We start from the raw sequence: 72089 nt of genomic DNA on the forward strand, positions 1-72089 counted from the left end.
ACTTCATGGGGACACATTGGATATATATTCTGGACCCAATTTTGAAACGCAACATTTGTTGAATCATGTTGGCATGCTCATTCATCAACCAGTTCTTGATTTTTTTTGTAATTTTTCTTATGGTGTTTGCTGGTTTTTACATTTTGTTATCACTGTGTGTATTGTTTGTGAACCAACACTGTTTTTTTTATGTGGTGAATAAATTTTTTGTTTTTGTAATCCCAAAAATTTTATTGTACATTACAAGCAAGTGTAAGCAGGTTCACCCACGTTAAATTTGCTTAAGGGTTAATCCTGTAATATGGCAATTTGCACATTATTTAACTATGCTTCGTGGGTCCAAACCAACACCAAAAGGTATTATGTAGAATCAGTATGCTTTGGAATCTCGGCCTAAGCAGGTTTCCCACAAAATTGGAGGGGGAATTTGGGGTATTTTGGGGAGAGGAGGTTTGGCTGGGGGTTGGGGAGAGGGGATGTAAATTTTTTTAAGTAAAAAAAAACAAAAACTGTAAACTCGCAAAAACTATTGTTAGTGTTAGCTGTTTCATGTGCCTGCTTTAAAAAAAACAACATAACACAATCTTAGAGACATTAGTTGCAAATACTTGCTGCAAGAGTCTACTTATGTAAGTTTAAACAATCTAAGATTTTGAGACAAGGAATGAGACTGAACTCAAAATTTAACTTTTTATTTTGGAAAAATAATTTGAGGCTTAAAACCAAAAAATTAGGGATGCAGGATCCCTGCCATACGATCCAGGACCACCAGCAGGCCGATCACGTGCCCCCGCATAACTTGGACGCACCCGGCTAGGTCCGCCAAACGACTCTGGGCCTCTATGGGTTAGAAAATTGTGGTGCTTACTACAATGAATCCATAATTTATGAATCTCAAAAAAAACACAAGCAAAAGAGAGTTATCAAAAAGTGACAATAGTGTTGCAAAAAGCACATTTTAACAAAAACCCAGAAGCCCAAAAAAATGGACAAACAAAAAACCATAAAAAAATAGCAACCGTAAGCCAGACATACAAGTTTGACTGTTTTGCCATGTGGGATATGTGTATGGGGAAATCAGCTGTGAAATGTAAATACAAACAGATATATAACAAAACTTTTGGAAAAACAAAAAAAGGAAAAGGGACAGACTAAGGATTATATCAACACATTTTCAAAAACAAAAAAGGATAAAAGGGAAACATACCGTTATGAATGACGGCTGGCCCCGAAACAACTCCCTCGTCCTCCTCGGAGGTGGTAAAATTTCCCAAGGAGGTGGGAGGGGTGATCACCGATTCCGGAGATGGGGTGGTCAAGAGAGGGGTGGGTTGAGGGGAGGGGGAATTGGGATGGAGGGGAACTAGCAAAGAGGGATGGGCGACAGGGTCTGGGCAGGCTGGGGAGGAGGGGGAATTTGGGGTATTTTGGGGAGAGGAGGTTTGGCTGGGGGTTGGGGAGAGGGGACGAGAGCGCCGTCTTTGCCGGCGATGACGCCGTAGTCTTCGCTCGACCCCTAAATGATGGAAAACAAATTGAGGTTAGTTTAGAACATCACCTTGTTAAACGCTAATTGTTTAACCCAAAAAAATGAAAACATGCACATGCACATATGAGTACAAAGAATAAACAGGCCAAACCAGAAAACATGCACACGCAGATATGAGTGCAAAGAATAAACAGGCCATACAAGAAAACATGCACACGCAGATATGAGTGCAAAGAATAAACAGGCCAAACCAGAAAACATGCACACGCAGATATGAGTGCAAAGAATAAACAGGCCATACAAGAAAACATGCACACGCAGATATGAGTGCAAAGAATAAACAGGCCATACAAGAAAACATGCACACGCAGATATGAGTGCAAAGAATAAACAGGCCATACAAGAAAACATGCACACGCAGATAGGGCCACAAAGATAAACATGAAAACCAAAGAAAGAAAAACTTACTTTCCGCTATCCGCATGCGAAAGCATGTCAGCAAGCGGGGCGTCCGCCGTTGAAGGTCGGACCACCTGCGCTCCAGCTGGCTGATCTGGCGGCGTGAGCCGAAGGAATGCAGGCGTCCGCGAACCTCCGCATAGGCGGCACGCTTTTCACGATTGGTGATGGGGGGAGGCTGGCTGGTGATCCGCCTGTCCATCACCTCTGTTAAAACCAGAAGCTCTCGCTTGGTGAATGCAGAGGCTCTCATGATGGCAATGGTGTATTTTTAAAAAAACAGTTTTAATAAAGACCAGAAAATAATTTTGATTGGCTAATGTAGTTGGGAAATTAACAGGAACCATTCTATTGGTTAGTGTATGAGTCATGTGTTCGACAGGGCCAAAAATCTATTGAGAGTTATGATAGGCTTGATGCAGTGACATGCGTAAGCTAATTTAAATAAAGAAATGAACCCAGTAAAATATGCGTGGGTAAAAACACGGAAAACAAATGGATAATTGGCTCAAACATGTATTTTGGCAAAAGAAAGCTATTGTTTAAACCGTACGTATTCTGCGGGTAAACACAAACACGGACAAGAGTAAAGTTTATTGCAATTCAAAAAAAAAAAAAAAAACCACGTGAAGAGCAATTAAGCTAATTGATATATCGATTGGCATGATACGATTGAAGGAGGTAGGCAGAATAAACGAGCAGGCAATCGGAATCTGACAGGTCCACTTCCGGTTTGTACTTGTGCGTGCGTTCCCTGCAAGCCACATTGGGGATGTACGCTCGCTATTTGGCTCGCTCGTTAGCTAGAGGAGGGGTCAGTAGACTTTGGGGTGGAATTTTAGGTGCGTTCGAAATTACGTGCGAGCGCTTAAATTTACATATTTCGGCACGTACGCCGAACGTACGATCGGCCACTTGCGTCCGGGTCTGAATCAGGCCCTGAGTTCCATAAGGTTTGAGCCCCAAAACTGAAAGCTTGACCCCCAGACGAAGTCCGGGAGATTCTAGGTACTGTTTATAGCCCTTCGCCAGCGGATCGCAGTACTCATGTGGGATGGTACGGAATCAGAAGCTGCTTTAGGTACCCTGAGCCATGGTCATGTAGGGCTTTGTAAGTTATTAATCCAATCTTGAAAACAATTCGCCATCTGACAGGCAGCCAGTGAAGGGAGTAGAGACTGGGTGTTATGTGGCTGGAATGGGGCTGGTTGGCTAATAGCCTGGCAGCTGCGTTTTGTACCATCTGCAAGCGGTGCAATTCTTTTGCTGGGAGTGCAAGGTAGAGGGCGTTGCAGTAGTCTAGGCGCGATGATATAAATGCATGTATGACTTTAGCAGATCTTCTGAGGGAACTAAGCTGCCCATGGTACAGCAGCATTACTTATTTTTTACATTAATACGAGACCAATGTAAGATATGTAGCGCGTGTCTCACCCTACTGGGGAGTGGAGCATCTCTGGTGTCACCTGTGGTTCTCTTAGTAAGGGGGGAATAGGGCAATATGGGAATATCAATTTGGGTACATCTCTCCTTTAACAACTAAATGCTTTGCAATTTCCATACATAAGAGCAAAAACAAAATACTTTAGCTACAGTAGAGATGTACTAATCTCACAAGTGGTCACTTCTTAGCAAATGATGGGATCTTTAGTGTCATTGCGAATGTCATTTGAAAAGATAAATTAAGAAGAAATAAATCAAAACAAAAATAGAGTAAGCAGAAAGGACTCTCACGGAATGAGAACCATAATACAAAGTTCCTTGCATGCTGAACAAATTAATGGTAACATTCACAATGCACCTAAGTGGTTTCAAGTGCATTCCTGTCATCCCCTCATTTATCTTCTCATTCTGCGTGGACACACAAGTGTCCTCACTGCTGATGGAAGCAGAAACTCAGTTTTCCCGCAGCCGCAACCTCTATTCCTGGTGTCCTGCTTTGGCAGCAATTATCTTTATTTATTGAGTGAAACAAGATTCTGAATTGTCTGCAACGATTTCATATTTTGAAGCAACTTTGCACTGTGCTCTCACTGGCTACTGTTATGTTTGACTAATGTGAATATGGAGCTGTTTGTACTATTGTTATGTGCTTTTCACAAAGGATAGTCCACGATTTGCGATGTATAACCCATAAAAAGATCAATCTATGCAAATAGTATGTCAATTAATTACAACGTATTCAAATCTTCACTGTTAAATAGGAAAATGGTCCTTCTGCTGATAGAAAGGAGATCAGATAAACTTTGCATGCAGATAATCTAGAATTAATCTTCACCGTTTTTAAAAATGAATAGTAAATACAGAAATATTGAAAATCTTTCTGAAAATATTCACATGTAAAAGAGGAACAAAACGGTATGAAAAGTATCTTTTGTTTTCACTTTTATTTTCCATACTTTTTAAATAATGATAGGGAAATGTCAGGGCATGATTCAGAGATGGACGCAATAGCGATATGTACGCAGATCCAGTGTGCATGTGTTTAAGTCGCAATGCGCATGCACCACAATTGCTTTGTGATTATGTTCACACAGAGGATCCACTCGCAAAGTGAGTGACAGGTAGTCAGCGTTTGGGGGTGGTAACGGAGGGTGGTCAAAAAAATGCAGGCGTTTCTGACCATTTGCACGCCATTTCATGGGCGTGCATAAAATCAGCCATTACGATTAGCATTCGCAGCTTGGGAGCTCTCGGCGTGTCTATGGCTGGTCAGACCTTCCGCAAGGGCAAGATGGCTGCTCAATGTGCTTCGATGTTACCGATATTTACACAGGTAAGTGGCGTTGTACGCAGATGAGAAGGCAGCAGAGGGCGTCCCTATGCTCGGGTGATCTTTGCAATTTATTAGCATATTTTCGCAGCTATGTTGCATACAAAATCGCAGCTGCGATCGTATTAGCGTCCATCTCTGAATCAGGCCCTCAGTCTGCACAATGACTCTTATTTATTTAAATGTTGGCATTTACTAATATAAATAGGAGAGGTTATATGGCTTATCTGGCCAGAGTAAAGACTCCAACAGACAAGTAGCCACCAGAGCAATATAAGGAGAAGAATAACATATCTCTAAGGGGCCTATTCATCAACACTGCTGCTCTGACACTGTGTTCTCCTGGCAGAACACAGTAAAGTTAAATAAACAATAAAGTTAAAAAAATAAATAACTCTTCAGCAAGCCGGGCTGGAGGTTGGAGTCCGCTGGCTGCAGCATGTCGGGGTCCAGGTGGCCAGGTTGGTGGTGGGAGGGGAGCGGAGGGCGGTGGGGGTGGACGGACACAGAGTTACCGCAGCTGTAATTAGTGCTGCACATGCTCTGCTTTTGTGAACATAACGGTGCATGCACTGCACTGATTACAGCTGCGGTAAGGTATGTATAGGCGATAAGGTATGTATAGGAGATAAGGTATTTATAGGCAGGGAAATGTATCTATTTCCTGAAAAGCTGTCATCGCAAAAATGTCCATGCGAGTTCTAAACCTAATTACCTCCATCGATATTTTAGTGTTGATGAATAGGCCCCTAAGAGGCAGCCATTTTTTTTCCCAATGCATTTCCCAGGCATGAGTCAAGATGTATCAAAGCTTGGAGGTAGATAAAGGGGTCTATCTATCAAGCATTGAAAAGTGTGGAGAAGTGAACCAGTTAAGAAGTTGCCCATAGCAACCAATTAGCTGTCAAGTAGCATTTATCAAGTACAGTCTATAAAATAATAGTTAGGAGCTGATTGGTTGCTGTGGGCAACTTCTCCACTGGTTTACTTCTCCACACTTTTCACTGCTTGATAAATAGACTCCAAAGTGGAGAGAGATAAACTGTGGCGTAACTAGGGTCTTCGGAGACCAGGGCAAATTTAAGATTGGAGCCCCCCACCAAGTTTAGCGCGCCTTTGGCGCGCTGCAAAAATGGGCGTGGCCAAATGCCGAAAGGGGCATGGCTATTGAAAATGGGGCGGTCCAACATGACACGCCACCAATTTCTTGTCAGTCTGGGAACATTCCTTTCTATTCCATACGCACCTTACCTATATGGTAGTTTCTCACACTGTGGAACCTCTGAAGAAATACATCCTCCCTGGGACAACGGCGTCTTCAGTCGGTATTCAATATTCATGTAGGTCACATTGTCCGGAAGATGCCTGTTTGTGTAGGAATTAGGGGTGAGCGGGTTCGGATTTCTGAAATCCGAACCCCCCCGATCCGAGGCAGATCCGAGTCAGGCTCAACTTTTACCGCCTGACTCGGATCTGAAATCGAGGCAAAACGTCATCATCCCGCCTTCCGAGTCTCGCGGGTTTTGGAACCTATAAAAGGTACCCGCGTCGGTGCCATTTTCTCACTCGGCTGTGGACAGTGAAGAGGGAGGGTGGGAGTTAGGGCTGGCTGGGCTGTGTAGTGTTGTGTAGTGCAGAGTAGTGTTGTGCTGTGCTGCTGATGTCCACTACTTCAAAGTCCATAGGGGCTGGCTGTGTTGTGCTGTGCTGCTGTTGTTAATAGGGGCTGTGTCCACTACTTCAAAGTCCATAGGGGCTGGCTGGACTGTGTTGTGCAGTCAGTTCTCCATAGGGGCTGTGTCCACTCCAAAGTCCTGTGCAGTGTCCTAGTCCTAAAGGGGTGCTGTAGTGTTGTCCAGGGGGTGCTCTGTCCATCAGGGGTGCTCCCCCCAAGTGCTAAAAAAATAATATTTTTTATGTGTTTGTGAATTGTGTGCGCAGTAGCCGCACGTGCATCAACAAAGTAGTGCCAAGCGTGCGCCTGTGTCATAAGTAAAGGGCCGGCTGGCTTGACCATTAAAGGGTGCTGTAACCCCCAAAGTACACTCCAGTCCAAACCAAAAAAAAAATTATTTTCTGTGTTTGTGAATTGTGTGCGCAGTAGCCGCACGTGCATCAACAAAGTAGTGCCAAGCGTGTGCCTGTGTCATAAGTAAAGGGCCGGCTGGCTTGACCGTTAAAAGGTGCTGTAACCCCCAAAGTACACTCCAGTCCAAACCAAAAAAAAATTTATTTTCTGTGTTTGTGAATTGTGTGCGCAGTAGCCGCACGTGCATCAACAAAGTAGTGCCAAGCGTGCGCCTGTGTCATAAGTAAAGGGCCGGCTGGCTTGACCGTTAAAGGGTGCTGTAACCCCCAAAGTACACTCCAGTCCAAACCAAAAAAAAAATTATTTTCTGTGTTTGTGAATTGTGTGCGCAGTAGCCGCACGTGCATCAACAAAGTAGTGCCAAGCGTGCGCCTGTGTCCCATAAGTAAAGAGCCGGCTGGCTCATTTCTTAAAGGGTGGTGTAACCCACAAAGTGCACTACTCTCCAGCAAAAATAAAAAAATATTTTCTGTGTTTGTGTGCGCTTTAGCCGCACGTATATATCAATATAACATAAATGGAGGACCAAACTTTCTCCGATAAAAATAAAATAGGGAAAGATCAAGAACCACTTCCTCCTAGTGCTATTGCTGCTGCTGGGAGTTGTTCATCATCCCAGAGAGGAAGTAGGAACATCACTACTTTTACTAAACAATTGACCCTCCAACAGTCCCTAGCGATGAGGATGAAGTACGACAGCAGTCATCCTGAAGCAAAACGTATAACTGAGGCCTTGACTGCTATGTTGGTGTTAGACGTGCGTCCGGTATCCGCCATTAGTGCAGTGGGATTTAGACAATTGATGGAGGTAGTGTGTCCCCGGTTCCAAATCCCGTCTAGATTCCACCTGCATCCTCAAAGCAGCAGCGACAAGCGTGCGTCTGTCTGTTAAAGGGTGGTGACACCCTCAAAGTGTGCTACACAAACAATGAAAATATTGTGCTTTTTTTTTCTGTCTTTGTGAAATGTGTGGGCTGTAGCTGCACCTGCATCCTTAAAGCAGCAGCGACAAGCGTGCGTCTGTCTGTTAAAGGGTGGTGACACCCTCAAAGTGTGCTACACAAACAATAAAAATATTGTTCTTTTTTTTTCTGTCTTTGTGAAATGTGTGGGCTGTAGCCGCACCTGCATCCTTAAAGCAGCAGCGACAAGCGTGCGTCTGTCTGTTAAAGGGTGGTGACACACTCAAAGTGTGCTACACAAACAATAAAAATATTGTTCTTTTTTTTTCTGTCTTTGTGAAATGTGTGGGCTGTAGCCGCACCTGCATCCTTAAAGCAGCAGCGACAAGCGTGCGTCTGTCTGTTAAAGGGTGGTGACACCCTCAAAGTGTGCTACACAAACAATAAAAATATTGTTCTTTTTTTTTCGGTCTTTGTGAAATGTGTGGGCTGTAGCCGCACCTGCATCCTTAAAGCAGCAGCGACAAGCGTGCGTCTGTCTGTTAAAGGGTGGTGTAACCCTCAAAGTGCTCCAAAAAATAAAAAACTATTTTTTAATGTGTTTGTGACTTGTGTGCGATGTAGCCACACGTGCATCAACATAGTAGCAGCGCCAAGCGTGCGTCTGTGTCATAAGTCAAGGGCTGGTTTGGACATCTGGTCCGGACTGAAGGACGTGCCAACAATTTCTGACAAGTCTACTGTCACTGCATATGATAGTGTCCTCAAAGCAGCAGCGACAAGCGTGCATCTGTCTGTTAAAGGGTGGTGACACCCTCAAAGTGTGCTACACAAACAATAAAAATATTCTTCTTCTTTTTTCTGTCTTTGTGAATTGTGTGGGCTGTAGCCGCACCTGCATCCTTAAAGCAGCAGCGACAAGCGTGCGTCTGTCTGTTAAAGGGTGGTGACACCCTCAAAGTGTGCTACACAATAAAAATATTCTTCTTCTTTTTTCTGTCTTTGTGAATTGTGTGGGCTGTAGCCGCACTTGCATCCTCAAAGCAGCAGCGACAAGCGTGCGTCTGTCTGTTAAAGGATTACATCGGTGACAGCATCCAAGTATGCATGTCAGACAGTCCGTACCTGTACTGGCAGGAAAAAGAAGCAATTTGGAGGTCCCTGTACAAACTGGCTCTATTTTACCTGAGTTGCCCCCCCTCCAGTGTGTACTCCGAAAGAGTGTTTAGTGCAGCCGGGAACCTTGTCAGCGAAAGGCGTAGGAGGTTGCTTCCACAAAATGTGGAGATGATGTTCATAAAATGAATTATCAACTCTTCCAGGGAGACCAGCCTCCAGAACGTACAGAGGGACCTGTGGTTCCAGCGGGGACGAATTAATACTCTGTGAGGATGAGGATGTACACACTGAAGAGGGTGAGGAATCGGTGGATGAGGATGACATCTTGCCTCCGTAGAGCCAGTTTGTGCAGGGACAGATTAATTGCCAGCTTGTTTTGTGGGGGCCCAAACGAACCAATCATTTCAGCCACAGTTGTGTGGCAGACCCTGGCGCTGAAATGATTGGTTTGTTAAAGTGTGCATGTCCTGTTTATACAACATAAGGGTGGGTGGGAGGGCCCAAGGACAATTCCATCTTGCACCTCTTTTTTTTCTTTGCATTATGTACAGTTTGGGGCCTAGTTTTTCAAACTGCCATCCTGTCTGCCACTGCAGTTTCACACCTAGATGGGCCACGTGTTTGTGCCGCCCACTCGTGTCGCTTAGCATAGTCATCCAGCTACCTCGGTGCAACCTTTTGGACATAAAAACACTATTGTGAGGTGTGAGGTGTTCAGAATAGACTGGAAATTAAGGTTATTGAGGTTAATAATAGCATAGGAGCAGAAAAACCTACAAATTCTGTGATTTTAGCTGTTTTTATGATTTTTTTCAAAAAAATACAAATCCAAAACACAAAACCCAGAACCCAAAACACGGAAGGGTGGTTTTGGCAAAACCAATCCAGATCCAAAACACGAAGAAAGATCCAGATCCAAAACCAAAACACAAAAAGTGGCCGGTGCACACCCCTAGTAGGAATATTAACAAGGTCATCATCATACGATAGCAGTTCAACCAGACTCCTTCCCTCTGCGTCTCTCAGCCACACCATCATTTCACTGCATCATCTCAGCCAAACCATCATCTCCCTCTGTGTAATCTTTTCTTAGCCACACCATCGCCTCCCCCCCTGTGTCATCTCTCAACAGACCATCATCTCCCCCCTGCATCAACTCTCAGCACACCATCACATCCCCCCGCGTTGTCTCTCAACACACAAACACACTCACACACATACACACAGACATATACACACACACTGACACATATACACACACTGCCATAGATACACACTGACACAGACATACACACACTACCATAGATACACACTAACACATACACACCGAAAATATACACATACTGACACATTTACATATACACACACACTGACACATATATACACACACACATAGACATATACACACACTCTGATATAGATTTTATATAATATATACATACATATACATACCAGTGATCGTGCTGAGCGTAAACATTTGTGGGTCCCGGGGACCCCTCATTTTAGAAAATTGGGGTCCTACTTCACTGTTTCTGGGTCCCATCACATATTATGGGGGGTGAGGGCAGGCAGCAGTTGCGACATAGCTGGGGGCAGGTAGCAGTTGGGGTAGAGGGGGTTAAGGGCAAGTAGCAGTTGGGATAGAGCTGGGGGGGGTAAAGGCAGGGAGAAGATGGGGTAGCACTGAGGATAGAGGGAAGTAAGGGCAGGTAATGCTAGGGGTAGGGAGGGTGTAGGTGCAAACAGCAGTTGCGACAGTGCTTGGGGGGCAAGGAGGAGACAAGGGGCAGGCAGGGCTGGGGGTAGGGTTGGGGCAAGGGTAAATAGCAGCTGATGCAGTACTGGGGGACAAGGAGGGGTTACTGCATTTCACTGCCATTAGACAGAAGGGCCCCACCACACATTGAAAGCACCCTGGCACTGCACAAACATGTTTCAGCAAACACAAGCACTACACAGCAGGATCCCAGCAAACACTGGCAGCACCCTGGCAGCACACCAGACAGAAGGGCCCTATCACACACTGGCACCAAATCGATGGGTCCCAAAACACAAGGGCACCACTATGGCACTGCACAGAAGGGTCCTCTCCCACCACACACTGGTACTACACAGAAAGAGTCCCAAAGCACAATGGCACAACCCTGGCACTGCACAGAAGGGTCCCACCACACACTGGTACTACACTGGCAGCACTGTTTCCAAACAGTAGGGTCCCAACACATAGTGGCATCGCAAAGAAGGCTCACAGGGGGAGCACCCTGGCACCACACAGAAAGTTCCCACCACACACACTTGCAGCTCGGGGAAGACTTCAAGCTCATAAGCACCCGGCAGCCTGTTCTTGGGGCCCATGAACTCGGCAGACAATATTGGACACAGCTGGGGTCTGATGATCGGCCCAGGAGGAGAAGGGGGGATCCTGAGTCACCGAGCCAGTAGCCGCACAGTGTCACATGCCAGCCAGTGTCGCATGTCAGTGCTGCCCGCAGTTTGCGCGCAGGGTGTCAGGGAACAGGAGGCAGGATTCGGTGCTGCAGAGATCTTGAGTAGAGAAAGCCTGGCAGCGTCACATGACCGGGAGGCGGAGACTCTGATGCCAATTGGAGGAGAAGACGCTGCCGCCCATGGTGATTGGTGTGGTAGCTGCTGAGGATGTAATTGGCCCAGCTGCTGCGGCGGCAGGCACACAGCGCGTTCCTACAGGACCCGTTCATTTAAAAAAATGGAGTCCTTCATCGTCTGTAACGCGTATTTTGCGAACACTGCATACACACAAACACTGATACATATATACACACACTGACAAATATACACATACACCATGACACATATACACACACACACACAAAAAGCCTATTCAGAGACACTTACACACAACGTCTATACAGAGACACTTACACACACACACAAAGCCTATACAGAGACACACACACAGCCTATACAGAGACACTTACACACACAGCCTATACAGAGACATTTACACACACAGCCTATACAGAGACACTTACACAGCCTATACAGAGACACACACACACAGCCTATACAGAGACACACACACACAGCCTATACAGAGACACACACACACACAGCCTATACAGAGACACACACACACACAGCCTATACAGAGACACACACACACACAGCCTATACAGAGACACACACACACACAGCCTTTACAGACACACACACACAGCCTATACAGACACACACACACACACAGCCTTTACAGAGACACACACACACACAGCCTTTACAGAGACACATACACACACAGCCTATACAGAGACACATACACACAGCCTATACAGAGACACTTACACACACAGCCTATACAGAGACACTTACACAGCCTATACAGAGACACTTACACACACAGCCTATACAGACACTTACACACACACACAGCCTATACAGAGACACACACACACACACGAAGCCTATACAGAGACACACACACACACAGCCTATACAGAGACACACACACACACAGCCTATACAGAGACACTTACACACACAGCCTATACAGAGACACTTACACAGCCTATACAGAGACACTTACACACACAGCCTATACAGACACTTACACACACAGCCTATACAGACACTTACACACACAGCCTATACAGACACTTACACACACACACAGCCTATACAGAGACACACACACAGCCTATACAGAGACACTTTCACACACACACACAGCCTATACAGAGACACTTACACACACAGCCTATACAGAGACACTTACACACACACACACAGCCTATACAGAGACACTTACACACACAGCCTATACAGAGACACACACACACACACACAGCCTATACAGAGACACACACACACAGCCTATACAGAGACACACAGACAGCCTATACAGAGACACACACACACAGCCTATACAGAGACACACACACACAGCCTATACAGAGACACACACACACAGCCTATACAGAGACACTTACACACAGCCTATACAGAGACACTTACACACACAGCCTTTACAGAGACACTTACACACACATCCTATACAGAGACACACAAACACAGCCTATACAGAGACACTTACACACACAGCCTATACAGAGACACTTACACACACACACACACAGCCTATACAGAGACACTTACACACACACACACAGCCTATACAGAAACACTTACACACACACACACACAGCCTATACAAAGACACTTACACACTTACACACACACACACACAGCCTAAACAGAGACACACACACACAGCCTATACAGAGACACACACACACAGCCTATACAGAGACACTTACACACACAGCCTTTACAGAGACACTTACACACACAGCCTATACAGAGACACACAAACACAGCCTATACAGAGACACTTACACACACACACACAGCCTATACAGAGACACTTACACACACAGCCTATACAGAGACACTTACACACACACACACAGCCTATACAGAAACACTTACACACACAGCCTATACAGAGACACTTACAGACACACACACAGCCTATACAGAGACACTTACACACACACACACAGCCTATACAGAGACACTTACACACACACACACAGCCTATACAGAAACACTTACACACACACACACACACACACACACACACACACACAGCCTATACAAAGACACTTACACACTTACACACACACACACACAGCCTATACAGAGACACTTACACACACATCCTATACAGAGACACTTTCACACACACACACAGCCTATACAGAGACACTTACACACACATCCTATACAGAGACACTTTCACACACACACACAGCCTATACAGAGACACTTACACACACAGCCTATACAGAGACACTTACAGACACACACACAGCCTATACAGAGACACTTACAGACACACACACAGCCTATACAGAAACACTTACACACACACACAGCCTATACAGAAACACTTACACACACACACACACAGCCTATACAAAGACACTTACACACTTACACACACACACAGCCTATACAGAGACACTTACACACACACACACACAGCCTATACAGAGACACTTACATTCAGACACACACACACACACACACACACACACACACACACACACACAGCGACACTTACAGACACACACACAGCCTATACAGAAACACTTACACACACAGCCTATACAGAGACACTTACAGACACACACACAGCCTATACAGAGACACTTACAGACACACACACAGCCTATACAGAGACACTTACAGACACACACACAGCCTATACAGAGACACTTACAGACACACACACAGCCTATACAGAGACACTTACAGACACACACACAGCCTATACAGAAACACTTACACACACACACACACACACACACACACACACACACACACACACACACACACACAGCCTATACAAAGACACTTACACACTTACACAGCCTATACAGAGACACTTACACACACACACACACACACACACACACAGCCTATACAGAGACACTTACATTCAGACACACACACACACACACACACACACACACAGCCTATACAGAGACACTTACACACAAATGCAGCCAGCAGCCCCCCACATAAAAAATGAACACCCCCCCTGCAGTTTAGCCAACCAATACAGCCTCCCCCCAGCAGCAGTTGATCCATTAGCCACCCTCCCCCCTTCTCCCAAGACCTTACCTGTAGTGAGAGCGGGCAGCGGAGATGAAGAGCGCCGGGGAGGGAAGAATCACTCCTCACCCGGCGCAGACGGCAGCTCTGGCTCTAGTCCAGGACTCCAGCAGATCAGGAGGAGGGGAGGATAGAGCTGTAGGAAGGCTGCCTAGGAGGGGCTGCGAGCCTCCACTGCAGCTCCCCCTACAGGCAGCCAAGCCAACAGCAGGCACACTTGCCTGCTCGTTGAAAACCAAACTCAGGACACAATGGTGGTACGGGGGAGGGTGTGCGGGTACGATGTCCTGGCCGGCGGCGCCCCCCTCTGCAGGGCTTGCCATGGCGCCCAGGGCATGTACCCCGCTCGCCCTGCCCTAGTTACGCCACTGGAGATAAAATACCAACCAATCAGCTTCTAACTGTCATTTTTTAAACACAGCCTGTAAAATGAAATTTAGAAGTTGATTGGTTGGTACTTATCACTCTCCACTTTATCTCTCTCCAAGCTTTGATACATCTCCCCATCATGGAATTGATCTTGTTCTGATCATCAGGAAAAGTTTTACAGTAACTAAAGTAAAAATGAATGCTAGAGGTAAACATGTAAAGTACTGTGCCCATATCACAGCAATGAGAGCAATACACGTAAAATTGTGGGCGAATAGTGTAGCTCTCAGTATTGTGCTGTGTTTTCCCTCATGTAATGCAAAATAAAGTATTTCATCTTTTGGAAAATTGTCTGAACCTGCACAGACCATTCCCCAAACCCAGTCAGTTTAATGTGCAGGTAGGGTCCTTAACGTAGCACACTGAGTAAACAGACATATTCTGACAGAGGTGCAAATATGTAAGCAGCACATATTCCACTGAAAAATGTAATACACACACACGCACACATTTATTCAGCTTTAGTTAGATACAATGCTCAGATTTCAGTGTAATCTGCATGGGAAAGAACGTGAATAGAACACCACCCGATTTCCCTCAGGATCCTCCATTCCTCTTAGAAAATGGAGGGGGGTTTAACCCCCTATTGTTCCTCAGCACACTGAATTATACATGCAACAATATATGAAGACTATGGCCCTCATTCAGAGCCGTACGCTCTGAGCAGAGCGCACGCTCTGAATGAGGGCCGCCCTCCATAAAAATGGAGCGTCCTCCTGGACGCTCGTATAGCTGTGGGTCACCACCCACAGCCTATACGAGCGTGCAGTTTGATGGCCGCGATGGTCTTGACCATCGCGACCATCGAAACTGCGAGCCGGAGCCTGCGGTTGAGGTTTTCAACCGCAAGGCCCGGAGTGATTTTGGCTCTGTCAGAGCCAAAATCACTCCCACTGACATCACTAGTAATGTCAGTGGGCCGGCTTCTGACGGGAGGCGTTCCTGTGGGAACGTCCCTGTCAGGGAGGCACACCCCCGGCACGCCCACCAAAGGGGGCGTGCTGTCAATCAACATCGACAGCACGCCCCCTTTGATCAGACACAACGAGCGAAGGAAAGTCCTTCGCTCGTCGCGTCTGGCGCATGCGCACGACGGAGCTCCCGCTGTCGTGCGCATGCACAGTGCACAACATCGACCCACTTGCGAGCGGACAGCCGCTTGCGAGTGGGTCTGAATCAGGCCCTATATGGTAACAGAAGTTCAGAGATATTAGTTGCATGCATTTGCAAATACATGGGAGGCTGCTAGGCCACATCACGGCTTCTCTGTCACTAGCAGTCCCTAACACTAAGGGGTTCATGTCTGGGGCGGAGAGAACCAGTGGCGGGCTGGGCCTGGGGGCAGGGTGCCATGTGCCCCCCGGGCCGCAGCGTCATGCGGGCCGCGGTGCAGACTGTGACACTGTGACACAGACTGCACCGCGTGTGTAGCGCTGACCGGACGGAGTTCGGTCAGCGCTACACAGCACAAACACACAGCCGCCGGAGTCGGCAGCTGTGTGTTTGCTTTAGCAGCTGATGAGAGTCAGACAGACTCTCATCGGCTGCTGCTCCCACTGCCAGAGCCGGACATCTTCCAGCTCCCGCAGTGGGTAAAATGGGAGTGACGCATCACTCCCATAATGCAAAGCGGCGGACGGAGGAGCTGATCTCGGTGGCGGGACCAGGAGCAGGAGCGGGTGTCAGGTAAGTGTGTTTTTATTTTCATTTTTTTATTATGTCTCTACTGCGGGGGGGACGGACTACTGGGAGCACTACAAGGGGGGGACTCCTGGGAGCACTACAAGGGGGGGACTCCTGGGGGCACTACAAGGGGGGGACTCCTGGGAGCACTACAAGGGGGGGACTACTGGGAGCACTACAAGGGGGGGACTCCTGGGGGCACTACAAGGGGGGGACTCCTGGGGGCACTACAAGGGGGGGACTCCTGAGAGCACTACAAGGGGGGGGACTACTGGGAGCACTACAAGGGGGGGACTCCTGGGGGCACTACAAGGGGGAGACTACTGGGAGCACTACAAGGGGGGGACTCCTGGGGGCACTACAAGGGAGAGACTACTGGGAGCACTACAAGGGGGGGACTCCTGGGGGCACTACAAGGGGGGGACTACTGGGAGCACTACAAGGTGGGGACTCCTGGGAGAACTACAAGGGGGGGACTCCTCGGAGCACTACAAGGGGGGGACTCCTGGGGGCACTACAAGGGGGGAACTCCTGGGAGCACTACAAGGGGGGACTACTGGGAGCACTACAGGGGGGGAATACTACTGGGGGCACTACAAGGGGGGACTCCTGGGAGAACTACAGGGGGGGGAATACTACTGGGGGCACTACAAGGGGGGGACTACTGGAAGCACTACAAGGGGGGGACTACTGGGAGCACTACAGGGGGGGAATACTACTGGGGGCACTACAAGGGGGGGACTACTACTACTGGGGGCACTACAAGGGCAGGACTACTACTACTGGGGGCACTACAAGGGGGGTACTACTACTGGGGGGGACTACTACTAGGGGCACTACAAGGGGAGGGGACTACTATTAGGGGCATTGCATAGGGGGAGGGGACTACTACTAGTGGCACTACATAGGGGGGAGGGGACTACCACTGGGGGCACTGCATCGAGGGACCACTGCTGGGGGCTCTATATAAAGGGAAATAGTTGGGGTACTGCATAGGGGGAAGACTACAACTGTGGCCACTATTGAAGGGGCACTGCATAAGGGTTACCACTACTGGGGGCACTATATAAGGGGCTTACTACTGGGGGCACAAGGGGCACTGCATAGGGGGGATCACTACTGGGGGCACTACTCGAGGCCTGCATAAGGGTGTCCTCCTGTGGCACAGGGTGGCACTGCATATGGGCACTATGACAGGTGGCTGCCCCATATCTTTATTTTTACCTTACCACCTCCTCCCTAGAACACTTGAGGGGGGGGGCGCCGTAGCACGCACATTCTTTCGAGCACCCTGGCTACATGCTACTCCTCTGCCAGGGCCACCTGCATGCATTTGCCCCCCTGGCTAAAAGTTGCCAGCCAGCCCCTGGAGAGCACCCCAAAAAAACATCCAGCCCAGGAGTGACAGTGCAGTGTAAAGTATAGATGTGTGCGAGTAGTTAATACGTGTTGAAAAAGGGGTTAAAATATATGTGAAAAAATTACATGAATAAAAAACAAACATAAAAGGTTATGTGAAAAGTAACTAAGTGTATCCTCCATTCCTCTGAAATAACAGAATTGGGAGATACAGCGCTTCAGTTGCCTAGTATAAAATAAAATAGGCAGAATAAATTAGACGGAATGACTAATGCTGGGTACACACTAGATGATATATTGTGTCTAGAGACAGTGGCGTCACTTACCTGTGGGACACCCGGCGCAAACTCCTCCTGGGTAGCTAGTAATGCGCTGGTAAAAAAAGGGAGCAAGGCCGCACAGGAGGGATCATGGCATCATGGAGGGGGCATGGCCTCATGGCACAAACCCCCAGTTAAGTCACTCTGGGGGTCCAGGAGGTGCAGACTGCCCCCGGGGACCAGTAAGTTCATAGTGCCGGTTCCCTCACTGTTTCAGGAGCTGAGGGCCTGATTCAGAGCCGGACGCTATTTGCAGATGCTCGTTCTAAAAAAGGGGCCGGATATTTAAATTGAGCACTCGCTCTTTGCGGTGTGTTGACGCCTCTATGTCTGAGCGAGCGTCCGAAAAATTTGCTCGCTATTTTGTTAAGACGCCTCTTTGCCGTTCGCATCACACGTCATCTCCGGTATTTATTAGATTAATCGGGAACATCGAAAGGCATCTGAACTGCTCGCAGCGCTTGTGGTAGGATTTACTTCCCGCTATCACTGCGAGCAGTTCAAGCTAAAAGACAACCAAGTGACGTGGTCGATTACGCTCCTTTACTAATTATGCACTCCCATTAAATGCCCTTTTGACCGTTAGGCACGCCTGCGTTCGGATCTCCACTCCTCCGTTTTCAAGCACCTTCCCCTGTTACCACCCACAAATGGTACATTCTGTCAATCAAATTAGCAGCCCCTCGCTGTTTTGCGAGCGCACGATTTCCGACCGCAATAACTGGTTTGCGCATGCACATTACAACCCATACGCATCTGCAGTTGTGTGAACATCGCTCAGAGCGAACGAGCGTCCGCTTACGAGCGGCTCTGAATCAGGCCCTGAGTACGGCATGTAATGCTACAGTACAGCACCCGGCTCCTGTCACTGAGGGGGAGTCGGCACTTTGGTGTCACCCCTCGGCGGGTGACACCTGGATGCAGCCAGCACCCCATCGCACCCCCCTTGTGACGCCACTGTCTAGAGACAATGAATGATATTTTGTGCCAACCAAGTGTCCCAAGTGTGTACACCCTATTTATCTAGTACAGATATATATCGCGTTGGCCGTGCTGCATGGCAGATGCAATATATCTAGAAGATACGTCGTTGATAATGTGTAGTGTGTAGAGATGATCTAACAGTATATACAGAGACACGATTAGTAGCTCACTATTTTCTGAACAGACATATTGTTCAGATACGAATGATGATTGTTGTCATGTCTCTTGGGTTTTGTAGATCCGGATTCGGGACCCTTGGGATTAGCCTTGTGGTTAGGAGAATAGCAGAAGCCTGAGGCCTTGATATACCTCTTTCTCTTTTAGACCAGTTCTAATAATCGCTGTATGGATTTATGAATACATTCTAATGAATACTCTGAATGGAGAGCTGGAAACACAATGGATATAGGGTCTCATTTAGACCCGGTCGCAAACGCTGAGCGCTCGCAACCGGGTCGATGTTAAGGCCCTGCGCACACGCAGCTCACTCCAAAAGGGGCGGCTGACGATGGTGATCGACAGCTCACCCCATTTTGTAGGCGGGGCGGTGGGGTGGCTACACAAATGGAGGTGTTCCCAAGCGAGCGCCTGCCGTTTTGTGGGTGGCCCCACTGACATCAGCAGTGATGTCAGTGGAGAGCTTCCTGCTCGATCAGAGCAGGAAGCTCCCTGTGGCTTGCGGTTGCCGAGACCCAACCTTAGGGTCTCATCGCAGGCCCCGATGGTCGTGATGGTTTTGACCATCGCGACCATCACCCTGGTCGGTCGCTAAGCTGTGGGTGGGAGGCCGCACTTAAACAAGCGGCCGCCCTCATTCAGAGAGAGCAATCACTTCTTGCGACCGCTTCTGAATGAGGGCCATAGTCTCTAGCACTGTGGTATCGCAGTGACAGGCTTTAAGTGTGACAACAGTGCCCGTAGTACTGTAGGTGATGTAGATACTTGCGACTGCGCACTGCAGAGAGAAGAATGCAGAGGAATGCATGGGTGTTTGGTGAGACACCTGCTGGAATAGGTGTGAATGGCAGAACAGCCGTGGAGGTAGAAACTTGCATTGCAGACTGAAGGCCTCATTTATCAACAAGTTTTATCATTCACGAGTGATAAAACTCGCTGCTTATGATAAATGGTGCTCCAGGCAATCAGCTTCCAACTGTAATTTTTCAAACAGATGACAGTTGGGATCTGATTGGCTGGAGCACAAATACCATACGCAACAAGTTTTATCACTTGTTATGTTAATGATAAAACACGTTGATAAATGAGGCCCTGAATAAGCAGCAGGATGTACAAGTATACATTGGGAGTTGGTAATGACGGACAGATAATGATGCACTTTGGAAATGCAGATAGTAAACTCGAACAGAAGCTGGAAGCCACAGGAGCTAGGATACTGCTTTCAGGAAGAAGAGAGTTGTACTGGCAATGAGCATACCAGTAGAGGAGATTTACATAGGGTGCTTCCTGCGCCTATTGGTCAGACAGGTTATGTGAGTATGGCTGTAGGAATCCGATAAGTCGTTGTAGTCACATGAACAAATCCAAGATGGCATCACTCAAGCTCGGCCACCTGAGTACTACTAGAGGGGATTTGTCAGGTCCACATGGAAATGTGCCAGCCATGGTCTCACAATCACCAGGTGCAACCAGGAGGGTCATGGATGTCAATAGCATGACACCACCAGACCCAGTAATGGGTCTCAGACCCTGATGTGTGACCAGTGGAGTAACATGGGGGGGTTAGCAGGGCACGTGCCCTGTGTGATGTCAGACCGCTGGCGCGGGGGGCGCCGCTGGCCACGGTCCAGGACACTGATTTCAAGACTCCGTGCGGTCCGCACTACACGGTATCAAACACCACCGTCGGCGCCAGGTAATATACTCGTACTACACGGCAGCGGTGTGTTTGTTTTAGCAGCCAATGAGAGTCATACAGACTCTCATTGGCTGCTGTGCCCACTGCCAGAGCCGGGCTCGAGCTCACTCATGAGCTCTGCCTTCTGGCTCCCACAATGGGTGATGGGAGAGACATCCTAACATCTCTCCCATAGTGCCAAGCGGGAGGACGGAGGAGTGGACGGCGGCAAGCCCAGGAGCGGGGATTCAGGTAAGTGTTGGGGTTTTTTATGTGTGGCTTTCTTCTATACATTCTTTGTAGGTACTATGATTATAATTCTATCTCCACAATTTTAATATATATGTTTTTCATTGCGTATTTACATACAACCGGTTGTTATTGATATTAATATTGATATTTTAGAGATGTGTATTTATATACAGTATATGATATTACATTAAATATCTGAATTTCATCTATCAGACCTCTTGATTATTTATTAGCACAATTGGATATATATTTTCATTTTTCTTCTATATATGTAAGGGGCACTTCATAGGGGGGACAATTACTGGGGGCACAGCATAGGGGGGACCACTACTGGGTACACTGTATAAGGGGCACTACTTGGGGCACTGCATAGGGGGGACCACTACTGGGGGCACTGTATAAGGGGCACTACGTAGGGGAGACCACTACTGGGAGCTCTGTACAAGGGGCACTACTTGGGGCACTGCATAGGGGGGACCACTACTGGGGGCACTGTATAAGGGGCACCACTGGGGGTACTGTATAGGGTGGCCCAATACTGGGGCCCTGTATAAGGGGCAACACTGGGGGCACTGCATAGGGGGGACTACTAGTGGGGGCACTATTTAAGGGGCACTGCATGGGGGGACCACTACTGGGGGAACTGCATAGGGGGGACCACTACTGGACGCTCTGTATAAGGGGCACTACTGGGGGCACTGCATAGGGGAGACCATTACTGGGAGCTCTGTATAATGAGCACTGCTTAGGACACTGCATAGGGGGGACCACTACTGGGGGCACTATTTAAGGGGCACTGCATAGGGGGGACCACTACTGGGGGGACCACTACTGGGGGTATTGTATAAGGGGCACTACTGGGGGCACTGCCTATGGGGGACCACTACTGGGGGCACTGTATAAGGTGTACTACATATGGGGGACCACTACTGGGGTCACTATATAAGGGGCACTACTGGGGCTCTGCATAGGGGGGACCACTACTGGGGGCCCTGTATAAGAGACACTACTGGGGGCACTGCATAGGGGGGGGACCACTACTGGGGACACTGTATAAAGGTCACTGCATAGGGGGGACCACTCTCTTATGGCCATTTTTCAGTGGCCATGGCCCTTGCGGCATGCAGCCATGCCCACTTTTTTGGCGCCTTAGCACATACTTGGGGGGGCTCCATTTTTTTTACTTGCCCTGGGCTCCAAATACGCTAGTTATGCTACTGTTTGTGACAATTGTTTAGTGTGTATGTAAGATATTGTGTGTTCTCGATTGTGAGAAAAATTGTAAGTTCGGTTGGTCAGTCAGCAGTTACTATGGGCCTGATTCAGACCCATTCGCGAGCGGCTGTCCGCTCGCAAGTGGGTCGATGTTATGGACTGAGCATGCGCACGACGGAGGGAGCTCCGTCGTGCGCATGCGCCAGACGCGACGAGCGAAGGAAAGTCCTTCGCTCGTTGTGTCCGATCAAAGGGGGCGTGCTGTCAATGTTGATTGACAGCACGCCCCCTTTGGTGGGCGGGCCGGGGGCGTGCCTCCCTGACGGGGGCATTCCTAAGGGAACGCCTCCCGTCAGAAGCCGGCCCACTGACATCACTAGTGATGTCAGTGGGAGTGATTTTGGCTCTGATAGAGCCAAAATCACTCCGGAGCTTGCGGTTGAAAACCTCAACCGCAGGCTCCGGCTCGCAAATTCGATGGTCGCGATGGTCTCGACCATCGCGACCATCACAATGCACGCTCGTATAGCCTGTGGGTGGTGACCCACAGCTATACGAGCGTCCAGGAGGACGCTCCATGAAAATGGAGCCCGGCCCTCATTCAGAGCGTGCGCTCTGCTCAGAGCGTACGGCTCTGAATGACGGCCTATGTTCAAGTGTATAATACACCACATTAGCTTTAGGCCACACCTATTCATGGTATGCAGTGATTAAACACAAATGCTTTATGCTTTTGTGTAGAAATATATCATTATTGCAAACAGTTGACTCACAAATAATGTACAAAAAAAGTTAAATAAGATTAAAAAACTTTCAAAATAGTCACCAAGAAGTAAGTTCAGATGAAATGTAATAATTACAAGTTTTAAGATTGCTTACATACTGTAGATTGCCTCATATAAATGCAAAACCCAAACTGACAATAGCAAATACGTAGTAGTGAATATGGGGCCTGATTCATAGCCGGACGCTATTTGCGGTCGTTCGTTCAGAAAAAAGGGGTGGCTATTCAAATGAACCGTTCGCTCTTTGCGGTCTGTTCACGCCTCTAGGTCTGAACGAGCGAACAAAACTTGCGGTCGTTTTTTGGATAACTACGCCCCCTGGCCGCTCGCATCCTACGTCATGTCCGCTATTTATTAGATTAATCGAGTACATCGACCAGCGTATGAACTGCTCGCTATTCTTTTGGTTGGTTTTTCCTCCCGCAATCTTGCAAGCAGTACTGACTATAAAATAACCCAATGACGTGGACAATGACGCTGCTGTATTAATTATGCACACCCATAAAACGCCCGTTTTGACCTTTAAGCACGCCTGCGTTCGGATCTCCACTCCCCGTTTTCAAGCACCTTCCCCTGTTACCACCCACATACGCCTCCTCCTGTCACTCAAAATGGCAGGCATTCGCTATATTGCGAGCACATGAATTTCGGCCGCACTGACTGGTTCGCGCATGCGTATAATGATCCGTACGCATGCGCAGATGTGCGAACATCGCTCGGAACGAGCGTACTGCCGCTAGCGAGTGGCTCTGAATGAGGGCCTATATCTCTCTGAATATCCAACCATTATTGGAATATCTCCGAATGAAATCTCGCACCTGGGTTAAACTTCCTTTGACACTGACTGGTAGAATTAATTTGGTAAAAATGATCGTGCAGCCTAAATTCCTATATGTATTCCAACAATCTCCTATTTATATACCACTATCCATATTTAGGAAACTAAACAGTTTGATCTCCTCTCTGGTCTGGATGAACAAGTGTCCCAGGATTCAATTGAATACTCTAACTAGATCCCGGAATTTGGGTGGACTCGCTCTTCCTCATTTTAGATTATATTATCTTGCGTCTCAATTGGCGCATTTGAGAATATGGTTGCAGGGTGGCCCGGTGGGTGACTTGATATCTGTAATGGTCTCCCAGGCTTCGCCGGGACACTCCCCTTTACAGGCATTACTTGCAGAGGGATACTCTAAAAATGATCCTCCTGTGTTTTATCAAGCTATTTACATTTGGAGGCTAATTTCAAAAATGGTCAAGTATGAAGGTGTAGATCCAGACACTTCACTGTGGAACTCCAAAACATTAGATGAGTTGTCTTATTTACAAACAGATAGAGTATGGGTTTGTAAAGGGTTGTTCTCTTTGGGACAATTGTATGATAATGGTATTCTTAAATCCTTTACTCAGTTAAGGGATGAATTTTGGTTACCTAGCTCCTATTTTTACAAATATCTTCAATTGCGACATGCGCTATCTGCCCAATTCTCGGACTCTTCGCCAAATATATTAGACTCTCCTATTAAAAAAGTTACTGTTGTCTACGGGGTCCCGTAAAACTATATCTAGTATATACTCTTATCTTATGTCCGCTCATCATTGTTCGGACCTTCATGGTCTTCGGGAACGCTGGATGTCTGATGTGGGTCCTGTGAGTGATGAATCCTGGAGCCTTGCCATGGGGTCTCCGAGATGCTCTACTGCATCAATTAGATTTCAACAGATACAGCTATTCATTCTGCATAGGACTTATCTCACACCCATTAGGCTTATGAAGTTTGCTGGAAGGATAAACGATATCTGTCCTAAGTGTACTTTACTCAGTGGTACTTTCTGGCATTTGATTTGGGAGTGTTCCGTCATAAGTACATTCTGGAACAGAATTCTACAAACTATGGCCACTACTGGTGTCCCTATCTCTATACTAACACCTAGTGCATGTGTTCTAGGAATAATACCTTGTGATATTTTGGATAAACATACTACCCAATACGTTATGAATCTGTGTACATTGGCAAAAGTAGTCATAGCTAGATCATGGTTGGCTTCTACGGGACCTGAATATGCGTCATGGAAATCACTTGTTAATTCTACGGTGATGCATGAGAAATATATTTATATCTCACGAAAGTCTGAGTCTAAGTTTGAGAAGATATGGAATAGATGGCTTCAATCTAGTTTCTATGAGACACCCAGTGACTCATAATTGGCTCTAATGATCTATTGGGAAGTTTTCTATTATGCGGCAATGTCAGTATCAATAATAACAACATTAACACTGATTTTTAAGTGCGCTAAGTACATCACAGATGTAAACTGTTATTAGTTAGTATGTATGTTTAAGAAAAATATATCTGTTTATATGCATATATATATTCTGTTCTTTTTTTCTTTCTTTTTTAATCACTCAAGTCAGTGGGATGAGATATCTACTCTAACTATTTGTATATGCATGTATATGCCTGTTACTACTGATGTTATTTGATATGTATGCATGGTATGTACATGGTAATATGTATGTTTTAAAACTAAAATAAAAAATTCACTCAATTTAAAAAAAGAATGGGATTAAGGTGCTTAATTTCCATGTACTAGGGCAAATTATTGAACTATCCCGAAATATTTGATAACTATTCCGATATAAAAGAGTAAGGGTCAGTTTAGTTGCAGCATCTGTGTCATCTATGTCATAGCATATTTCTATTCCTTTTTTGTTACCCTTACCAGTTCCCGGAGAACCCGCTCTTTCCAATTACTTTCCTCTTAGGGGCTGTGGAAAACCCCTCTCTCCTTCGGCTGCAGGAATAAAGTACCCTTTGGCACCACCCATATTCCTAATTCCCACTTATTCATTTAATTTATCAACTCATAATCCTTCCATCACCTTGAACCCTAATATATCATTCCTCAGAGCACTGTAAGGTGAATGTACATGAATTGCTGTACAATGGACAGAAGCACTGATGCATTGCAGTATGTGAGTCTTCATAAAAAAACAGAATACATCAATATGGTTTAGGAATTTAAGCACAGTAAATGCTCTATGATGTCCAAAATATTTTAGTCAAATTGATTAGAACACAATTACTTTCTACCAAAGGTTATCTTTGTGGCAATTTTGACACTGACTACAATGATTAGAAGTGTTAAACATATTTTAAAAATAAAATTTAATTTTATGGGACTACTCATCAATTTCTTGCTAAAATAGGGCTGCAAATGCTTGTAACAAAGAATATCACCTGCTATAGGGCCCAATTCAGAGACAGATGCAATGCCGATAGTTTCACTAAATGAGTGATTGCTTGCTATGGCGCACGCGTGAACGCAGCACTGTGCACACGCATGCGATTTTCATTGCGTTTAACAGGAACCACTCGCAAAGTGAGTGACAGGTAGTCAGCCTTTGAGGGAGATAACAGGGGGTGGTTAGAAAAACACAGGCTTGTCTGACCATTTAAACGCTGTTTCATGGGCGTACATTAATTAGTCATTGCGATCACCTTCAGAGTATGGGCCAGATGTACTAAGCCCTGGGGAGTGATAAAGTGGAGAGTGATAAACCACCAGCCAATCAGCTCTCAACTGTCATTTTTCAAACACAACCTGTGACATGACAGTTGGGAGCTGAGTGGCTGGTCGATTATCAGTCTGCACTTTATCACTTTTCAGAGCTTAGTACATCTCCCCCATATGAGAGCTCTGTGCGTGTCATGAGAGCTGCATTGTTTGCTTGTTAGATTTGACTTACATGCTGCGTGACTGCCCGATGTGTGTCGATCGTACCAATGTTTACACTGTTGTACGTCATCGGACGGATATGAAAAGGCAGCAGTGAGCCTCCCTATGCTCAGCTATGCTTTGAAGGCATTAGCAACTGCGATCCGTGAGAGTATACAGTTGCAATTGCATTAGCATACATCTATGGATCAGGCCCTTAGATCACAATGAATGCTACAAGTATGCAATAAGACACGGTTTTAGAGTGCAGTGAATGTGCATCAAATGTCTGCAATCATGATTTAAATGCGCTGTAAATTGAAAGGCAAATTGAAGGTTTTGTCTATTGTGTTTAATTACTACTCTTTGAAAATGATCTTGTGTACAAACAGTTATAATAAATATATATAACCAAAATGGCACTGATTATTACCCCACTTCTCCCCGTGTGACTGAAAAATGCCATGCTTGCATGAGCTGGATGGCAGCACAAACATTGGAGGTGATCAAACACCCGTAGAGCTGTCTCAGCATGTAATGTCACTAATGGAAAATGAAAAATCTTCAGTAGTGGAATTGGAAATATCCACCAGGTGGTGCTATTGCACAATACTAGAATAATAAGGTTATATGTCCATTATAATTATCAGGTTAATGTACCAACACTGATTTACAAACGTTTCTTCAGTGACCAGGCAAAGCCCAGTACTGGAAGCTAATGACAATATTAATTTCGATTGATGATCATGTGTTTTTATTTGCATTATGTGAAGACCAAGCCTGTGCAAGTCAATGAGGGTTTATTAATTATTTAAACACAATCCTAGAACAAGATTTGAGATCAACTGCTGTAAAAACATTGCTGCCTCCATAACATGACAGAGGGCCTGATTCAGAGGTCCACACCATTGCTGCCCCAACTGCGCCTTTTTACACAACGTAACTGCATCTTTATTCAAATGCCGTGGCCAATGGACTTCCTACAAAGACGCTCACCAGCTGCGGCTCTAATCCGCTGCTATTTTTATTAAGACGCACCATCGAACGCACCATAGGAGATGACACCAGCCCTATGGAGGTGCAATTTCTCAGTCTGAACATGGCCATCTGTGTCAGTACTGCTGCGTCTTTTTATGCTGACTGCGACATGCATGCATCTAGCTAGTCACCCCGTTACCACCCAGAAACGGAAAACTGAAATTGCCTCTATCTGTGTCCAAATCCGCTCTGCATCACCCAGCGGCAACTACCGGAATGAGTGCGCAGAGTGACTCAGACGCATGTGCAGACATAAAACGTTGGCCACTTGCGTGCGACCTCGACACTGCGTGTACCTCTACATCAGGCCCAGAATCTCAGAGATCACCCAGCACTAGTTTCTGCAAAAGCTGCCAAACTCTTCTCTCTCTCTCTCTCTCTCTCTCTTTCTTTCTCTCTCTTTCTCTGAGGCCTATTCATCGTAAATTAAATTTCTCTGGAGGTAATTAGGTTTAGAACTCGCATGGAGTTCTACCTAATTACCGGAGGAATTCATCATTCATCATTCCTCCTCTCCATAAGTATCTATTCCGAAAAGCTCTCATTTCAGCTTTTCAGGAAATAGACACTTTCCATTCTATACTCTAACTTACCGCAGCTGTATTCAGTGCTGTGCATGCGCCGTTATGTTCACAGAATCGGCGCATGCGCAGCACTGCCTAAAGATGCGGTAATCCTGCATGCAGGGACAGAGGGCCTGATTCAGAGCCGGCCTTCTAGTTTTTTAGAGCGGCCTCCTGGCCGCTCGCATAGCTGTGGGTGACCACCCACAGCTATAGCGAGCGGCCAGGAAGATGGTCGCGATGGTCAAGACCATCGCGACCATCGGGCTTGCAACAAGACCCTTGTGGTAGGGTCTCTTTGCCGCAAGCCCCAGAGAGCTTCCGGCTCTAACAGAGCCGAAAGCACTCCCACTGACATCACTTGTGATGTCAGTGGGGTCGGCCCCAGACGGTAGGTGTTCCCATGGGAACGCCTCCGTCTGGGCAGCCACGCCCCTGGCCCACCCACCAAAGGGGGCGTGCTGTCACTCAACATCGACAGCACGCCCCCTTTGGTACGAGACCCGGAGCGACGGTTTGCCCGTCGCTATCCGGGTCTCGCGCATGCGCACTGGGCCACCATCGACCCGCTTGCGAGCGCACTCGCGAGCGGGTCTGAATCAGGCCCAGAGCTTGCGAGAAAGCTCTGTCCCTGCGAATCCTCTCCGAACACTTATCAGGGTATTTTTCACACAAAAAATCCTGAGAGTGGTTCTGCACATGTGTCGCCACCGCCTCCTTTTTCTTTGTCAAACTACAGTTGTCAGCATCCCGTGGAGTTAGGGCACTTGAGATTCTGCAAGTATATTTATATATATGTTGTGACAAAAACACTGGAAAGGTTTTTAAAGAGAGATCTATATGCCCCAGGTTTTTATCTTCCGTCTGTTAGACAGAATCTGCAGTCCTGAGTGCCGAACCACCTGTGAGATACTGATAAAGGGTGTGTCAGTCTCTATAGTCAGCCTTTCACTGCCTGTGGAACAGGTTAGAGCCCTGTTAAGAGACACTGTGGTTACTGAATATAAGTGCTGAGCTAAAGACTTCTGTTTGTGAGAGGGGCATTAGGCCCTTCCATTCTAAGAGAGGGAATCATTTTGTTTAGACGGGCCAGGATTTAATTTTATGTCTTGTTTTTTTTAGTGCTGCTAATATAAAAAAAGCTGCGATACTTGTACCTAGACCCTGGACTGATGTATTGCTACTTTGCTGCTGCATGACAAGTGCAACTGGTTACCCCAGGAGACAGCATCCCTTAATAATTTTTCTATACAATATTATATTATTATATTTAAATGGTTTTAAATTACTGTACAATATTTGGTACACTATTTGTCCTTTTTTTGAAAATACAATACATTATTGTTGCACACATATCTATGCTTTGTTCTTGTGCACTATTTAGTTATAATTGTCACACATAACCTGCTGAGAACTCAGATCATGAGTTATTAGGAGGTACTACATGAGCATATAGGGATTAATAGGAGCATAGGTTATGTGATTAGAGATGTCTCATTTAGATTTCCATATATTGATTCAGGCAATTTAATTCTGAACCTTGTTATATAATAATCTGTATCTATACAAGATAGAACCTGATTCTGAGGTGGATGCAATCCTGATGTTTGCCCAGTTGAGTGATTTCTTGCTATTGCGCATGTGTGAATCCCTACTGCGCATGAGCTCCCCAGACTGTACGCAGAGGCCGCGGTTGTGTACACAGGACATGATTCAGAGATGGACAGTAATGCTGCCGCTGCTGCTGCTGTGTGTGCTATGGATGTGTGAAAATATGCATATGTCACAGACGCTGAGACTTGTATTGAGACATCCACCAGTCGGCTTTGCAAGTCCAAGCGTCTACGTACAAAGATGCAGCATCAGTCACAGACCCTTTGCTAATCGGGCTTCTGGGTAACCCAATGGTCGCGCAGAGTGGCTGCAGGAACTGAGAAGCCGGAGCCATGTTTCCTGCGTACTAGATCGCAGTCTCCAATACGTCCTGAAAATGGTAGCAACATGTTTGAGTTTTTGCCGCCACTACCCCGTTACCCCCCCAAATGTTCCCTGTCAATAGTTGCTGTGACTGCCGTAACTTGATGCAATGAGTAGTGTGACTCACACAGTGATAATAGCTTAACTGCACAAACATCAGCATTGCATCCATATCTGAATCAGGCCTGGCATTAGAAGTAGCGGCACAAACCCAAGGGCATTCCTGGGAGGTGGCCTGAAGTGAACGCAAAATAACGCCGTCTCATGGGCGTGTTATGGGAGCGTCAGTGAATGCGTCTTCGTTCTCTTACGCTGTTCCACATCTGGCCATGTTTAAAGGAATTTCAGAAGGAGACACTGAGCCTACCATAGGCTGGTGCAAGTGTCGATGATGCTCTGATGGTAGTGTGTTCAAAACCTCCGGCGAACTTGCACGGTCCACGGGTTTGTGCTCTCCAATGCACACTAGTGCACAAGGGGAAGGCTAACATTAGTTTTAGCATATTATCACTCCAGCTGTTCCAAAAGAGGGCTCTATTGCGGATGCAGTAGCGTCCACCAATCATTGTCTTAAGACTGTCTTCAGCAAAGGTTCAAATATATCATCCTTGCACAAGCTTTGACCATTCAGTTACTTCTCCTTTCATTACACAGTCCCCTTGCTGAAGAGTGCCCTGATATTAACCCCTTCAGTGTGGTTGGGCTGGCCTTAATGTGAGGAGTGTGGGGTCATTTAGGTGACTTCAGCTGCCAGTTACCTTCAGATGCAGACATTGTCCAGGCTTGTCACAGCTTTATAAAAGTTGCGCTGGACATCAGCACAAAATCCTCCGATGAACTTGCAGATATGATTGCCCAACCAGCAGGGGCTCTTTTTTCTGCTGTGTGGCCAGATGCAGAATCTCAACATGGCTTGCAGAAGGACAAGTCCAGCCAACTCTTCAGGAGGCTCTGCTATCGCCAGCTGTTATGAAGGGAGAGGGGGTAGCATTTATGGTAAAGAGCACACAGAGCAGAAAGTAAACAGTCAAGATGAGATGTCCTCCATTTGGGCAGTAGATGTGTGCTATGGACCACTGCATAACAAGGAGGAGCAAGTCTGCCCATCCCATTACAACAAAGAGGTTGCAGGTCCCGGTGATTGATGGATCAGTATGCGCCAGGGGTTCGGAGGGCACAGGTCCTGGTAAGTGCTCAGGATATCTGACAACAAACACATGCTGTCCTGGAGCCAAGAGCCGAATGTGACAAAAGTAGGTGAATTTTGCAGTTGGGGGCAAAATTGGAAAACTATCACCCACACTAGAACAATTATCAGGCAACTAGTTGGGGAAGATCAGACATGTTTGATTTTTCCAACTAGTTGGAACAACCTTTTTTTATCATTTTTCGGTGTGTAAGAGCAAACAAACACACTGGCTGATTATCTTTCCAACTAGCCAACTAGTTGGCTAGTTAGAACCATATTATTCTGATGTATGACCAGCTTTAGAAAGCATAAAAAAGACTAATGGAATATTCTGAAAATCTTACTTATTCTGGAAAAAAAAAGGCAAAATTTGTGTTGGTCCTGCATAAAAAAAATGAGTGATATAGATGTTGGGATGTGAGTAGCACAAATGTTGAAAAATGGGTTCAGCACAGGAAAACCCTCAGCAGCATAGGGATTCATATGTTTTTTTCCCCTAAATATTGTTTGCTTATTGGAGTTTATATCTTTCTCTGCCACCTTTAAAGTGACTATGGGCCTGATTCAGCAAGGAACATAGGGCCTGATTCAGCAAGGAACATAGTTGCTAATACCCACGCAATCGGCCGTTTGTTGCGTACTGCGCATGCATATGCATCGCAGAGCGCGTGCGCGAACCAGCCACTGCGATTGAGACTGCAATGACTACACAGACCCATCGCTTAGTGATTGACAGGAAGTGCCATTTGGGGGTGGTAATGAAGTGGTGGTCGGCCGAACGCAGGTGTACCAGTGCATTTAAACGCTGTTGCAGGGGCGTGCATAAATTATCCACTGCAATGCCCTACGCAGCCTCATAGGGTGGGTGGAAGTTAGCAATTTCTGAGTAAGGTCAGAGCTTGTGCAAGTGTGCGTGAGGCTGCGATGGTACTCGATTGTACCGATGGTTTTGCAGTCTTGCTAAACATTACGGATGTGTATAAGGTAAAGTGGGCGTCATTATGTAGTGCAGCGGTGGCATTGCGAAACACAATTTGTTGAACTGCATGCATAATCACTATTGCATTCGCACTTGCGTTCCGTAGTGAATCAGGCCCTATATCCATCCATCCCTTTCTCCCTTGCTCCCCTTTATCAATAACAGGCAGTATGCACCAGTGCTGAGAGTAATTTGCCCTACATCTGTGACTTCATGTCCCAATAAAGAGAAGCTGATTATACAAATCACTCAAAGGAAATTACTTTTTTTCAAGTCTTTATTAAACACATCGATCCAACATTCTCTGCCTTTGTTGAAAACAAGTATGTGAACCTCTAGCATAATCAGTTCTATGAAGTGGAAATATTTGAATTAGATGTTCAGTGTAATGAAATGACAATCACCTGTGCGTTTGATGGGTTCCTACATAAAAACCCCACTCATTCCCAAACCTTGTTTGTACAAATGGAGCCTGATTTTTATGACACAGGTTTGTAGAAGTGAATTATAACCCTGTCAATACAGATCCTGTTATTGATTTTCACAATGTTGTAAGTGATTGGAAAAACATCTCAGAAATTCACTGCGGGCAGGTAGTATACAAATGAAGGTCCTTACTCTTTTCCAGGTCTGCTCATTCCAAAAAATATTTCAAGAATAAAGTAAATGATCATTTAGAGTAATTGCTAATGATTTGCAGGCCTCATATTATTTAATGTCAGTGTTCATGGGTTGGTCACTGAGCAAGATTGGAGTGATTTGGAGGATATCAATGGGAAGACAACTGGCAATATCAACACCTGGATGAACCAGAAGTCTTCTGAAGGAATGTTCTGATTATAAATGAGACGCAAGTGGAACTTTTTGTTATACACTTGGTTTAGAGAAAAGGTATGGAGCAAGAGATCCGTGTAACCAGGGCTTTAGGGAGGGGTGTGCGAACAGTGCCATCGTCCAGGTCACTGTCGCTGCCTCAGGGCACCTACATCTGGTTAGCAGAGTGCCTGGAACGGTACCCTGTGGTCATTAGTGCTTCTGCAGTGTGAAGATCTCTACGCTTTCTCCTGCATGCAGCGCCCTCTCACCCCTTTCCATGATGTCAGTTATTTGGGGGCAGGGCTGGCACAGGGTGGATGGTGAGCCCAGTTCTGGTGCTGTGGGTACCATCACTGGATTCAGAGAATTATATAATTAAGGGCATGGTCAGGTAAGGAAAGTTCCAAAAAGAGCACTGTATCTTACATTAATGTTGCCATAGAGATGCAGTAGAAAGGATGGCTCCTTTTTAAGTAGGTCATAAAAAGTATGGGCTATTTAACAATAGCCTAATGCAGGAGATATAACAGATGTCTCCTGCATAATGTAATCAGCGCTGCAGACTTTAGCCTCCATTATTCTCATTAGGGACTGCAGTCTCGCTTGCTCTTCAGGTGGCATTTAGCCTGTTTGTGCCTATGGACACACTCTTGCAGAAGAGGGATCTCAAGATCCCTCTCTCACACAGCCTGCTTCTGCCAAGTGGCAAATCCAGGGTGTGGGAGCAATCAGGGAGTTTGCACTCCCCTGTCACACTGTCCTGCCCACTACCGCTGGTCACTGTATATCAGTGGTAGCCAACCTCGGTACTCAAGAGCTACCAACAGTTCACATTTTCCAGACCACCTAGCTGGTGCACAGGTGCAGTCATTACTCACTAACACATTTGAAAAGATCCACAGGTGGAGCTAATAATTACACTTGTACCACATGCACTGTTGGTAGCTCTTGAGGACCAGGGTTGGCTACCCCTGCTGTATAGCAGCACAGCGGCACACTAGACAGGGAGAGAGCAGCAGTTTCCCCATACCCTCCTCAGCCCAGTACACAGCAGCGTATGCTGGGGAGGTGGCTGCTACACAGAAAAGTCAATGAAGTGATATTGGTATTTTTCACCTCACTGCCAAGATCTACACCTGGACAGCCTCTTTTTGTAGGTGCTGTCCCGACAGAAGATCTTTGAAAAAGCATTCCTTATTGCTGCAATATGGACGCAATGGCGGTCGCATTGCATGCTCTGAAATAAATGTGATTCTTCTCCTGTGTTCCAATTTTCCCTAATCTCCCCCATTTATCTGCATGTGAAAGTTGGCATCCTCATTATCAGTGCGCAGCAGCCCTATACCTGGTGCTAGGGAATCAGGTCACACAAAACACAGTACTAAAGTACTGTAGGGTGCACTGGTCACATAAATAAAACTTCATTTCCACACATAAAGAAAACATACAGAATCCATAAAATTGTGAAATATTAAAATATAGACAAATGAAAGAATAGAAGATAATAAAACAGATGACAAGGGCTGTCATGTATAATGGGTAGGAGGCAAATTACTGTATATGGAATAATGGAACTCATTAAGCGCAATATTTGCTTTATATACAGTACATTCTATTTCATCAGTTTATGTTAAATATATTAGTGTATATATATTTTTACATTTTGATTAATGTCATATACTGGGAATATATCTTCCAATAGGTTAGGTTAAATATATTTTCTAAATTAACAGGATTCTGGCCCTGATTCAGAGCTGGACGCTCCGACAGAGCGCTCGCTCTGAATCAGGGCCGTCCCTTCTCTTTTTTGGAGCGGCCTCCGGGCCGCTCGCATAGCTGTGAGTGACCACACACAGCTATAGCGAGCGGCCAAAATTACGGTCGCGATGGTCAGGACCATCGCGACCATCGGGCTTGCGACGAGACCCTGCGGTAGGGTCTCGCTGCCACAAGCCCTGGAGTGCTTTTGGCTCTATCAGAGCCAAAAGCACTCCCACTGACATCACTAGTGATGTCAGTGGGGCCGGCCCCAGACGGAAGGCGTTCCCATGGGAATGCCTCCATCTGGGCAGCCACGCCCCCGGCACGCCGACCAAAGGGGGCGTGCTGTCAATCACCATCGACAGCACGCCCCTTTGGTGCGAGACCCATAATGACGGCTTGGCCGTCGTTATTCGGGTCTCGCGCATGCGCACTTGGGCAACAACGACCCGCTTGCGAGCGCTCAGGCCCTCTATTCCTAATCTCCACTGATTGCTCTTAGTGTATTATTACAGTGATACATACATATTAACACAGAGAAATCTACTGTCCTGGTTTTGGGTTAATGTCCAAAACAGGAGCAGCCAGTAATATATAACTTTGTAACTCAAAATTCTCCTCACATTAGTACATAACCACTGTCAATTTCTTCGTGTTAGGAATATAATAACCCTTAATGAGTGTATCCCTCCATGTGTCCGTTCAATGTCAATATTAATCCAGGTGATTAGTACAACTACCATTATCATTACTACAAAAATAATACCCAGTATGTACTGATCTTACCTATATGGACATAATGTTATTGTCTGTATTGTAGGAGGAAAAGAAAATTGTATAGGATCCTGAAAAGTCAAATTCTCATAGTTTCCAGTTGTCTTTTATTAAACAAAGAAACATTATATTATTCCTTTTAAATAGTGAGTTAATGCATAAACTTGTATATAATATAAGAATTCATCATTAAACTGCAGATGATTTTATACTGCAACAGTTACATTATTTTGGTTTAATACAATGTTGCAAACAGCTAGCATAGCAAGTTACACTCCCGAGTACAGCTTGTTTTTAGCAGACATGTTCAGACATAACCAGTAAGCTTTGGCTAAGTGAAGGTGGATTAAGCCTTTATGAAGTCAGATTCCCTACATCTTTAATAATACACAATTCAACATTAACAATGCTTATTAGCCTCCATAATTCCCTATGCAGGTTGTTACATTTAAAATGCACACTGTTCTAGGCAAGCCCTGCATAGTAGAATGTCTGTATGATAGCAGGTGGCAAGGTGATGGACACCAATGAAACCTCTGGCCAGATGACAAACACCCTTCGGACCTCTGGCAAGGCAGTGGACACCTCTCAGACCTCTTACAAGGTTGTGGACCCATCTTTGACCTCTGGTATAGTGACAGGCACCTCTCTGATCTGTGGCAAGGCAGTGGGCACCTCTCAGACCTCTGGCAAGGCAACAGGCATCTCTCAGACCTCTGGCAAGGTGGTGGGCAGCTGTTAGATCTCTTGCAATGTGGCAGGCACCTCTTGGACCTCTGACAAGGTGGCAGGCACCTCTCAGACCTCTGGCAAGTTAGCAGCAGGCACCTCAGACCTTTTTCAAGGCAGAGGGCAAACCTAGGACCTCTGTCAAGGCAGCGGGCACAACGCGGACCTTTGTCAAGGCAGCAGGACCTCTTGGACTACTGTCAAGGCACCAGGCACCTCTCAGATCTCTGACAAGTTAACATCACTAAAACCTCTGGCAAGGTAGTGAACCCCCTTGGACCTCTGGCAAGGATGAGGACCCCTCTCAAACCTCTGGCATAGCAACAGGCACCTCTTGGACCTCAGGCAAGGCAGCAGGAACCTCTCTGACTTCTGAGAAGAATGTGACACTTTTCAGACCTCTGGCAAGGTAATTGGTACCACTCTAATCTCTGGGAAGGTGGTGGACACCTCTGGGACTTATGGCAAGGCAGTGGGAACCTCTTGGACCTCAGGCAAGGTAGCAGACAACTTCTCTTTCCTGAAGGCAAAGGCAATCAGTATGGCAGTTAGTGGCACTTGGGTTTGCAGCCAGCAGGGTGGCACTGTGAGCAGTAGGCTGAAGGGATGGCACCCTCTTAGGAACATGCAAACAGGGACTGGCAGAGAGGAATCCCCCACTGGGGCTGGCAGACAGGAGTCCCCAAAGAGGACTGGCAGACAGGAGACCCCTCCTGGGGTTGTGGCACTAGAGACTCCTTCTGGGGCTGTGGCACTAGAGACTCCTTCTGGGGCTGTGGCACTAGAGACCCCTCCTGGGGCTAGTCCTTATCAGAGGTGCTTGTCTCTGGACTCTCTGACAGAGCGCTCGCTCTGAATCAGGGCCGTCCCTCTGTTTTATTGAGCGGCCTCCCGGCCGCTCGCATAGCTGAGGGTGACCACCCACAGCTATAGCGAGCAGCCAAAAAGATGGAGCTAAAAGATGGGACCAGCGGTAGTGGGCAGGAGAGTGTGACAGGGGAGTGTAAACTCCCTGATTGCTCCCACACCCTGGATTTGCCCCTTGTGGTAGGGTCTCATCTGTTGCAAGCCCTGGAGTGCTTTGGCTCTATCAGAGCTGGGAGCACTCCCACTGACATCACTTGTGATGTCAGTGGGGCCAGCCCCAGATGGTAGGCGTTCCCATGGGAGCACCTCCATCTGGCCAGCCACGCCCCCGGCATGCCCACCAAAGGGGGCGTGCTGTCAATCAACATCGACAGCACGCCCCCTTTGGTGCGAGACCCGGAGCGATGGAGAGCCCGTCGCTCACCGGGTCTCGTGCATGCGCACGACGGGTGCGCAGTGGGGGAACATCGACCCGCTTGCGAGCGTCCTGCGCTCGCGAACGGGTCTGAATGACCCCCATAGATCTGCTGTCAGTTCAGAATCCTGTTATGCTTATGTTTACATTGCATTAGTTCATGTTGTGATCATATTCTATTATGTTTGTATTGCAGTTTTACCACTGAATTAAATTTCTCCTATGACTACAATAAACACCAATCTCCAAATCTTCACATCTAGATTGGATTATTAAAAGTAGACACTAATAAAATGTTGACATGTTAGAATGTTGACATATCGTCCATGGTGGCCCAGCAGTCACTTACTTGTTCTGGACAGTTGCAGTGGCTCCATCGCTGTTTTGGGTCATGTGACCGTCACTTCTGGGTCAGACCTCTGATGCTCCAATGTTCTGTGGAACTCCAATGGTGTGAGATTTGCGCATTGCTCTGGACGCTGTTTGGGAGCAGATCACGGGTGACAACAGGGAACATTGCAGAAAATGAGGGTGCATTGGCCCCATGTTCTGGGCGTGCTGAAGACAGTGGCTGCATCCTAGGACCTAGCTTTAGCAGTGTGAAATCCCTTTCATCTTGAGTATCCTGAGGGTTACAGAGATGGCCGATGTTCATGCAGATGATCCAACGCTGCATCCTCAGATGCAGCAGCGGATCACAGGAGCCGACAGGAGGCGTCTATTTATACAAGATGCCTCTTGCGGCATTAGAATATTATCACACAGCTGCTGCGTACAAACAGGGGTGCAGAGAGGGGGGGGAGTGTGTACAATTTACCCGGGCCCAGGCTTCCGGAGGGGCCCGGTGCCACCGCCCCCCCTCCCTTCCTCCATCCTCCCTCCCTCTGCAGCAGCCCAGCACGCTGTGTGCTGGGATGCAGTGGGAGATTGCTTGCGGCTGCTAAGCAGCAGCCAGAGCAATCTCCTATGCCTGAGGGGAGGGAACGATCAAACTGTTCGCGCCCCCCTTTGGCTTTTCACCACGCTGAGGGGCTCACAGCGCCCCCTCCCCGGCGCGCAGCGCTGCTACATGGCGCAGCAAATGTATGGGGTTTTTTTCCGAAGGGGGAGTGGTCATGCCTCCCGCGATTAGGCCATGCCCCCTCTTTACCGAGGCCCGGTGGCCCTCTCTACGCCCCTGCATACAAAGACACAAAGCCGGTGTGATTACCGTACATCTCTGAATTAGGCCCAACATCGGCATCATGACTGTTGATATTCTGGTGTCGACATTGTGAATGACAACCTATTAACTACATACCCAATATTATATACAAATAACATTGTGATTTTTTTTTTTTTTTTAGAATGGGTCTCCCCATCTAACCCCCCTAACCATCCCTCTCCTCAGTCCTCCTCTGGTCCACACACTAGGTGGACTTGCAGGAGCCAATGTCGGCAGTGCTGTATATTGCTTCATGAAGATGTATTTGGCGTTTGTGAGTTGTGGCATTGTTCTAGCAGCCCTCTGTGCAGCATCATTTGGACTTGTGTTTGATCATAAATTGTTTTGTGTCAATTCTATCAACTGTGTATCATTATTTGGCCAGTCATGTACATTGTAAATTGTGCTGCTGCTGTTGTTCGTGTTCACTGTGTACTGGAGAGTTTATGGTTGAAAATTGTCTGGATTGGTCCCACATAAAATCCAACTGCAGCAGCCTAAACTCCTCAAGTGGGCCAGATAAAGCAGACATACATTGCTGGGTACTCTTTGGTAGTGATAGGATGCTTGCATTGTTTATTATTTTTATGTTTTGCTAGAACTTGGTGGTAATATTCTAGGGCATGTGTTGATATCATTTATAAATTACTAATATGTTACATTTTAGGGTCTCATCTGTTGCAAGCCCTGGAGTGCTTTGGCTCTATCAGAGCTGGGAGCACTCCCACTGACATCACTTGTGATGTCAGTGGGGCCAGCCCCAGACGGTAGGCGTTCCCATGGGAACACCTCCATCTGGCCAGCCACGCCCCCGGCATGCCCACCAAAGGGGGCGTGCTGTCATTCACCATCGACAGCACGCCCCCTTTGTAGCGAGACCCGGAGCAACGGTTTGGCCGTCGCTATCCGAGTCTCGCTCATGCACACGATGGCGCCAGCTCCCTTGTGCGAATGCGCACTGGGTCTGAATCAGGTCCACTGCTCTGTGCCCAGATAATTAATGACTCTTGCCAGCATGGACTATACCTGACATCTGGCTATTTAGTCTGATTGAGCCCATTAGTCATTGCTGGGTCATTAATGTTCCATGTTTAGTTTCTGCATCTCCATGTTTTGCTGTATGCAAGAACTTTGGATTCCAGTTCCGCCTTTGTTCCTGCAAGCTCCAGTTTCTGCCAAGCTAAAAAAACTTTGCCATTTATCAAGTCACCATTAAGCTATTTGTTTCTGGATTCTTTTTACTTCTGCCATTCATTACATTATCATTGCAAGATTCCAGTAATCAGCCTTGCCAAGTTCATCAAATACCAAATATATCTGCAGTGCTTATGTACCCACAGCCCCAGAATTCATGCAGTTTCCAGTAACATGTGTTCTCTAAGTTTACCTACACCCTCCTGCCATTATATTCTCCCACAATAAATATCTTTATATGTGTTTATTACCTCTTGCTTCAGTTGGTGGAATGGCAAATTTGAACTGTTTTTACAGCTGCTGAAATCTTTTACATGTGATTGCTGAATGGCAAAAATGGCCAGAAATGTTATGGCCCACAGACAGCATGTCCTGCACGCACCTGTCAATTTAAAAAAAATTCTGAACCACCAAGTTTATTGTGTGAGCATGCTATATGTTCAAATCCACCCAGTTGTAATTCTTGTAGAGTGTTACTTGAGTTATCAGAAATGACAAATCTTGAGGAGAGTCTTAGCTGGGTAAGCCATTTTGCTATCACATCCCTGTTTTTCCAGCAGATTGACACTGATCTGCCTCTTAGTGAAGTTGGTGATACAGAGAGTAGCTTGCCTGTGAATGAGCTGGTGTTGTGTGTTAAATACTGCTGCATTGCTGCTGAAGGTGATAAACCCACCCAGTGGGACTGTCACAGTCATGTAATATTTTGGTTTGCCCAGTATCGCTTGTCCACATATCTGTCATTAAGTGGATACTCGGTACAATGGCATTTTCTAGGCCAAGAATATGTTCTTTTTTACTTCCCAGTACAGACAATGAACTGCTATTTTGGTAAAATAGAATTGAGAGGGAATTTGGTAGAGGGGACACAGGACCTCAACTGCCTAAAACCAGATGCATTGATGGTGGTTATTGGACACAGATTTAATGCAAGCATAGTCTTCATGGCTTCAGTGATCTGCTGTACAACTGGTTTGCTGAGTTCATACTTCTTTCCTCTTGCAAACGATTACTTTACAGTCAATTGTTGTTTGAAACTACTAGTCTTATTGGCCTCCTTCTGTGATAAATATTCACCACCAGCAATTGTAGCAGCCCAAGCGTGTAAGCATTCTTCTTGGGAATCCTGGATAGGGGAGGAGTCTCTTAGTCTTCACAAATTGAATGCAGGTGGACTTCCTCTGATTATTAGCAAGAGGATTGATGATGAAGGAGTTGGCTGTGAAGATTGCATGTGCTGGGATCTATCCATGCTGCTTCTTGCTGATGCTGGACTGCTTGTTATTATTTTACAGGATGTTTTCCCAAATAATTTGCATTAACTCAACACAAATGACTAAACAGGGAGGAGGTTCCTAGATGGTTAAAATCCCTGCTCTACTTACTTAGGCCTCACAAATGGAACAGATGGCTTTACAAATATTGTCAGGCTTTAGGTAAAAATGATTCCACACCAAAGGGGTGACTTTTTTGGTCTTATGCCTAGATATGACAATGGCCTTCTCATAAGGGGATGCAGTCATGAAGCTGATGGTCGAAATGCCAACCGCCGGCTTCCCGACTGTCTAATCCAGGCAGGGGTCTAATGATAGGCATTGAAATCCCGACGCTTAGCATTAGCCTTATGTCGGGAGCCCGACGCCCGGCATACCGAACGAAGGTATGCCGGGTGGCGGGGGCAGTATTTCATACCAATTCCCTTCATATCACTGGCAAGAACTGCTGCTGCTGGTGGCTGACTTACTTTGATACAAACAACATCCTGATGTTTATCAAATTCTTCTTGTCCAACACATTCAACATCAAAATCCTCATTAGTGACAGATACACAAATATCCCCCTCGTCCTGGAGCATTTCCAATGTAGCATCCTCAATTTCTATGTCAACATTATTACTTTTACTGCTGCTCATCCTCACATTAGCAGAGGGTACAGAAATGATCGAAGGAGGCTTCTCTGCAATTACAGTTTCAGAAATGTCAGACATACACATAGCACTTGTGGACACCCTTAGATTCTCCTCAGTGTACTGTGAAGTTTGTGAACTTAGTTTGTTCTTCAGACTTTGAGGTACATTTACTGAAGTGTGGGTTTCTAGAAGTGGAGTTTTTGTCCATAGCAGGACCACCACTTGCAAAGGAAAGCCATGTTCTGAGCCTTTCCTTGCCACTGTGTGTGGTGTATGCCATAAAATTGTTTTGGGGTGCCGATGATGGCGGGATACCACCAAACACACTGTCGCTTACAACGAAAAGAAAACACACTTTGCAATATTTTTTGCAGTCATTTCTTTGTTTTGCACAAACAGTGGCAATTGTTTTTACGCACTAGCAGTAACAGAAATCCTTTCTAACAATTGTTTGGAGTGCAGAGGATTAGGGAAACCACCACACACACTGTCGCTTACACTGGATGGAAAACGCACCATGCAATTTTCTTTTTGTACAATAATTAGTTTTTTTACACAAACACTGGCTTTCACGCACTAGGAGGAACAGGTCTCCTTTGTGAGAATTGTTTTGGGCTGCAGATGAAGGAGGGATACTACCGCATACAGATCAGTAATATACACTGCGTCACTCATCTGAACACACATTACTTGCCATACACAATATTACTTTTAAATTAAATTAGAAAAGACTGATTTTTTTTTATTAGACAACAAGAAATAAGATTGTTTTGCAATGTTTTTTTACATTTTTTAGAACAGGAAAAAAAGGTCTTCTTGGGGTGCAGCAGCCTCAAACACAGTAGAGTATTTTTGGACAGATAAACAATATAGTATACTGCAGTAATAGATTTCCTAGAGAAATAAGGTACAGATGCACTGTAATAGACAAACAAAAACACTACACACAGTAGTTTTTGTGTTTGCACTGTAGTGTGTGAGTGTGCAGTCATTCTCTCCTTTCCAGGCACCTACTCCAGCTAGTATTAGAGTATTAAAGTATTAATTACAAAACTATTTGCACTCATACCTAAACTCCTCCTAATAGCACCCTAATGGCATGCTAATGGTGTTTCTTTATCCCCCAACTACAGCCCACAGTCCCACACCATCTCCCTCTGTAGTCCAGTGTGAAATGCCGCCTGATGACGAAGGAGGGACTTTTATATGCAATCCAAAACACGCGAGATCTGACGCCGGGAAGATGACGTTTTCCCTCGTTTTGGAGAACTTGGCAGGAAGACCCGAGCCGGGACTCAGAAACACTAGGATCCTGTAAGTCCAGGTATGTTCCGTTTCCAGGGAAACCAAACCACTAATCTCTACTCAATACACATTGTGAATTTATGTATTTTGTCTGCCAGATAGAATTGAGAAAAGGAGAAATGATTTATTGTAAGTATTACTCATTCACTGTAATATTTTTTGATTGTTAATTTTTTATAGCATTAAATATATACAGTATACTGTAAAGAACCACATGCCCCCTTTCTTTCTAACTTTCTAACCCCTGATCCTTTAAATATATAACTTGGCGTATGGGGAAGGTATTTGTGTTTCTAAAATTTTTTAATGGCATTTCTGTCTCTGTTTCGTTATTTTATTTAAGGGTAGGGGACCTATACACAAGACAAGCCGTTAGGAGGTTTATGACCCCAGCTCCTTTAAATACATAACATAGTTGTTTATGAGAGAGGTATTTGTGTTTCTATGTTTGTATCCTTTTTATTGCATTTTAAAGTAATTATAAAATTGGGAAAATCATTTGCAATTTCTTAAGAACTGGCCATCAAATCCATCTAATAGGACTGCAGGTTGCAAATGTGCAATTGGGTGCTTTTGCTCTGTAACAATCCTCTACCTGTTACCAATTACCTAAAAACAATCCCCCCTCACCATCACCCACGAATTTCTCCAAAGTACTATTTTATATGTGTATATATATATATATATATATATATATATATAATTTTTCACCTTGCACTTCTTGTCATATCCCTCCTTACTCAATCATGCTATACTGTATATTTTTTTAATTGGGTTTGTCCTATCTGCCTACCATCCCTATATAGTTATTTCATTTTGGCCTGGTACTCTCTCGCTCCCCTCATCCACCTAATATTATTATATATTTTTACCTGCACATCTCTACCCTTCAGTGGCGTCCCTACCTCTTTTCACACCCGGTACGGGTAGGGGTGGATGGATTTATAGTGCGTTCTGTGAAACGGCATGTCGACAAAAAGGGGGCGTAGCCTCGCTGTGTCAGAAGCTTACCAGGTGTAAGAAAATATTGATCTTCCTTAAGAATCTTCTGTGTTTACAGTGCACAAAGAATTATAATTGTGAATGATTAGAGAGGAGAAGCATTTAAATGATTCTATAATATTTGTGCCTTTTGCAATACAGACGTATACTGTCCAACACCTATAATCTAAATATTTTTATATGTGTATAGTATGTTTATATGTGTAGATCAGGAACCTCTTAATTTTTACTTTATCAAATAAAAGTTATATTTTAATAATAGTACTAATTGTTTAAGAGTATCCCAACAAAGAGCCCTTCTTCTTTCTTTTTGTGTATAACTATACACTATACTTCATATGACTTATATTATAGCTGTTAAGTGCTAATTATAATCATAAACTGGTCACACTCGCTTTAAAATCCAGCATTTGGAAACCCCCATTTAGAAATCCTACGTTTGCCACTGCCTCCCCCATACACGTTATGTATTTTGACTAGATGGGTTTAGAAAGTTCTAAAGAAGGAAGGAGGGCTTTATGCTGTATGTGTGTATATATATATATATATATATATATATATACCCACACACATACACCAGGGCCGGATTAAAGGGGGGGCAACAGGGGCGATCGTCCCTGGGCCCTCACACCTAAAGGGCCCCCACACCCAGCCATCGAGGTTAAAGTGAACCGGAGGAGACGGAACCAGTTCCGCCTCCTCCGAACCCCTAACCCCGGTGCTGCACGGAGACACCAGGCGCCCACTCCCTCCCCTCAGCGGCAGCCAGAGCCGGAGACTAGAGCTCACTCGTGAGCTCCGGCTTCCGGCTCAGGCAGTGAACTATGGGAGAGACGTCATGCGTCTCTCCCATAGTGCAGAGGAGCAGCGCCAGCCGAGCGGATCAGAAGGCAGCGGGAGCGGGGCTTAAGGTAAGTATGATTTTTTTTTCTCTTTAGCACAAGCGGCTTTTCCACTGCTGGGGGGGACCTTACCCCCTGTGGGGACTACTGGGGGCATTACTCGGGGGGGGCATTACTCGGGGGGGGCATTACTCGGGGGGGCATTACTACTGGGGGCATTACTCGAGGGGGACATTACTACAGGGGACATTACTCGGGGGGGACATTACTACAGGGTACATTACTCGGGGGGGGGATTTCTACTGGTGCCATTACCACAGGGGGCTTTACTACTGGTGCCAGTGTGGGAGGTCCGGGGTCGCGCACCCCCCCTCCCACGAAGACGCCGGTAAGGACCGGACTCCGCATTGCCGGACGCGCCCACATGTTGGGGTGCATCATCACCCGGCGGCGCGGCAGGACAATGAGGGCCCGCCATGTCATCAAGCCCAGAAGCCCGCGCGGCGGGATGTTTAAAACCCCCGCATGCGGCCAGGAGGGAGAGCGCGGAGGAGCCTTCGGAGCAGGCGGATCGTTGCTGGAGGGAGTCCGAAATGCGAGCTGGCAGTTCAGGTAAGCCCTCAGTGAGGCCCTTGTATCTTGGTATTAGACCACTGTACCCTTGTGTTAGGTTATTGTGTACCCACTATACCACCACCGTGCGGCGCTAGGCCGAGACCACTGTACCCATGTGTTAGGTTATTGTGTGCCCACTGTACCACCACCATGCGGCGCTAGGCCGAGACCACTGTACCCTTGTGTTAGGTTATTGTGTACCCACTGTACCACCACTGTGCGGCACTAGGCCGAGACCACTGTACCCTTGTGTTAGGTTATTGTGTACCCACTGTACCACCACCGTGCAGCACTAGGCCGAGACCACTGTACCCTTGTGTTAGGGTATTGTGTACCCACTGTACCACCACCGTGCGGCGCTAGGCCGAGACCACTGTATCTGTGCTAGGTTACTACATATCCACTGCACCATCACCGTACGGTAGCGGAGACCAGGACTACTCGCCCAGCAGAGAGACAAGGGGTATACCTGGTGAGCGCATTCTGTGTTTGTGTGTCGTATCATTGTCGTGTGTTATCCCCTCTCCCCTTTCCCCTTTTCAGGCGTTTCCGTTCGGGTTGCACCCATGTGCCTGGCACGCGGGTGTAAACCAGTCTGAGGCCACAAGTGCCAATGATGACCATCCTCTAGTCCCCGCACACCTGTCCGTCAGTCCCTCCTGTGGCACCAAGGTCTGGTCCATAGGCTCAGCGTGTCCGACCTATCTTACAGGTTAGACCGTCTGCGGCTGTGTCGAACCGGATAGACCCTGGACCGTCGGTAGGAGAAACCAAGGCGGCCTGAAGGTGAGAGCCACGGGGTGTGAGATGTAAGTGTCTCGCCACACCTGCATGGCAGCAGGCGCACACAGCAGTCCACCCCTTGCCCCTCTTACATTTGGCGTAGCCAGCAGGATCCCTTGACGCCAGCCGGAGGACCCCCACGAAGATGACGGACCCTACCACCGCCTCCACCGCCGCGGGACCACCATCCGAGACGACAGACTCGATTTTTGACCATCGGAACCGCTGTACAACTCATCCAGAAGTACGATGGACAGAACATGGAACTGGACGACTGCATGGACCAGGTGGAGTTGGTGATCCGTCTGTATCACCTCTCCGCGCCGGTACAGGTAGACTTGGTGCTGCAGGTCATCCTGGGGGAAGCAAAAAAATCTGTCATCAACCGCCCTCTCGGGCAGAGGAGGGACCTCCAGGGGGTGTTCAAAATCTTGAAGGCCACTTACGGAGACCGGTCCACAACGACCAACCTCCGGAAACGGAGTCAATCTCCCAATTTGCGAACGCCCTCCAAAGTTGCGCCGATTGGATACAGGCTCGGCAGGATGCAGACTGGCTGGCCGGAAACCCAGACTTGGTCTTACGAGACCTATTCATGGCGGGTCTGAAGAGTAGGCCCCTACACCACCATTTCCAAGACAAGACAAGATCGAAGGGGACCCCCGCCTTCTGTTCCACGAGGTGCTGGAGAAGGCATTGGCCAAGGATCAGGACGAGGAGTTTGGCTCCTGCTCTGTGTCTCTCCAACCGACACACCCAGACTCCCGCTCCCCCAACCCACCCCTAAACCCACTGGAGAATTGCGTCAAGGAGTTGACCAATGCGCTGGTTGGCGAAATTTTCCCCCAAAGATCAAGTATCGTCCGGGGAAGTACAACACCAACGCCGATGCCCTGTCCCGTTTTCCCGTGGAGGCACCCAAGGGCCCCTCCGACGAGGACCAGGAAGGCCTACAAATCCCTGATCTTGCCAAGGTTAGGCCACCTCCCAGACCCCTGGAAGCCACCAGTTGCGGCCTCCAGCTGCAGAGAACCGCCCTCGAGTGGGCCGTGCAGCAGAAACAAGGCCCGCACCTGAGGGCCATCCACAGCTGGAAGGAACAGGGGCATTTGACCTCTACCCACGAGAGGGGCCGACTCAGTGGGATGGGCCAGAGGATGCTTCACCAATGAGATTGGCTGACTGTCCATGACGGGGTGTTGTGCCGATGTACCTACCTGGAACAAGAACTCCGCGAAGTCAGGCAGGTTGTGCTCCCGGAAGGCTTGGCCCGAGGCTTGGTAGTGGAGGCCCACGAGGAAGGGGCCCACCTCGGGGTGGCCAAGACGCTTCAGTGGATACGCAGTCAGTACTTCTTTCCAGGACTACAAGAGTTGTGCGGCGTCACCAAGCCCACCGAACAGAGAGCCCCGGTGCAGACCATCCAGACCAGGCGAGCCTTGGAGCTGTTGATGGTGGACTACGTGCTAATTGGGGAGTCGACAAGCGGGCACCAGTACGCTGTAGTGATGATGGATCACTTCACTAAGTTCACTGCAGTGGTGCCTACCCGTGACCAGACAGCGGAAACAGCCGCCAAGGCCATCGTGGAACACTTCATCCGAAGGTATGGCTGCCCCGAGCGCGTCCACTCAGACCAAGAAGCATGTTTCCAGGGCCGAGTGATGGAACGACTTTGTCAGACCTACGGCATGCAAAAATCCAGGACCATGCCCTACCATCCCCAGGGGAATGGGGCCTGCGAACGATTCAATCGGACCCTGTTGCAAATGTTGAGAACCTTGGAAGCCGAAAAGAAACGCTGTTGGCCAGAATTCGTGCAAGAACTGGTGTGGGTGTACAACAACCGCGTGCACCGGACCACGGGCGCGTCGCCCTACTTCCTACTGTTCGGTAGAGCAGGGAGGGAACTGCAGGACCTTGACCTCTCTCTACCCCAGGGGGGAAGACGAGAGGACCCATGGTGGGTGGGTCGAGGAGCAAAGGCGATGGCTGAGGACTGCAGGGGAGGTGGTGGAGCACAACATCTGGACCACCAGGCACCCCCAGCCCGGAGGGGCTGTGGGGGAGCCCATCCCAGTTGGACAAAGAGTATTTGTCCGTGAGAGGTGCCCAAAGAACAAGCTAAGCCCGCGATGGGAGGTGCTGCCCTACATCGTACAGCGACAAGTTTCGGCCAACAACCCAGTATATGAGGTGCGTGCCGAGGACGACAGCGGTCACACCCGCACCCTGCACTGAGACATGTTGCGACCCTGGGAGTCAGGAGACCCGTCAGAGGCACAGGAGCTGTACTGCAGCATGAAGCCTGGTGGACAGAGCAGGGAGCCCCCAAACCCCGTGGCAGGACCGGGGACACCGGGGTTCACCGGGTGGGCACCCGCCTCCTGGGTGCACAGCCCCCTCGTCGTCGCAGAGGAGTCATCTGGGGCCGAACTACCCCTACCAGAAACACGGGCATCAGGAACACCACCGCCCGGACCCCAGGACAGCCCACCACTGGCCGAACCAGCCACCCTGTCCCTCGAGGCTCCAGTCCGGAGATCCGAGATCCGCATTGCCGGATGCGCCCACATGTTGGGGCGCGTCATCACCTGGCGGCGCGGCGGGCCAATGAGGGCACGCCGCGTCATCAAGCCCAGAAGCCGGGATATTTAAAACCCCCGCATGCGGCCAGGAGGGAGAGCGCGGAGGAGCCTTCGGAGCAGGCGGATCGTCGCTGGAGGGAGTCCCGAACGTGAGCTGGCAGTTCAGGTAAGCCCTCAGTGAGGCCCTTGTATCTTGGTATTAGACCACTGTACCCTTGTGTTAGGTTATTGTGTACCCACTGTACCACCACCGTGCGGCGCTAGGCCGAGACCACTGTATCTGTGCTAGGTTACTACATATCCACTACACCATCACCGTACGGTGTTAGGCTGCAGGTGTTGTTCTCGCGCGGCGCCAGGCAGCCGTGCTCTCTTATAGGAGCGGAGACCAGGACTACTCGCCCAGCAGAGAGACAAGGGGTATACCCGGTGAGCGCATTCTGTGTTTGTGTGTCGTATCATTGTCGTGTGTCATCCCCTCTCCCCTTTCCCCTTTTCGGGCGTTTCCGTTCGGGTTGCACCCATGTGCCTGGCACGCGGGTGTAAACCAGTCTGACGCCACAAGTGCCAATGATGGCCATCCTCTAGTCCCCGCACACCTGTCCGTCCTGTTGCACCAAGGTCCGGTCCATAGGCTCAGCGTGTCCGACCTATCTTACAGGTTAGACCGTCTCTGGCTGCGTCGAACCGGAAAGACTCAGGACCGTCGGTAGGAGAAACCAAGGCAGCCTGAAGGTGAGAGTCACGGGGTGTGAGAGGTAAGTGTGCACACAGCAGTCCACCCCTTGCCCCTCTTACACCACTACCACAGGGGGCACAACTACAGGGGTATCACTACTAAGGGCATTACTATTGGGCACACACAGGGGGCATGACTACTGGGGGCACAACTACAGGGGTATTACTACTGGGGGTATTTATACAGGGAGCATTACTATTGGGAACACTACTACTGGGGGTATAACTACAGGGGGCATTGCATAGGGGGCACTGCATAAGGGGCAATACTCCTGGGGGCACTACTACTGGGTGCACTGCATAAAGGGCACGTAATAGGGGCCCCCACATGTTTGTTGCCCAGGGGCCCCCACAGACCTTAATCCGGTCCTGACATACACACATTATGGTACTGGAGTGCCGGGGCTGAAACTGGGATACACAGACACACTAGGGATGTGCAGGCTCGGATAGGTTCGAGTTTGCACGTTGAGTTCGGATTTTTCCCTCCAAAAAAACGGAACTCAGAAAGAGGCTAAACGTCATCTTACATGGACGAACATCATCATTCCTGGACTTTTGTCCAGGAACGATGATGTTCATCCATGTAAGATGACGTTTAGCCTCTTTCTGAGTTCCGTTTTTTTGGAGGGAAAAATCCGAACTCAACGTGCAAACTCGAACCTATCCGAGCCTGCACATCCCTAACACACACACATATATATATACACAGTATATATATATATATATATATATATATATGTATATACATATATTATATATATATAATGCTAAAACAAAAATAATATTACTGCACATGAGTAATACCTACATATGAGGCCACCTTAAACAGAAGAAACAAAAGATCAAAACTAATAATTTCTCCTTTTCTCAACTCTATCTGGGTGACACAATACATATATTCCCAATGTGTAATGAATTGGCCTATATAAGGATAACGTTCCCATTTATGGGGCCAGGTAGCTCTCACTGGCAGCAGTCTGGACGGCTCCCGCAGCTTTTCAGCTAACGGTCCACACAGTCCTTAATTTGGCCCTGGCCATAGGTCCTGCTATTAGGCTACAGAGTCAATTATACCACACCTTACCTTTATATGTCCATTATTTAGATAAACAAGCCTTAATCAGGAGTTTATATTATTAGTTTTTTTGTTTATAATGTGATGACATACTATACAGCATTACACACTGAAGGGATTATGACAAATTACACACAATGACATGAAACAAAAAGTTAATTTGGCCCTGCCCCAATGAGTTTACAGTATAAGAAGTTTTGGGAACAGCTGATAACCAATGGAATCGGTATGAAATAGCGCCGGCCGCACGGCAGCGGCAGCCCGACACTGGAACAGATCCCGGCAGCGGCAGCCCGACAGCGCTGGAAATCCCGATCGTCCCTAGTAAGTATTAACTAACCTAACCTACCCCCTAACCCTCCCTTAGGAGTGCCTAACCCTAACCTCCCCCCCAAGTGCCTAACCCTAATCCCCCCTCCAAGTGCCTAAACCTAACCCCCCCTTCCCTGCTGCCGAAACCTACGTCCCCCGGGGGGGTTCCTAACCCTAACCTCCCCCCGGGGGTGCCTAACCCTAACCCTCCCTCCCCCTAGCCTAACCCTAACCTCCCAGGGGTGCCTAACCCTAAGTCCCCCCCGGGAGCCCTAAACCTAACCCTCCTCCCCCCCGCGGCTGTCCACTCGCGGCGCCCGGCATCCCTTCGATCGGGATGCCGGGCGCTGGTCTCCCGGTGTCGGTGAAATGAGCGGCGTCTACATCTAGACGCCGGCCATTTCACCCCCGCCGGGATATGACAGTCGGGAAGCCGGCTGTCAGAATGTAAGGCCGGCTTCCCGATTGCATCCCTAACCAATTAAGGGAATAATTACTTTTATTAGTAATATTTATATTATTGTTTATTTATAACAATGGTAGCAGCTGGACATGAAAGCATGTTGTTATTATAAGGCAATAGCTTTATCCTTGGTGAGTGTCTTATCTATGCTGCTATTGAAGGTGCGACATGGTGACATGATGAGACACAATACAAGAGCAAAACCTTGTAGAAATCTTAAAGTAGTCATAACTCTCCTCTGCATTTATAATAACTGAGGGCCTGATTCAGACCCGGTCGCAAGCGCTGAGTTCTCGCAACCAGGTCGATGTTTGCCCACTGGGCATGTGTACGATGGAGCCGGCTCCGTCGCGCGCATGTGAGAGACCCGGGTAGCGACGGGTGCTCCGTCGCTCCGGGTCTCGCACAAAAAGGGGGCGAGCTGTCGATGGTGATTGACAGCTCGCCCCGTTTGGTAGGCGGGCAGGGGGGATGGCTGGCCAAACGGAGGCATTCTGAAGGAACGCCTGCCGTTTGGGGTGGCCCAACTGACATCACCAGTGATGTCAGTGGGAGAGCTTCCGGCTCTATTGGAGCCAGAAGCTCTCTGGGGCTTGCGGCCACGAGACCCTACCACAAGGGTCTCGTCGCAAGCCCGATGGTTGCGATGGTCTTGACCATCGCGACCGTCAACCTGGCCACTAGCAATAGCTGCGGGTGGTCACCCACAGCTATGCGAGCGGACAGGAGGCCGAACAAAAAAACCAAACACCCTGATTCAGAGCAAGCGCTCGTTCAGAGCGTCCGTCTCTGAATCAGGCCCTGAGTCTTCATCATCTTATGGTTGTGGGATACAGAGCTACAGTATATATATCCCATGAGCAGCAGTAACTCAGAACTGCAGTCACCAACGAAGCACCAGCCTTCACAAACATTTACTAGGTAAATGAGGGGCAGGTAGGGCCCAGAGTTGATCTAAGCTACAGTCATCTCTAGCTGCTCCCTGAATTGCATTGTGATGTCACAATGCAGGTATATATATATAAAAGGATGCCCAGCCATTGGCAGCCGTTTTGTGGTGACATTTTACCCTACAGTGACACTATTTGAGTAGTTCCTGCTTTATTTAAGCGATTTTGGATAATGAATACCAAATAGGACTTTCTCAAGAACAGCAACTTCAGAAATGTAATCTGAATATCATCTTCAGGTAAGTACTATATAACAACTTTTGGCCTGTCATCCTTACCCCGTCAGACACCTCCCGCCATTTTATCTGCAGTTTTTCATTTAGAAACAATGGATAAAGCAATAGCAGATTCAATACCCAATATATGCCTACACAACCTGTCCAATCTGCATCTGCTGGGACAATCTTCTGAAAGGATTAACACTAATGTAATTATCCGTGAAAGTAAACTATGCTCTCGGTTGACAAACTTGAATAAAAAGAAACAAAATATATAAATAAAGGGGGGAGGAAGGTGGGCAAAGAAAACAGGCCCAAATGAAAAATACATAAGCGAAAAGGGTAGAGAGTAGGGGTGTGCACCGGCCACTTTTCGTGTTTTGGTTTTGGATCTGGATCTTTCTTCGTGTTTTGGATCTGGATTGGTTTTGCCAAAACCACCCTTCGTGTTTTGGGTTCTGGGTTTTGTGTTTTGGATTTGTATTTTTTTGAAAAAAAGCATAAAAACAGCTTAAATCACAGAATTTGTGGGATTTTCTGCTCCTATGCAATTATTAACCTCAATAACCTTCATTTCCACTCATTTCCAGTCTATTCTGAACACCTCACACCTCACAATATTGTTTTTATGGCCAAAAGATTGCACCGAGGTAGCTGGATGACTATGCTAAGCGACACGAGTGGGCGGCACAAACACGTGGCCCATCTAGAAGTGACACTGCAGTGGCAGACAGGATGGCAGTTTGAAAAACTAGGCCCCAAACAGTACATACTGCAAAGAAAAAAAAGAGGTGCAAGATGGAATTGTCCTTGGGCCCTCCCACCCACCCTTATGTTGTATAAACAGGACATGCACACTTTAACAAAGCAATCATTTCAGCGCCAGGGTCTGCCACATGACTGTGGCTGAAATGATTGGTTCGTTTGGGCCCCCACAAAACAAGCTGGCAATTAATGTGTCCCTGCACAAACTGGCTCTACGGAGGCAAGATGTCGTCCTCATCCTCCTCATCCACCAATTCCTTGGATAAAACAGGAAAAAGGGATTTAGGTGTCCCTGGACTGCTTACGGTCTTAGCCAAAGTTTCTGAACTTGACAGTAACTTTTTATGAACGCGCTGCAGGTGCCGTATAAGGGAGAATGTTCCTAGGTGGTTAACGTCCCTACCCCTACTTATTTCACCTTTACATATGGTACATATGGCAAGACAGTTGTTGTCCGGATTTGGATAGAAATATTGCCAGACCAAAGAGGTGGAATGTTTGGTCTTCTGCCCAGGCATGACCGTGATGGGCTTTTTCATCCCACGGACAACAACTGTCTCCCCCGGAGCCTGATTTAAACAAACCACATCACCATCAGAATCCTCCTCGCCAACTTCCTCCTCAGTGCCAGCTACACCAGTATCCTCATCCTGTTGTACTTCAACAGTGACATCTTCAATTTGCATATCAGCAAGTGGACTGTGGGTGCTCCTTTCAGCACTTGCAGGGGGCGTGCAAATGGTGGAAAGAGCCACCTCTTCCCGTCCAGTGCTGGGAAGGTCAGGCATCGCAACCACCACCACACTTGGACTCTCCTTGGGGATTTGTGATATCTTCTTAGAACACACAGTTCTTCGCTATGCTTTTGCCAGCTTAACTCGTTTGATTTTTTTAGCAGGAGGAGGGCTTCCATCGTCATGTGAAGCTGAACCACTAGTCATGAACATAGGGAAAGACCTTAGCCGTTCCTTTCCACTCCGTGTCGTAAATGGCATATTGGCAAGTTTACGTTTCTCTTCAGATGATTTAAATGTTTTTTTCAAGGTCATTTTCCTGAACTTTGTCATTTGGGATTGTATGTGCCCTCTACTATGACATTGGGCATCGGCCTTGGCAGACGACGTTGATGGCATGTTATCGTCTATGTCATGACTAGTGGCAGCAGCTTCAGCACTAGGAGGAAGTGGTTCTTGATCTTTCCTTATTTTATTTTTATCGGAGAAAGTTTGGTCCTCCATTTATGTTATATTGATGTATACGTGCGGCTAAGGCGCACACAAACACAGAAAATAATTTTCTATTTTTGTTGGAGACTAGTGCACTTTGTGGGTTACACCACCCTTTAAGAAATGAGCCAGCCGGCCCTTTACTTATCGGACACAGGCGCACGCTTGGCGCTGCTCCTTTTTTGATGCACGTGCAGCCACAGTGCACACAATTCACAAACACAGAATTTTTTTTTTTATTTTGTTTGGAGTACCCTTTGAGGGTTACAGCACCCTTTAGCAGTAAATCCAGCCGGCCCTTTATTTATGGGACACAGGCGCACGCTTGGCACTACTTTGTTGATGCACGTGCGGCTACTGCGCACACAATTCACAAACACAAAAAAATATATTTTTTTATTTTGTTTGGAGTGCCCTTTGGGGTTTACAGCACCCTTTAACGGACAAGCCAGCCGGCCCTTTATTTATGGGACACAGGCGCACGCTTGGCACTACTTTGTTGATACACGTGCAGCTACTGCGCACACAATTCACAAACACAAAAAAATATTTTTTTTTATTTTGTTTGGAGTGCCCTTTGGGGGTTACAGCACCCTTTAATGGACAAGCCAGCCGGCCTTTTACTTAAGGGACACAGGCGCACGCTTGGCGCTGCTCCTTCGTTGATGCACGTGCAGCCACAGTGCACACAATTCACAAACACAGAAATTTTTTTTTATTTTGTTTGGAGTGCCCTTTGGGGGTTACAGCACCCTTTAGCGGTCAATCCAGCCGGCCCTTTATTTATGGGACACAGGCGCACGCTTGGCACTACTTTGTTGATGCATGGGCGGCTACAGCGCACACAATTCACAAACACAAAAAAATATATTTTTAAAATTTGTTTGGAGTGCCCTTTGGGGTTTACAGCACCCTTTAATGGACAAGCCAGCCGGCCTTTTACTTATGGGACACGGGCGCACGCTTGGCGCTGCTCCTTCGTTGATGCACGTGCAGCCACAGTGCACACAATTCACAAACACAGAAATTTTTTTTTAAATTTGTTTGGAGTGCCCTTTGGGGGTTACAGCACCCTTTAGCGGTCAATCCAGCTGGCCCTTTATTTATGGGACACAGGCGCACGCTTGGCACTACTTTGTTGATGCACGTGCGGCTACTGCGCACACAATTCACAAACACAAAAAAATATATTTTTTAATTTTGTTTGGAGTGCCCTTTGGGGTTTACAGCACCCTTTAACAGACAAGCCAGCTGGCCTTTCACTTATGGGACACAGGCGCACGCTTGGCGCTGCTCCTTTGTTGATGCACGTGCAGCCACAGTGCACACAATTTACACACACAGAAATTTTTTTTTATTTTGTTTGGAGTGCCCTTTGGGGGTTACAGCACACTTTAGCAGTCAATCCAGCTGGCCCTTTATTTATTGGACACAGGCGCACGCTTGGCACTACTTTGTTGATGCACGTGCGGCTACTGTGCACACAATTCACAAACACAAAAAAATATATTTTTTTATTTTGTTTGGAGTGCCCTTTGGGTGTTACAGCACCCTTTAACGGACAAGCAGCCGGTCTTTTACTTATGGGACACAGGCGCACGCTTGGCGCTGCTCCTTTGTTGATGCACGTGCAGCCACAGTGCACACAATTCACAAACACAGAATTTTTTTTTTGATTTTGTTTGTAGTGCCCTTTGGGGGTTACAGCACCCTTTAACGTACAAGCCAGCCGGCCTTTTACTTATGGGACACAGGCGCACGCCTGGCACTGCTTCTTTGTTGATGCACGTGCAGCCACAGTGCACACAATTCACAAACAGAGAAAAAAATTTTTATTTTGTTTGGAGTGCCCTTTGGGGTTTACAGCACCCTTTAGCGGTCAATCCAGCCGGCCCTTTATTTATGGGACACAGGCGCACGCTTGGCACTACTTTGTTGATGCACGTGCGGCTACTGCGCACACAATTCACAAACACAAAAAAATATATATTTTTATTTTGTTTGGAGTGCCCTTTGGGGGTTACAGCACCCTTTAATGGACAATCCAGCCGGCCTTTTACTTATGGGACACAGGCGCACGCTTGGCGCTGCTCCTTTGTTGATGCACGTGCAGCCACAGTGCACACAATTCACAAACAAAGAAAAAATATTTATTTTTTTTGCACTTGGGGGGAGCACCCCTGATGGACAGAGCACCCCCTGGACAACACTACAGCACCCCTTTTGGACTGGGACACTGCACAGGACTTTGGAGTGGACACAGCCCCTATGGACAACTGACTGCACAACACAGTCCAGCTAGCCCCTATGGACTTTAAAGGAGTGGACACAGCCCCTATGGACAACAGCAGCACAGCGCAGCACAACACTACACTGCACTACACTACACTACACAGCCCAGCCAGCCCTAACTCCCACCCTCCCTCTTCACTGTCCACAGCCGAGTGAGAAAATGGCGCCGACACGGGTACCTTATATAGGATCCAAAACCCGTGAGACCCGGAAGGCGGGATGATGACGTTTTGCCTCGATTTCAGATCCGAGTCAGGCGGGAAAAGTCGAGCCTGACTCGGATCGGCCTCGGATCGGGGGGGCTCGGGGGGGGTTTGGATTTCAGAAATCTGAACCCGCTCACCCCTAGTAGAGAGTTACAAGCAGAGCTATATATATGCACGGTGTTCCAGAACTGCACAATAAGTTTTATTTTTCCTGCATGTTGCATAGTAAAGCACAGTTTGAAATAAATAATTATATAGGGTGTAGCGGGTAAGTTCAGATGACCAATGGGAGACTGAGATGATGGAAACAGGTTAGCTTTTTATTCCTGGCTTGAAAAGGCAGAGCCATTGTAATGACTTCTTACATAAGGCAAACACAGGGCCTGATTCAGAGCCAGACGCTCTGACCAGAGCGCTCGCTCTGAATCAGGGCCCTCCTACCTAAACTTGGAGTGGCCTCTTGGACGCTCGCATAGCTGTGGGTTATCACCCACAGCTTATGAGGGCGTCCATGATGATGGTCGCGATGGTCAAGACCATCGCGACCATCGGGCTTGCGACGAGACCCTGCGGTAGGGTTTCAGTGACCGCAAGCCCTGGAGTGATTTTGGCTCTATCAGAGCCAAAATCACTCCCACTGACATCACTAGTGATGTCAGTGGGGCCGGACCCATGGGAACGCCTCCATCTGGCAGCCATGCCCCCGGCACGCCCACCAAAGGGGGCGTGCTGTCAATCAACATCGACAGCATGCTCCTTTGGTGCAAGACCTGGAGCGACGGCTTCCCCGTCGCTCCCCGGGTCTCGCGCATGCGCACTAGGGCACCATCGACCTGCTTGAGAGCGCTCAGCGCTTGCGAGTGCTCATCGCTTGCGAGCGGGTCTGAATCAGGCCCACAGTTCAGGAACAATAATACAGCCTACATGAGATAGCAGGTCAAACAAGCAGAGTATTCCCAGCACAGTCATTGTCCAGCATAGGGAAAGTTGCTAAAGGTGCAATCTCTCCCTCACATTTCCACTGACTAACTAAATTTACCATGTTTTTATACCTTAGCTGGTCTTAATTCAGGTAAGGGTGTGGTTTCTCCCTAGCTACAGGGAGATTAACCCTTTCCTCAGAATGTGGGAGAGACCCACTCTGTCACATTCCTTCCCATGTTAAAGGGCGAACCTAAATCATCTGTGACGGAAGCCTGACTCTCCAGCCCAGTTTGGGACAAACAAATCGTCATTCATATGTTGATGTCCCAGTCTGTGCCAGACTTCAAAAGAAAAAGGCTGGAGAACCAGGTACCAACTTGTCAGTCTTGCATTAGAATTTTTGATAGACTGTAACCATTTTAACGTGCATGATCAGTAACCACAGTAAACCTGGCCCCACAAAGATAATATCTCAATGACTCAAGAGCCCATTTTATAGCAAGGCATTCTTTTTCTATTACAGAATACCTAGTCTCTCGTGGGAACAACTTTCTACTAAGATATACTGTAGAATAGGATGTTCAATGCCATCAAACTCCTAACACAAAACTGCCCCCAAGTCCACATCTGAGGTGTCTGTTTGTACGACAAAAGGCTTGGTAAAATCTGGAGACTTTAAAACCGGGCCTTTACACAAAAGATGTTTAATTTTGGTGAACGCAGACTGACAGTCCCTAGACCACTCAAGTTTATTTGGAGCAGAATTTTTCAAACGATCTGTTAAGGGAGCGCTAAGGTAGAAAATTGAGCCAAAAACCTCCTGTAACAGCCTGCTAAACCAAAGAAGGACCTTAACTCTTTCTTGGTAGTCGGAACTCGGGCATTAGCAAGTGCCTGTACCTTACTCATAAGGGGCTTCAGACACCCCCTGCCCACCACATACCCTAAGTACTTGGTTTAATTTTGACCTAGAACACATTTATTCAAATTAGCAGTAAAACCTGCCTCTCTCAAAGACTGAAGAACAGCCCTAAGCATGGGCATTCCAATGCTGACTATATATGGCAATATCATCCATGTATGCTGCAGCATAATTCTGATGAGGTCGAAGCACCCGGTTCATAACAAACTGAAAAGAGGCCGTGGCACCATGCAAGTCAAAAGGCATTGTTTTCTACTGAAAGAGGCCCAACGGAGTAGAAAAAGCAGTTTTCTTCCTAGCTTCCTCTGTCAGCTCAATTTGCCAATATCCTTTCGTAAGATCAAGGGTAGAAATATATCTGGCCGGACCTAACCTATCAAGTAGGTTATTGATCCTTGGCATTGGGAAGGCATCAAATTTGGACACTGCATTAACTTTGCGGAAGTCTATGCAGAATCTTGTAGAACCATCTGGTTTCGGGACCAAGACAATGGGGCTACACCAGTCGCAATTATCCCTAACTTCAATAATTCTTGTATTTCCTTGATTACCTGTGCATGTTTTTCCCTTGGAAGCCTATAGGGTCTTTGTCGACCTACTACTCCAGGTGGGGTTACAATGTCATGTAAGACTAAATTGGTCCTCCCTGGTTTATCAGAAAAAAACATCTGAGAATTCATTAACAAGGTTCCCCAAGGGAGGCTTCAGCTTGTCTGAATTCAAGGGTGGAGAGACCCCATGGGACTGAAGAATCTGTGGACCAAGGTCACTATGGCCATTACCAGGGTCTACAAAAAACACCTCTTGATCCTTCCATGCTTTCAACAGGTTAGCATGGTAAATCTGCCTACCTCTATGGGAGTCAGGTTGAGAAATTTCATAATTTACTTTGCCAACCTTTCTAATACTTCAAATGGTGCTTGCCACTTTGCTAGTAATTTACTTTCCTGAGTAGGTAACAACAAAAAGACTTTATCCCCAGGTGAAAAAACTTGAGTTCGGGCATTATGGTTATGGAGATGTTTTTGAGTCTCCTGTGCATTTAACCAAATTTTCCCCGGCCAATTGACCTAGTAGGTCTATGAGATTATACATCTGGACCACATATTAAAGGATGGTTTCGCCCTTTATTTGTTGTTCTTCCCATGCTTCCTGCAGAAGGTTGAGAACACCCTGTGGCTTTCTCCCATAAAGAAGCTCAAAAGGGGCAAAGCCAGTAGAAGCCTGGGGCACTTCTCTGATTGCAAATAACAAATAGGGTAAAAGCTCACCCCACCTTTTTTCTGTCCCTATAAACTTCTTTAACATAGACTTTAGTGTATGGTTGAATCTTTTAACTAAGCCATCCATTTGGGGATGATATACTTTAACAAGTTTATCACCCCCTGCATTAACTTACACATATAGTTTGTCCCTTGTCGGTAAAAATTTCTTTAGATAATCCAACCCTTGAAAACAGCTCTAATAACTTAGTGGCTACCTGTTTGGCGGTAGTGACCCTTAAGGGAAATGCCTCCGGATAATGGGTGGCATAGTCAACCACAACTAAAATTAATTTATAGCCTTTACATGGTGGCTCAACCGGACCCACTAAATCAATGCCTATTTTTTCAAAGGGGACCCCTACAATTGAGAGAGGGATCAGCGGGGCAGGAGACGGTCGGTTTACTGTTTTCTTTTGACACTCTGAACAAGCGGTACAGAACCGTGAGACCTCAGCATAAACACCTGGCCAATAGAACCGGGAGGTTATTCTCTCCACCATTTTATCCCATCCCAAATGACCTCCCCAAGGAACTGCATGGGCTAAAATCAGAATCTGCTTTCTGAAAGGGCCTGGGACCACCAACTGTCGTATCATCTCCCCCGTTTGTTTGTGCTTGTTTTGTTGATATAAAACCTTTTTGAGCAACACAAAATGGGGATATTTTACTTCTGTTACATGTGACAAGAGGACATCATCCACTAAAAAAACCTGTTCAAAGGCCCTTTTTAAAGCAGGATCTTCCCGTTGCGCATTTCTTAAATCAGGTTGAGGTGCAAGGGGAAGTGTTAAGACCTCTTCATTAATACTACTTAATTGAACCTCACCATTATTCCCCACGCCACGAGGATTAGGCGGACTGCTAAACACATCAGTGTTCCTAGACCTCTCAGCATTACCATGGACATCAGTATGCATAGGCACATTAGTAATGACAGGTTCATCAGAATTATCAGATACAGTACATTGACTTGAACAGGAACATCTGCATTTACAGGTACATTGCGAGCAGTAGCATTATGGGAAAAGACCTTTTGTCCCAACAAAACATCATGAGCAAGCCAGTCTCTATGTTCCCTTCTCCTTTGTTTCTTAGATTTAGGAGCCTGTACCCAAGACAGAAACAAATCAGGGGAGAAGGGAAATGTCTCTCCAAGGGCTGCTGCACCTGTTCCTCCGGCAGAACAAGAGCCCGAAATTGAGGTCAGTCACGACTTAGCACCGGGTCTGGTAACCAAAAACACGCACCCACATGCAGATTGGCAGTCTTTTCCCTGATTATCAAAGAGACCATGGCAATAGGAAAGGCCCGAGCATCTCCATGCTCACAACAGATGTATACTAGTTTGTGGGGCAACAACAACTCAGGGGACAACAAATCCCTTTGTATCAGGGTAATAGCAGATCCAGAGTTCACCCAGCCCTTGACCAGTCTATTACTGACTTGCACACATACCTGTATTCTAGGCGGAAGAGGGCAGGTCTCTATTGCTGTAAAGACACAGGAAAAAGAGCAATCCATCTGTGGAAACGCCCGTTCTTGATTCCCACCTTGGCCACATGAGGAACACACTTGAGCTGGAGTTATTGGGGAAGTCCTCAACTCTGGACTTCCATCTTCTGGAAAACAGGCGGCCATCACCTTCCCCATAGAACAACTTCTGGGCCGAAAACCCTCTTTAAGTGAAGAGAAGGGTGAAGCTGTGGGCCTCAATTTCCCTGCAGCCATCGTCTGCGAGGGATACTGATGCCTATCCGAATCCATATGTGTAGTCACCTTTTCCCGAGACAATGCCCGCTGCGGAGACAGATGGGGAGACTCCAGCGTAATTAAAGAAGAAAGGTTATCCATACCATCCTTCTGTTCTTCTGAACCTCCAAACGGCTAAGGTGTGTCTTATGTATAAGTCCGAAAACCTTAAACCTTAAATAAAATAATGACACAGAGACAGAAATATTGCATTACAAAGGTTACCTATTTATTGAAAATATCAACAATTTAAAGACTATATGGTGGCCAATAATCATTGCAGCCCAGCAATGCACAAACACAAAGATGCATTGTGGGCGGAGCCCACCCTATATGTGCTTACAACACAAAACTAAAAGGGAATCCAACTTAACCTTGCAACATAACAAATCACCTGGAAAGGGGTAGTGCTTCCCCCTGTGGGGTGGTTCAAGCATCAGTCAAGAATGAGTGCACACAAAAACAAATCAACTTCACCCAAGATGAATGACCATACGTCTTTTCCCTCCAGAGTGAGACTCTGACTACAGAGCCGACGCCCCACCACCATACATCCCTAAACTACCCTCACTAAATACCTTAACATCTCCTCAATAAACAGAGACATGCTAAAACCGCCATCACGGTACAAATGCAAAGAATAATAGTGAAATCAGGAAATGCCATACATGCCACCATTGGCCAAAACAAATTTTCTAACAACCGCGTTAACTTTTATCTGGCCTCATTCAATGCTTTCCCGCCAAAACAATCTAGGCACTATACAAGACAAGACAAAAGAAAAAGCAAGACAGCCAAACTCTCATAAGGGGGCATATGTCCTCAACTAGGGTCAATCTCAACTCCAATGATGTTCGGGCACCAATGTCATTGCCACCAAGATGTAAAACAACACATTTGGGCAGACCAAACCATCCCACCGCTAACAGCAACTTAGCCTTCAACCAAGGCCATGATAACCACCTGACTCTATGAGCCCCTAGAAAAAGCAAAGTACTGTGAGCAAATGCAGACCATCCTGCTCAAAATAACAAATGCATGGCCTATAATCCAGACATTACTAAAGTCAAATTGAACACCTAAAAAATTAAAGGAGAAGGAAATTGAAGATACTCAATTAAAAATGTCAAGAAACTATTTTGTCAAATATATGCCAGTAATTTAAAGAAGTGATAAAAAAAAACATAAAAGGAGAAATAAAGAGCATGGTAGTATTGGTGTTTGGTGCGGTAAGGTGTGAGGAAAGGACAAAACAGTAACTCAGCAAGAGATAAAGAACCAAAAAACCTGTTTCATTAATTCCAAATTATGTCAGTCAATGTAGGTAAAAAAGAAAAAATATCTCAAAACTCCTTTTGCTTAAGAGGAGATTAAGAAGTCCCAAGTAAAGAAGACAAGGGAAACAAAGACACAAGACATACCAGACCAACCATAACAAAGCGCAAATATTTACCAGCATTTTGGTGGCAAATGTAAAGCTTAAAACACGTTGACTTTCATCGGCCAAATGCCATGGTATTGGATGCTGAAAACTCATGGGACACCGCGGAAGTAGTCACCCTGATTCAAGATAAATGGCACAAGGCAAGAGCCCAATTGATGACAAACATCACTTGAGAACCAAGCCAGATTGGTATTTCGTTATTGGTGTACCATTGTTAAGTATCAACCATGCACCATCAACATCTGGTTGGATAGCAATATAAGAACATGCCAAAGACACTGGACAGATCCGTATATCCGCATCTGCTGCAAGGGAAACCCAAATCCTGCATAGAACCAAACTCCCATCAACATTGATGTCATCCCGGAGCATGTTGCCAGCCACGGTCTTAAAGGGGGCATCCAGCGTTGAAATTTGGAAAGTGCTATGAGCAGAGATGACTAATGCCAAATGAAACAACAGCACCTAAAAATCAGAACAAGCAACATCTGCGACCGTTGTAACTAAATGTGGGATAAGGTTGAGATCGATCGTCCGCCTCCTGTCAACCAAAGGAGGAGCCGACTGAGCACAACCCCAAAGAGCCTTCTCTATCAAAAAACTGTTGGTAAAATCCACAACATCCTCCAAAGGGCCGGCTCCAAGTGGAGTAGTGCCCTGTGCCATTATTGTTTGGCGTCCCCATCGCGTGTGGCCGAAAAGGGGGCATGACCTAATTTTCATAGACCACATCCATAGATCATGCCATTTTGGGGGTGTGCTGTATGGCACACCTCCCTTTTTATGTCATGCTGGGGACGAGCCAGCACTCCATCAGCAGCTGGGCTGCCCCCAGCTGTCTCCCTGCACTGAGTGGATGCAGATTGTTGCAGCAGATGCAGATCTGAGATCTGCTGCAAAATAGGGCAGATGTGTAGGCATATATTGTGTGTTCAATCTGAGACCAAGGGCTGGATGTATCAAGTATCGCATTTTAGATGCAATGCATCCTGGCAATGATCGCATGCATACCGGTGTTTATTAACGCCGTATTCATGAAGATTTTATCAAAGGACAGCTCTCCCAATAAGAGCTGTCCTATGAGGTGTGGGGACTTCTGGGTTTATGACTCTGCACTTGCATGGCCGTTGGCCAGTGCATGCTCGAGCCATGGGGGTCCCTGGGAGTGATCTCGGGGAAAGCTCTATTAAGGAGCCTATAGGTTTCTATTAGGCTTGGTTTTACCTATAGGATCTAAGATGATAATACCTATAGGGTCCGGAGCTTTCCTAGAGCTTGGTGCATATGGAAAATGTGGTTAAACCTCAGAAAATTGCATTTTTAGCATTGATGTATCCTATCCCTGGTCTCAAGTAAGATTGTGTCAACAGTCTGGTCTGGAGTTGGATGCCCAGAGGATTGGACAAGTGTGCAGAACCATAACTAGACATTTTGTGCCCTGTGCCAGAAAGAGCATTGGTGCCCCTCCCCATTTTTTAATTAGGGCATTAGTCACATACCAAAGAGGTGTGGCCTTGAGGGAAAGGGGCATGACAAATCATATTTGTCCCATACAATGATGAAGGGGTAACAGATGCCTTTGTAGAAACTGCCAGAGCCACTGTTATCTAGGTGTCACTGCCAAATACAGTGTGAATCCATGGCTGTAGTGATGATACACAATAACTATACAGTATAATAACTCTCCAGCTCTAGATGTAGGAGAATGCTGGTGAAGCTGCACCTGCAGCAAAAATTTGCCCATCAGAACATCTGTGCACGAAATGGTGGGAGGTGTTTGAAGGGATAAGGATGACAGGCCAAAAGTTGTTATGTAGAACTTATCTGAAGATGTTATTCAGATTCTTTTTCTGAGGATGCTTAAATAAAGCAGGAGCTACTAACAGAGAGTACCAATGTAGGACAAAATGTCACCATAAAATGGCTGCCAGCAGCTGGGCATCCTTTAGAAAGGGCTGTGACCTGCATTGTGACATCACAATACATGCAGGAAGCAGCGAGAAATGGCTGTAGCTTAGATCAGCTAGCGGCCTACCTGCCACATTTATATATTACTGTAGTAATTGTTTGTGAAAGCTGGTGCTTTCTTGGTTACTGCAGTTGCTGCTGCTTATGGGATATATAAATCCTAGCTCTGTATCACACAACCAGAAGAGGATGGAGTCTCAGTTATTATTAATGCAGACTTATGACTATTATTGGGTTTCTACAACGCCTTGTTCTTGTATTGTGTCTCATCAAGTAACCCATGTTGCACCATTGGTAGCAGCACAGATAAGACATTTACCTAGGATAAAGCTACTACCTTATAATAATAACAACACACTTTCCATCTGCTACCATTGTTATAAATAATCAACAATATTATTATTATTATTATTATTATTATTATTATTATTATTATTATTATCATCAGAGGGTATGCGTTCCAGCAGCTATCACATTTCCGGATTTTGTACAAGGAACGCATAACCTTGAACAAAATCCAGAAATGTTATAGCCGCTGGAACGCATACCCTCTGATAATGAAAGCCGGAAGTATATTGGCTGTATAAGTATAATGGCTGCTGGAACGCATGGTCCCCGATAAACTAGAGACATGCCAAAGATCAGTGGCGTAACTAGGTATTTGAAGGCCCCATAGCAAAAGTTTGTAAGGTCCCCTATGTCCCACCAAATGGTAAAAAAATGTATATAACACATGTAACTTTGACAAGGACGATGGGTCCCTAAACTCTGGGCCCCATAGCAGCTGCACCCCTTGCATCTATTGTAGTTACGCCCATGCCAAAGATGATTAATATGCATCTGCTGTTATTTCAGGTGCGTGTACTTGAACTGATCAGTGGAAACATAAAAAGACATGCCCCAGCACGCTAGCACATCACGCTTGTCTGAGGAAGCCGCCGATTCCTACATTAGAGGCGGGGAAACGCATTATAGGAATAGGAAGATATCCAGTCATTCTAAAAATAACAGACTTATTTTGGACGATATCTGTGGTGGAGCTGTGGACCAGAGACCTATTGAACCTCCATTCTGGACTGCATTGTGGGGATCCTGGCAGAGGATTAAGGGGTCTATTTACTAAGCAGTTTTAGGTGTCAGAGTGAAAAGTGATAAGGTGCCAGCCAATCAGCTCCTTACTGCCATCTCACAGGCTGTTTGAAAAATTACAGTTGTGAGCTGATTGGCTGGCAATTTATCACACTGCTTAGTAAATAGACCCCTCAGAGGAGAGGTACATTGTATAATATAGGATGGTCTGAAACAGCGCTGACTACACCATATGTGGTAATTGTATAGTCCAAAGGAGCATGCTTGCATAAATATATACTGGACTGACAGTCTTTAATAATTACAAGTTGGATGGTAAGAACTCCGATTTATGTGCCTAATTCAGAGTTGCACGGTGTGTTTATTTGCAGGACCATAGCAGGGGCAAACGCAGGATTTTTACAGGAGGGTTTCCACACACACATACAGTATACACTGTATATATATATATATATATATATATATATATATAACAAACAGAGTGAGCTGGCACTCAATGCAGTATAAAAACCATCCAGCCTGGGTGCCTCCAAAGAAATCCAAACAGTGAACTCAAATGCAGTGGCACTCTCAGTACCTGTAATCCATCATATTGGTGGTGTATTAACACCTATCACAAAACCAGTGCCTCCATATGGTCATGACCATACGGAGGTACCAGTTTTCTGTTAGGTGTTAATACACCACCAATATGATGGATTACAAGTCCTGAGAGTGCCACTGCATTGGAGTTGACTATATTTATATATATATATATATATATATATATATACATACAGTATATATATAAAATCACAAATAACCCTTATTTCGCGCTAAGGTCAATTCAACCAGCACCTCAAAGCAGGACCCCTATCAGCTGGACCCTAACAAATAATACACAGATACAATAAAGAACCCGAGGGCACTAATCAAAATGATAACAATAAATTTGAATAAAATTTTAACAGTCAGGAGCTTTATATGAAATTAAGCTTATTCCAAATTGGGAAAAGTTAAAGCAATCCAGGAAGATTATTCATTAAACTTTTTCTTCACAAGATATGGAGAAACTGTTACGATGGGAGGGAATGTTCTGAAATATAGCCTCACAACAAAAATGTCACCCAAGAAAGAAGGCTGATAGGCCTAATTAGAAACTGATACAAGAATTTATCTTTTGTTTTTATTAAAAATTATTTAGAAACAATTTCTTACATCAGAATACCATGGTGTCAGATGACCAACGTGAGGTAGATGTACACCACCAATCACCCCAAAGGGTGTGAGCTCATAGATGGAAACCTGACGTGGGACAGAAGGGTTCGACACCTTTAACCCTACGCATTTCGTCCCTAGAGTGGGACTTCCTCAGGGGTTCAATCAAAAAAAGATTTTGCACCTTCAAGAAAAACAGACTTTTAGCTTTTCACCGCTGAATAATCCTTTTAGGACCTGGTGTCTTTAAGCTGTATGCAAGCAATGAGTGTTGCCCCAAACTTCCAATTAAAGCCTTGCTGTGAAGCACAAACTTATTCCACAGACAGTCACTGCTCCCTAATGGAGGTATATATATATATATATATATATATATTACATACACACATACATATATATGCACACACATACCTTACACACACATACCTACTGTATGTCACACATACATGACACACACCTACCTTGCAGCAGCTGTGGGTTGTAGACCCGATAAGGATGGGACCTGGCAGGCTTGCACCATGTTATTAGGCCCCTCTCCCTAGCATCAAAATGCCACGATTCGCTGATCAATGGGGGGAGGAGTCAAATGATGCAATTCTAATTAAATTACATCATATTGTCTCCGCCTCCTCCCGATTGACCCGCAAATCGTGGCATTTTTCCACAAGGGGGCGGGGCGTATGAAGATGGCGCCTGCTCTCCAGTCTGGGTACTCAGAATACCCCCCCTGCTTGTGCTAGTGCATAGGGTTACTCAGAAGAATGTAATTGAAGGATCTGCAACTAATCCTGCATTGTACGTAGATGCTTGGATTTGCAAAGCCACACGTGGACGTCTCAATACATTGTTCGGCGCCCGCAACATTTGCATATTTTCGCACAGCAGTTGTGTACAAAGATACAGCAGCTGCATTAGCAGCTTACAAAGCTATATTAGGCCCTATAACTGCTAACATAGGGCCTGATTCAGAACCGAATGCTCTGACCAGAGCGCTCGTTCTGAATCAGGGCCCTCCTCCATGAAAATGGAGTGGCCTCCTGGCCGCTCGCATAGCTGTGGGTGACCACCCACAGCATATGCGAGCGCCCATGATGATGGTCGCGATGGTCTTGACCATTCCGACCATCGGGCTTGCGACGGAGACCCTGCGGTAGGGTCTCGCTGCGGTAGGGTCTCGCTGCCGCAAGCCCTGGAACTCCCTGATTGCTCCCACACCCTGGATTTGCCCCTTGTGGTAGGGTCTCGTCTGTTGCAAGCCCTGGAGTGCTTTGGCTCTATCAGAGCTGGGAGCACTCCCACTGACATCACTTGTGATGTCAGTGGGGCCAGCCCCAGACGGTAGGCGTTCCCATGGGAACACCTCCATCTGGCCAGCCACGCCCCCGGCATGCCCACCAAAGGGGGCGTGCTGTCAATCAACATCGACAGCACGCCCCCTTTGGTGCGAGACCCGGAGCGATGGAGAGCCCGTCGCTCACCGGGTCTCGTGCATGCGCACGACGGGTGCGCAGTGGGGGAACATCGACCCGCTTGCGAGCGTCCTGCGCTCGCGAACGGGTCTGAATGACCCCCATAGATCTGCTGTCAGTTCAGAATCCTGTTATGCTTATGTTTACATTGCATTAGTTCATGTTGTGATCATATTCTATTATGTTTGTATTGCAGTTTTACCACTGAATTAAATTTCTCCTATGACTACAATAAACACCAATCTCCAAATCTTCACATCTAGATTGGATTATTAAAAGTAGACACTAATAAAATGTTGACATGTTAGAATGTTGACATATCGTCCATGGTGGCCCAGCAGTCACTTACTTGTTCTGGACAGTTGCAGTGGCTCCATCGCTGTTTTGGGTCATGTGACCGTCACTTCTGGGTCAGACCTCTGATGCTCCAATGTTCTGTGGAACTCCAATGGTGTGAGATCTGCGCATTGCTCTGGACGCTGTTTGGGAGCAGATCACGGGTGACAACAGGGAACATTGCAGAAAATGAGGGTGCATTGGCCCCATGTTCTGGGCGTGCTGAAGACAGTGGCTGCATCCTAGGACCTAGCTTTAGCAGTGTGAAATCCCTTTCATCTTGAGTATCCTGAGGGTTACAGAGATGGCCGATGTTCATGCAGATGATCCAACGCTGCATCCTCAGATGCAGCAGCGGATCACAGGAGCCGACAGGAGGCGTCTATTTATACAAGATGCCTCTTGCGGCATTAGAATATTATCACACAGCTGCTGCGTACAAACAGGGGTGCAGAGAGGGGGGGGAGTGTGTACAATTTACCCGGGCCCAGGCTTCCGGAGGGGCCCGGTGCCACCGCCCCCCCTCCCTTCCTCCATCCTCCCTCCCTCTGCAGCAGCCCAGCACGCTGTGTGCTGGGATGCAGTGGGAGATTGCTTGCGGCTGCTAAGCAGCAGCCAGAGCAATCTCCTATGCCTGAGGGGAGGGAACGATCAAACTGTTCGCGCCCCCCTTTGGCTTTTCACCACGCTGAGGGGCTCACAGCGCCCCCTCCCCGGCGCGCAGCGCTGCTACATGGCGCAGCAAATGTATGGGGTTTTTTTCCGAAGGGGGAGTGGTCATGCCTCCCGCGATTAGGCCATGCCCCCTCTTTACCGAGGCCCGGTGGCCCTCTCTACGCCCCTGCATACAAAGACACAAAGCCGGTGTGATTACCGTACATCTCTGAATTAGGCCCAACATCGGCATCATGACTGTTGATATTCTGGTGTCGACATTGTGAATGACAACCTATTAACTACATACCCAATATTATATACAAATAACATTGTGATTTTTTTTTTTTTTTAGAATGGGTCTCCCCATCTAACCCCCCTAACCATCCCTCTCCTCAGTCCTCCTCTGGTCCACACACTAGGTGGACTTGCAGGAGCCAATGTCGGCAGTGCTGTATATTGCTTCATGAAGATGTATTTGGCGTTTGTGAGTTGTGGCATTGTTCTAGCAGCCCTCTGTGCAGCATCATTTGGACTTGTGTTTGATCATAAATTGTTTTGTGTCAATTCTATCAACTGTGTATCATTATTTGGCCAGTCATGTACATTGTAAATTGTGCTGCTGCTGTTGTTCGTGTTCACTGTGTACTGGAGAGTTTATGGTTGAAAATTGTCTGGATTGGTCCCACATAAAATCCAACTGCAGCAGCCTAAACTCCTCAAGTGGGCCAGATAAAGCAGACATACATTGCTGGGTACTCTTTGGTAGTGATAGGATGCTTGCATTGTTTATTATTTTTATGTTTTGCTAGAACTTGGTGGTAATATTCTAGGGCATGTGTTGATATCATTTATAAATTACTAATATGTTACATTTTAGGACTACTCACCAACTACTTCCCCATCACCGTGTGCTGGTTGGCCTCATTTAGCTGGTGTCTTCCTTCTGGCTGGTACAGCTGTGCATCAGTGGAATGGATCAGTACATTACAAAACTGAACCACAACATAACTATTGATTGGACTTTCATGTCAAAAATAACAAACCACACTCCAAATATTATGAGGATTGTCCTATTAAGATCTTTTAAAAACATTTAAAAATACACACATATCACTTTACTGCTTAGGTGCATTAAAGCAAATTGTTACTGTAATATTGTTTACAGGGGACACTGGTTTGAATC

Source organism: Taudactylus pleione, unplaced genomic scaffold (genome assembly GCF_031769625.1).
Source record: "Taudactylus pleione unplaced genomic scaffold, aTauple2 ptg000019l, whole genome shotgun sequence".
NCBI lineage: Eukaryota > Metazoa > Chordata > Amphibia > Anura > Myobatrachidae > Taudactylus > Taudactylus pleione.